This window comes from Apium graveolens, chromosome 6 (genome assembly GCF_009905375.1).
Source record: "Apium graveolens cultivar Ventura chromosome 6, ASM990537v1, whole genome shotgun sequence".
Taxonomy (NCBI): domain Eukaryota; kingdom Viridiplantae; phylum Streptophyta; class Magnoliopsida; order Apiales; family Apiaceae; genus Apium; species Apium graveolens.
The window spans coordinates 78883307-78955395 of NC_133652.1; the positions used below are offsets into that span (position 1 = coordinate 78883307).

The 72089-nt window shown below is 36.1% G+C and overlaps 5 protein-coding genes and 1 non-coding gene across 7 annotated transcripts; 5 read left to right on the forward strand and 1 right to left on the reverse strand.

The window, feature by feature from the left end:
- Positions 1-9683: 9683 nt before the first annotated feature.
- LOC141663755 (agamous-like MADS-box protein MADS4) lies at positions 9684-12696 on the forward strand. The gene is made up of 8 exons (XM_074469566.1): positions 9684-9990; positions 10502-10583; positions 10677-10744; positions 11477-11576; positions 11750-11791; positions 11865-11906; positions 12052-12191; positions 12377-12696. Exons 1-8 carry the CDS (start codon positions 9806-9808, stop codon positions 12444-12446), a joined length of 729 nt encoding a protein of 242 aa, XP_074325667.1. The 5' UTR covers positions 9684-9805; the 3' UTR covers positions 12447-12696.
- Positions 12697-15226: 2530 nt separating this feature from the next.
- LOC141667305 (CBS domain-containing protein CBSCBSPB5-like) lies at positions 15227-20577 on the forward strand. 2 transcript variants are annotated; one of them, XM_074473732.1, is made up of 15 exons: positions 15227-15463; positions 15585-15727; positions 16579-16747; positions 16872-17004; positions 17093-17263; positions 17455-17533; positions 17649-17762; positions 17913-17979; positions 18177-18282; positions 18369-18427; positions 19114-19220; positions 19301-19434; positions 19845-19930; positions 20010-20099; positions 20272-20577. In XM_074473732.1, the coding sequence occupies exons 2-15, from the start codon at positions 15624-15626 to the stop codon at positions 20449-20451; spliced, it is 1599 nt and encodes a 532-aa protein (XP_074329833.1). In that variant the 5' UTR covers positions 15227-15463; positions 15585-15623; the 3' UTR covers positions 20452-20577. The 2 variants fall into 2 exon arrangements, with proteins under 2 accessions (XP_074329833.1, XP_074329834.1); XM_074473733.1 differs by having other exon boundaries at positions 15615-15727.
- Positions 20578-21491: 914 nt separating this feature from the next.
- Positions 21492-24014, forward strand: LOC141668441 (non-specific phospholipase C6-like). The gene is made up of 3 exons (XM_074475332.1): positions 21492-23006; positions 23279-23455; positions 23533-24014. Exons 1-3 carry the CDS (start codon positions 21890-21892, stop codon positions 23835-23837), a joined length of 1599 nt encoding a protein of 532 aa, XP_074331433.1. The 5' UTR covers positions 21492-21889; the 3' UTR covers positions 23838-24014.
- Positions 24015-24738: 724 nt separating this feature from the next.
- On the reverse strand, positions 24739-24819 carry TRNAS-UGA (transfer RNA serine (anticodon UGA)). Its single transcript has one exon. It is a non-coding gene; the product is annotated as a tRNA-Ser (tRNA).
- Positions 24820-24909: 90 nt separating this feature from the next.
- Positions 24910-26799, forward strand: LOC141668993 (thylakoid lumenal 17.9 kDa protein, chloroplastic). Its single transcript, XM_074476061.1, has 4 exons — positions 24910-25270; positions 25667-25784; positions 25903-25972; positions 26392-26799. Exons 1-4 carry the CDS (start codon positions 24948-24950, stop codon positions 26610-26612), a joined length of 732 nt encoding a protein of 243 aa, XP_074332162.1. The 5' UTR covers positions 24910-24947; the 3' UTR covers positions 26613-26799.
- A 2582-nt stretch (positions 26800-29381) lies between these two features.
- On the forward strand, positions 29382-32024 carry LOC141663678 (protein NUCLEAR FUSION DEFECTIVE 4-like). Its single transcript, XM_074469469.1, has 3 exons — positions 29382-29963; positions 30462-31345; positions 31420-32024. The coding sequence occupies exons 1-3, from the start codon at positions 29628-29630 to the stop codon at positions 31919-31921; spliced, it is 1722 nt and encodes a 573-aa protein (XP_074325570.1). The 5' UTR covers positions 29382-29627; the 3' UTR covers positions 31922-32024.
- The last annotated feature ends 40065 nt before the right edge of the window (positions 32025-72089 follow it).

Sequence of the window (72089 nt, forward strand, 5' to 3'; positions counted from 1 at the left end):
CTGCTCCTGCTTCTGCTGCTACTGGTGCCTTCCAGTCTCGCTGAGAGTTCCGTCGAGGGGACACTGTGGTTGGTTCCACAAAGCACGCATGGGATTGGTCCTATCATTCGATGACCCCTAAGGACTTCACTGATATTATGGCTGGTCCAGACTTGGAGAGAATAAATTTTTTGGGTGCTCAATCTCTGGTCTCGGTATGGGTCTTACCCTTTTAACTCCTTTCTCTCTTATATATATACTCGTAGCATTTTCCTGCCTTACACTCTTTGTCTATCATCTTGTTCAGTCTAATGCTTATTTCCAAGCAGCTGTGAGGTAAGCTGAGTCATGGAAGAAAGCTTCGGATAATGCAGACAATGCCCTCAGGAGACAACATAGAAAGTATGATGCGCTGGAGAAGAAGATGAAGCGCAAGGAGGATGAGCTAGGAGAGGCTAATGCTAAGATAGTCACCCTGAAGGCTGAGAAGGATAGAATAATTGATGCTTACCTGAACACAGATGAGTTTGCTCAGTCCATGAGGGTTAGGGACAACACGGTGTTCCCTGGGTTTTTCAGGACTGGCTGGGACACGGCCCTTGGGGCTGTGAACGAGGCTTGTCCCGATATTAACCCGTCGAACTACGTGTGCCATGATTATGAGACCTTACTACAGAGGTTCTGCACCCGTGTAGTTGTCTCGGATGATATTCCTCAAAAGTAGCTCCTGCCCCCTCTAGAGTCATCTTCTCGACCTACGGAGGACGATGCCAGCTCTTCTTCTAGTGAGACCGCTACTGTAGAGACTTCTGATGAGGTCGAACGAGGCGACGATATGGATGTTGATGGCACCTCTGCCCCTTAGAGTTTTTATTGGCCCTGTGTGGCTTTGTTTATTTATGATCATCACTTGTAATGGTATCTTTTATTTAACGAACTTTATGCTTTTTTATTCGAATTCATGCACTTAGTTCATTTTTTATAGCCTTATGTGTTGTTAAAACTTGATATCACATATTGGAAGTTTTAAAAATTCCATAAACTCTTGGGATTCATCCCTTACACAAGTCTTGGTAAAACTAAAACTTGAAAATAGTAGTCTTATAAAATATAAAATCCTAACCAAGCAAAGTTTCCAGGGGCTTTTAAACCTATTTGCCATTTTGACCAATGAACATCTTTCCCACCATACTTATACATAATAGACTTTCAAGTTTTGTGCGTGCCAAGTTCTTGGGACTTCAAAACCATCCATAGTCTCTAGCTTGTAGGATCCTCTTCCTTGAACACATTTGATCTTGTATGGCCCTTCCCAATTTGGGGCGAGTTTTCACTTCTGTCCAACACCAGAAGCTTTCACCTTTCTCAGAACCAAGTCACCTTGCTTAAAGAACCTTTCTTTCACCCTTAAGTTATTGTAAAAAGAAGCCTTTTTCTTTTATTCCACTATCTTGGCATGTGCCTCATCTCGTAATTCATCAATTAGGTCCAGTGCTAGCTTTTCCCTTCCTCATTTTCTTCAGCATTGTATGCTTTGATTCTGGGAGACGAATGCGATATTTCCACAGGAACAACCACCTCCGCTCCATACGCCAACATAAAGGGTGTTGCTCCGATTGTGACTCTACAAGTAGTCCGATAAGCCCAAAGTATTGGGAGTATTTCATCCACCCAATTATTCCTGGATTTCTCAATCCTCTTCTCCAGCCCATCTAAAATTATACGATTTACCACTTTCTCTTGCCCATTGTCTTGTGGATGAGCTACGGAGGTAAACCGCAACTCGATCTCATTATCCTCGCAATACTTCCTGAACTCTTCATTGTTGAACTGCGTTCCATTATCGGTGACCAAGATTCGGGGAATTCCATATCTGCACATGATATTTTCCCACAGGAGTTGTGTAACCTGCTTGGTTGTGAACTTGGCTAAAGGTTTAGCTTCAATCCACTTATTAAAATAATCTATAGGTACGACCAGGAACTTCCTTTGTGCAGTGGCCATGGGAAAAGGCCCAAGTATATCCATTCCCCACATAGCAAAAGGGATGGGAGAATTGATGGAAGTCAGCATCTCAGGAGGCTGTCGAACAACTGGTGCATGTTTCTGACAACGATCGCACTTCTTCACATAGTCTTTGGCATTGGCCATCATCTCTGGCCAATAAAAACCTAAACGAGTTATCTTATGTGCCAGTGCTCTGCCCCCCATGTGTTGCCCATAAATACCTCTGTGTACTTCTTCAAGAGCCAAACGCGCCTCATCAGGTCTAAAACATCTTAAATAAGGAACCACATAAGATCTTTTATATAAAATCCCATCGATCAAAGAATATCTCAGTGCTCGCACAGTCAGTTTTCGTGCTTCAGTCACATCATTCGGGAGCCAACCAGTTTGAATATGAGCCTTAATGAGGTCTATCCATAATATCCCCAGCCCTATAGGGGCTACAAGCTTAACATCAATGCTTCGTATTTTTAAAACACGGAAGTACACACTTCCTGAACTTTTGTCTATCTCTGATGAGGTGAACTTAGATAATGCATCTGCCTTAGCATCTTCCTCTCTTGGAACATGCTCAACATGGCATTTATCGAACTGAGTCATCACATCCCTTACTAGGCGGACATACTTAGCCATTTTTTCATCTCTTGCCTCAAACTCTCCCTTGACCTGGGATATGAAAAGCTTCGAATCCCCACAAACTTTCAAGTTCTGGACCCTCAATGTTCCTGCTAGGTCGAGGCCAACTATCAGAGCTTCATACTCAGCTTCATTATTTGTGGTTAGGAAATCTAACTTCATGACATATTCAATCAAGAACCTATCTGGGCTTTGTAAAACAAGCCCTGCCCACTCGAATTTGGTTTTGATGCTCTATCAAAATAGAGAACCGAGTATTCCTTCTCTTTAACGCCCTCTTCTTTTTCTCCTTTATTACCTTTCGTGTCTTGAGATATAGTATCTTCCTGCCCCCCGACTTCTTGGTTGGGTATGGTACACTCCACCACGAAGTCAGCCAACGTCTGGGCTTTTATCGCCGTTCACGGCTTGTACTTGATGTTGAATTCTCCTAATTCTATTGCCCATTTAATCAGTTTCCCACTACCTTTGGGACTGCGAATGATGTTTCTCAAGGGCTGATTTGTTAGCACTTCAATTTTATGAGCTTGGAAGTAAGGACACAATTTCCTTGAAGCCATCACTAGGGCTAAAGCAAACTTTTCAATAGTCGAATAATTCAACTCAGCTCCGTGCAGAATCTTACTGATATTATATATGGGTTTTTGGACTTTAAGTTCCTCCTTAACCAATACAGCGCTCAAGGCATTTTTTGAAATGGTCAAATATAAGTACAAAACTTCATTCAGAGCTGGTTTAACCAACAACAGGGCTTGAACCATATACTTCTTCAATCCTTCAAACGCCTCCTGACTTTCCTCAGTCCATATGAAATCTTTTACTTTCTTCAAGGATTTGAAGAATGGAAAGCACTTGTCTCCGGATTTGGAGATGAATCGCCCTAGAGCCGCAACTCTTCCAGTGAGTTTCTGAACGTCCTTTATGGAACGTGGTGGTTCCATATCCAGGATAGCTTTTATTTTATCGGGATTGGCCTCGATTCCTCTCTTAGAGACCATCAATCCCACAAAACTTCCCAGAATCCACTCCGAAAGCACACTTTGCAGGATTTAGCATCATTTTGTGATATCTCAGGACCTCAAAAGCTTCCCTCAAATGGGTTATGTGGTCAGTCTTCACCATACTTTTGACTAACATGTCATTGACATAAACTTCCATAGTTTTGCCAATAAGATCCTTGAAAATCTTATTTACCAACCTTTGATAGGTAGCTCCTGCATTTTTAAGGCCAAACGCCATAACAAGATAACAAAAAACACCAAAGTCAGTGATGAATGATACCTTTGGGATGTCATCTTTATGCATCTTAATCTGATTATATCCACTGAATCCATCCATAAAACTCAGCATCTCGTGACCAACGGTCGCATCCATCAATGTATCTATCCTTGGAAACAGGAAACAATCCTTTGGGTATGCGTCATTTAGATCAGTGAAATTGTATCTCTTTAATAGAACCAGCCTCCAAGAGTTTTTCTATTTTTTGCTTGATTTCCTCCTACCTCTCAGGGGCAAAGCTCCTTTTCTTTTGCTTCACCGTCTTTCGATTTGGATCTACATTCAATTTGTGAGTGATCAGTTCCGGGTGTATGCCAGGCATATCAGCTGCTGACCATGCAAATACATCACTATTCTCTTGTAAAAACCTCACCAACTTCCCTCTAAGGGGTTCATCTAGTGATGCTCCAATGAAAGTTACTTTCTCAGGATCCTCGGGAGCCAAATAAATCGGGACCAAATCTTCTGCTGACTTTCCTCTTTTCTCGTCATTCTCGCGGATGTCCAGATCTTCAAAGGAAAAACCTGCCCCCAACTCCATCATCCCTAAGATAGGCTACATAACAACTCATTGCCATCTTTTGATCTTCTCTCTCTTCTTCAATCCCATTCCGGGTGGGAAACTTCATCACTGAATGGTAAGAAGAGGGGACTGCCTTGAAAGCATGTATTCCCATTCTTCCCATGATTGCATTATAAGTTGATCCAGCCTTTACCACTACAAAATCTAACATATGTGTTGCTTGTCTCGGTTCCCGACCTATGGTCATTGGCAACTTAATTATCCCTTCCACGGGGAACTCAACTCCAACGAAACCATATATCGGCATGTCAGTTGGGGTTAATTGAGAATCATTGTAACCCATCCTTATAAAGGTATTATGAAGTAAGATGTCCACTGAGGCACCATTGTCTACAAGGACTCTCTTCACCGGATTGTTCCCTATTATCGGTGTTATAACCAGAGAATCGTCATGAGGAAATTTGACACCCTCTAAATTAAGATCATCGAATGTCATTGTTACTCCTATCCTAACCCTCTTCGGGGCTTCCTCGACAATATGCATAACGTTCCTAGTATAGGCTTTTCTCGAGTTTTTCGATGAACCTGCAGCAGTCGGTCCCCCAAAGATCGTATTTATTACTGGCCCTCGGGGCTGAGCTCCCCCAAAGAGTGCGTTTATCACCAGTCCCCTGGGTTGGGGATTTCTCCCCCGATCATCCTGATCCATTTTGCGATCATCGAAGTTCTTTCTTCCATTATTATTCCTATCTCCTGCATCTCCAGTATACTTGCTCAGCCTTCCTTTTCGAATGAGGAATTCTATTTTATCTTTCAGTTGCCTACACTCATCGGTGTCATGACCTGCATCTTTGTGAAATCTACAATATTTGCTCTTATCTAGATTAGTAGGATCAGCCTTCAGGGGCTTATGCCAACGAACATCCCTATCTCTTTCGATTTCCATTAAGATCTGACTTCTTGGAGCATTCAGTTTTGCATATTCGGTGAACTTTTGTCCAGGTCATCCCTTCTTCGGGGTCGAAATAATGTTTTGCTCAGTTCTAGGATACTTATCCTTAGCATTATATTATAGTTCAGTCTTTCGCTTCTTTCCACCAGCGGGCTTGTTATTCACCACTGTCTTCCTCACGCTTTCCTCCATTTTGATATACTTCCCAGCTCTATCTTGGAGTTGTAACATGCTTTCAGGGGGGCGCTTGGCCAATGACATCTTGAAAAATTCATCCCTAGTTCCCTGCTATAGTGCTATCATAGCTACCTTGTCGTCAAGGTCTAGGACCTTCAAAGCTTCTTTGGTGAAACGGTTCAGATAATTTCTTAAGGACTCCTTTGATCCCTGAACAATGCTCATGAGGGATGGTGAACTCTTCTCATGCACTCTCCCACTGATGAATTTCTTGATTAAGGATTGACTTAGATCTCTGAAGGACCCAATATAATTCGGAGGAAAATGGCTATACCATCTTTGATCCATTCCTGACAGGATTTGAGGAAAGACCTGACACTTGATAGCGTCGTTCACGGGCTGCAACAGCAGTGCATTAGAGAATGGCCTCACATGATTAGCGGGATCCCCAATACCATCATAATCTTTTATGGTGGGCATCTTAAACTTTCTTGAGATGTGGGCATTCATTATTTCTTCGGTGAATGGTGGAGTTGGATCATCAGGATCTCCTAGGGATAGAAGATCACTTGGATCGGCCCTTGAGACAACAGTCCTTCTTTGTAGCGGACCATCCAGGTTTATGGTTGGAGGAGGATTTCTCCTCCTCGGAGGTAGTGGGGGTTTTGGGGTCAGGTGCGCCTCCAGGTTGGGCTTCAGCCTTTGGATCTCAGCTCCGTGCGCCTTGATCCTCTCCTGCACTTCTTGGGGATTCGTCCCTCGGGTGCTCCTAGGACGCTGATTAGCATCAGACATTGGTTCTTTACCAGCACGCCTTCTTCTTGGAGCCGCATCATCATCCAAAGATTCGGAGTCTCTCTCAGTATAAGGCCCAGAGAATACTTGATCCTCCAGAATATGAGCCAAACCACGTATGTAATGGAACGTCTGCCCTTGTGCTTCACTCTGATTTGAGTGCCCACTCCCTCCAACGTCTGGGTATAATGGCATCCTGTAAGGGGGGTTGGTGGTCACAATTGTTGAATACTCATACCCAATGATTTGAGGATTCACAGGTGCTTGTAGATGCTGAAATTGGGGATTCATCCCTTGAAGAGGCTAGGGATTCAACCCTTGTGACTGGGGTTCAGTTACTCCCATCGGGGTTCCTCCTTGGGTGGTGGCATAGGTCTAATAATACAGGAGTATCTCTACCACTGATGAAATTGGTTGGGTTGTCCCAGCCGGTGTTTCATCGGGGGCACTGTTTCCGCTCCGTGTTCACACCATGGTTGTTGTTATGCTTTCCCACATACGGCGCCAAATGTTATGGATAAAAAAATATGGTGTATTTATTGCTAAGGTTCGTGAGCTTCGAGGCTCGATTTGACTGCTCTTGTATTTCGTGACTCAATCTGCCTTAACAAGATGCCTACATACCTTACTGTGTGCTAATGATCAAGTCAAAAAATGTGTAGTTCTGATTTGTAGGGTGAGACCCCTTATATAGGCATGTGATGCCTTTGAATTAGAATGGACTTTGGAGTCCTAGGAAGTAGGAAATTGATTACTTATCCTATGAGATTTCTTGGAGGCCAATCTCCAAGGAATTGTGTCCTTATTTGAATTTTACTTATCAGCTGATTTATCCCTTATTAATTAATTACGAAATTAATTAATATTCATGATTTCGGGCCCTTTATAATGGATTTTATTGTCAGCCCAATTCGGGTATAATTAATACGATATTAATTACACAATCAGGGTTTATTTTACTCCCTATCAATTCTCATTGTCATTAACCACATTTTTATTATCTTTATAAAATCATTTGCCAAACCTTCTGGCAACAACATTTATTTTTTTCTTCTCTTTTAAGTGAATCTGTGTTATCAAAATATTCATAACTCACATCTCTATGTGAGGGACAATAAGTATGGGTCTGTTAGAGGTGAAGGGTGACATTTTATACATACATTAATCTGCTATAATTAAGCTTACTATATATTTCAGTATATCCCACCATCAACCCTACTACATACACAGTTTATAAAATTTGTCAATATAGCCTATGATACCAAGTGCCTCTTGTAACATATTATTAAGTTTTAAAAGTGACATCTCATCAATATTAATATTTTAATCATCCACATAGCTAAAGTCACCCCGACATACCATATACTCTATCAAAGTGACATCCACCATGTATTTTAATTGTGAACAAATACATATAATATACATATATGCGAAATAGATTGATCAATAACTAACAAAACCCATGACAATAGGTTCATGTAAATGACTAAATAAGCAATATATCACATATCAAATATATATTCATTAAAAATAAAAAAAAGATAGAGTGCTGCAAATAAACCAAGTTTACTTACATTTGTGATTCAGACCATTATCATCTTCTTTACTGATATCTCTCAAAATTCATGTTATTAAGACAAATCCAACAGTAATCCAAAAATCCAAATTTGTGGCAGATTGTCCCAAATTCCATTCCAACAGTGATATAAATGGTGATCCAAATTTGGATCACTTGGTTTAATATAAAATAATAGTTTTGTTATTTGTAATTTATGAGATTTTAAATTAATTTTTGATTATTTAATTATATAATTAATAACAGAATATAATTAATAGTTAACAACATTTATTTTTAAAATAAAACTTACAATAATGAGAAAATATAATTCTATTAAAATTTAAAAATTTAAAATAAAGAGGCACATGTTGCACTTAGAAATGCATTAATTGAGTATTTGTGAGAAAAATATACTAATTCGAAAAATTAGTGTGTATCAATGATATTTTGTATATTAATTATTGCAATAAATATGTTTTTCGTGAATTAAGTGCACAATTTTAATATTTTTATGTGTATTAATTTTTTTTGATTTAATTAATTTATGAAATGTTATATAAATTGTTAATAATGATTACATGATAAATTTAAGATAAAATTATTAAATATGATATTTATATATTATTATATGTAAAAATTAATTTGGATCAAATATTTAGATTACACTGTTGAAGTTGGTCAGAAATTTTAATCAGTGTTTGGATAAGTTGGTGATCCAAATTTGAATTTTTTGATGACAACTGTTAGAGATGACCTTAGGACAAACATTGCGTGTATTTAAGACTAATATCAGAGAACATACAATTTATTGGAGTTATTATTTATAATATTGACGTATGTTGTCTTGTTTTTTGCCGCTATGCATATATATACTTTGCTGTACACTAAAAAAGAAATATACAAAATGTATAATGTGAAAATTTGATGTACATATTATACATTTAACTCTCTTAATATAAATTAGCCCACCTTATAAATGGATGGAAACATGTTTTTATTTTAGTTTCCAAAATATATCAAAAGTATCCTGCTTCCTAATTAAGACCGAACATTTTACAAGTTAGTTTAATTGCTAATTAGTTTGAATTAAAATTGTTAATGAATTAGAACTGTATTATTCTGCTAGTATATTTTTATTTGATTTTTAAAATATTAATTTAAATATGTAATTGCTGACATATATTTTATAAACACTTAATACATGTAGTAATATTTTTAAATATAAAATAAAATTAAAAGAACAACTAAAATTTTTAAAAAAAATTATGAAAAAAATGGGGTATTTTCCCCGAGCAGTGTTAGATGCACAAAATTATATACAAAAATTTGTACAAAATGACACGATAATTAATATGAAATATTTTAATTGGGGTTATTGATATGAATATCCGAAACACATGTCATTTTGTAAAAAATATTTATTCAAGTTTGTGCGCCGAACATTTTCCATTGGGCCGTGAGTTAAAAGTTGGTCTTGTGGGAAAATCAGAAGTCAAGGCCCGAGGAGGAGGCTTGTTAAAATGTCAACACGTTTATAATGAAGCGCTTCATAAGTCGTAACATAGGCCAGAAAGTAGAAACAAACACCGTGAAGGAGGGCCCACAAAGCAAAGTCAGAAAGATCAAAGATGTATGATGGTTATGAGTAGAGGCTTTGAGCTATCAACACGTTAGCAGGGTTTGGGGACCTCAGCAAGCCCAAAATAGTTAAGCTTTTATTACCCTTTCTTACTTGTTTATATCTCCACTTTTTGCCATTTTAGTTACACTTTGCTGTCACCTTTCTTCTACATCTCTCTTTCTCTCTATACATTATCATGATAATCAATGCAGTCCATTTATATATATGCACATGTTGATAACATTTTAATCTGAGTGAACACAAGTAGAAATAGTAATAATGGGGAAGGGAAGAATGGAGTTGAAGAGAATAGAGAACAAGATCAACAGACAAGTAACATTTGCTAAGAGAAGGAATGGTCTGCTTAAGAAAGCCTATGAGCTTTCTGTTCTATGTGATGCTGAAGTTGCTCTTATCGTCTTCTCCACTCGCGGCAAGCTCTACGAGTTCTCTAGCACTTCAAGGTCTAATTAAACACTCTTGATTCCTATTTATCGTTGTCAGGGAATTATAAATCTTAATCAATAGTTACATGATAAACTTGCTTACAAAATTATTCGTATTTCTAGTGCATCTTATTGTATTTTAAATGGATCCTGTATTTATGCATTATAATTGGACTTCATCATGAATCTTATTTTATTTAAATGGCCTGTGCTGGAACTTGAAAGTGTGCGTGTGTTACTAATCGGTTCTTCGTTTTTTCTCAATTCACGCTGTATTGCGATAAGTATTGTCCTGTTATATCACAAATCAAAAGGCATCTATATTCGTGTGGATGATGAAATATCATCCTAGATAGATAAGAGAATTAGATAGGAAATAGGAGAATGGGAAATTCTCTTGATGAATATGTCTCGAACAAACTGTGCAGATTTTGTAATTCGCCATTCACAAGCATCATATAATAATTACATTCTTTTAGTCATTACTAATTACTTACAATAATTATTGATGTTTGTGGATTTTTTTTAGCATAATGAATACACTTGAAAGGTATCAGAAAATTAACAGTGCACCTCCAGATCTGAATGCAAGGAGCATACAAGAAGAACTTGTAAGTACTTTCATGCTTGTTTAGTGTACATAAACCAAATATGTTTAATGTTTTACTGAACTACTTGTTGTAATTTGCATGCAAAATGCATAGGAAAGGAGCAGCTATCAGGAGTACATGAAGCTTAAGCATCGCTATGATTCCTTGAAACAATTAGAAAGGCAAGTTTATGAATAGAACTACAGCTAATTCTTTGGAATGTCTAAAACATTTATCATGACGTTGTTACTTGTTCCATATTGAAGCCAGCAAAAATGTGTATTCGCTGATAGTTTCTTCCACAAATTTTAAACTCACAAACGTTCCTTGTAAAACATGATATAGATGCGTCCTACTTTCAACACCTTAACATTTAATACTAAGAGGAGGTTGATCACCTAATTGTTCCTGCATCTTTCATATCTTTTACTGGATCGAGCTTGAAATTTAAGGCTCGGTCGAACTCGAACTCGAGTTTGAGACCGAACTTTTTAATCGAATTCGAGCCGAGTCCGGCAGTGTTATAATAAAATGAAATATTCATGTTACTAAAATTGAAGATTTTATGAGAATTTGTTCAACTAAATATGAGAAAATTATACAATCTGCATTATTGAGTTACAGATTACTGGCATCAGTACTGATGTTTGAGTATGACAAACTACATAGTCTTTACGCAAGTAGTTATTTGTTCAACCGATCAAGTAAACTAGTAGGCTAATAGTCATTTTCTTGATCATATTAAGAATTGCATCACATTATCAGTTTGAAGAGGTCTGAATAAGTTCTTGATCATCATTCGACGTTTCGTGCTGTGGACAAATCAAAGGTTTAGGAGGGATCACCAGAAGTTCGACGTCTCTCTGTGGTTAATTGAAGTCTTTGTCTAAATTGTTTTGTTCTATTTCTGTCAGGAATCTAAACGGAGAGGATCTGAGCTCCCTAAACAGAAAGGACCTTGATTCACTGGAAACGCAGATTGATTTCTCCTTAAATCGGATTAGATCAAATAGGGTAAACCTGTTAGCTTACCTTACTTTTTAGTTTCTTTATTTGAACTTAACAACCCACTAGATTGCTTGCATAAACATGAGCTGCCTAAGTTTATTGCCCAAGTTTCCCCCCCCCCCCCCCTGTTACGGAAATATTAACCTATTATAGATGACAAGGTTTATGATTTCTAACAGACTCAACACATGGTTGATGAGCTTGATAAACTTCAAAAACAGGTAGAGTTCAATCCAAATTTCTGCAATAATATTTCCGTAACTTCAACTTACATCTATAGTTACACCGTGACAGGAATATCTGCTTCACGAGTCAAACATAAATCTCCAAGGAAGAGTATGCAAACTCATCTCACTGTACCTAGAAACTTATTCTATATATTATTTACAGTTGGCAGTAATAGGGGGTTTAAATAGAAGGTGTTATTTTGTTGAAATCTAAATCTAGCTCATAAGTGTATTTTTATGTATGTATTAAACAGTTAGAAGAAGGAAAGCAACCAGCACAAGGAATACAATGGGATCCAAGCACAAATGGAGTGGTTTACTTCCGTCAAGTACCTCCGCAAACTAGTGATGTCTTCTATCATCAATTAGTCTGTGAAACCACATCACAGATTGGGTAAGTGTCCTAACTTCCCGGTAATCGTGATAGTATTTATATATTTAAAGATATGTTTCAAAGCTTAATTTTTTATTTTTCCTACCAGGATGCCAAAAATTGTGAATTTAGTTATAAGATACAAAATTCTGTATAAAATGAGTTAGTTATCTAACTACTGAGACTACGCTCAATGAATTTTGTAGGTGCCAAACTGAGAAAATGTCGGTTGTGCCATCTGGTCCGGTTGTGAATAACCAGATGCAAATTTGGTGAAGCATGGAAGGATGACTCGCAGAATTGCTGATTAATCAGAACAGCGTACTTAACTCAAGGCCAACAAATATCAGTGTGTTTTGTCTGATTCTATAAGAATTACTTGAGTCCATTGAAAATCAAGACGTTTTGTGTTGTGTATCACTGCATATATGCAGGCTATTGTGTGTGATAGTCTTTGTTACTGCTTTATCATTAGTTTGGGTTTGGGTACTTTATCTTACTGATTCTAAAAGTTTACTTTACTATTTTCCTGTTAGCATTACTGAGACCTGAGTGTATCTAATCTGAGATCAGCTTTAAGCGAGTAATAAGCAACCATTAATTCACTTCTCCATTAGTATCATCTTGGCTCTGATAACCACTGATTAAGAAGTCTTCCTAGCAGCGGCCTTAAGTAGATCATATATCTTATTCTGTAACATGCAAGCAAACAGAGCGCTGACTTATACTATGAATCAGAGAACAGTTTGAAGGATATAAGCTACATTTACCGGAAAAAGCCAAGATCAACATAAAATAAGGATTTAGAACAACAGTTAGCAAAGAGAATTAAGCAAAGATTACAGTTCAAGGAAGCCATATTTACAAAAATTTCCCCGTATACATGTAACTGATCTGATCTAAAATAAATCCTTGGGATACCACCTGGTTCTTAGGCCATTTGGGATCACACATAGCAATTGCACCAAGCTCAAAATCAAGATCTTGCTTACAATCTACGAACTGTTTAAATTCTAAAGAAAAAAAAACAAAAAATTCAAGAACCAATATTAAAAAAACAAAACAGTAGAACCTGGCTGGGCAGCCTTAGTCATCATGATCATTGCCAGCATAGAGATGAACTTGGACAGCCATAATGAGAATAGTGAAGACAGAAAAGAAGAGGAGGGTGTGTATGAGCACAGACTTCCCATTTGTTGTAAAGCTCCCGAACTCTATGGTTTTTGTGTTCCCTGGTATCTGAACCAGAAGCCCGGGCGACAGTAATATGAACAGAATCAGCCCTATCAACACTGGCGCCCAGTCCAACATTTTTAGTTCAAAGATTAAATACGCACCTCAATTTCGGAACAAGCATATACAAATGTATAAAATCTCATGCATGTGTAATTTGATCAGTGATTGTGTAGGTGTTTTGCACACACCTATATAGAGGATGTATCAACTAGAATATGTAGAACTATGTACTTGCTGTCATTGCAGCTTTTGGTATTAAAAGACTGAGTAGTTAACTGTTTTTTGCCATTTAGTTATCTCAAGAACACTCCATTCTAAAGTTAAGAACTATTCTTGCTTCTCAATTTGTACTTGCTCTTCTCTCAAGAAATGCATAAAGTAGATGAAGGACTCCACATATCATGATCCCAAGTATCCAACATATGATTCTATATATGCACACCCGCACGTAAGAAAGCAACAGTTGAGGTCGAGGGTCTAGCTCAAATATGCGCGCGTAATCCATTCATTCAAGAAGCTTAAAGGCTTAATAAAGTAGTCTGATCTGAAATAAAACATTTTGAGGAGATTTTACTTCACAATATACTCCTGAATATATTTTTTATTATATTCTATAAATCATTATATATTATGAAATCTATACTGATATTTTGTAATACTAAACTTCTTATATGCCATAGTGTGTTGTTTCGACTATCTTGAACTCTAATTTGATATTGCGTTAATTATCAATTAGGTCACTTACTACGTCCAAATGTATCAAGTGAGTCACTGATTACAAAACGGACTCAAATGAGTCACTCATTTGAAAATTTGTATAAAAAATATCACTATATCGTTAGTCAAAATTCTTAAAAGTATTATATATTGGGTTTCACACATTTTTTATGAATGATATTACATCTAAATAAAAAATTCTGAGTTCTAGTATTTTAGATAATATTTTTAGATTTTTAAAAATTTATCTACTATTTATTTTTATTTAAATCAAATAAAACAATCAAAAAATTAAAAATAAATAGTTGATAAAATTTTAAAAATCTAACAATATTATCTAAAATAGTATAACCCGGAACCTTTCATTTGGATATAATATCAGTCATAAAAAATGTGCGGAACTCAATATATAATACTTTTAAGAATTTCGACTAATGATACAGTGATATTTTTTATACCAATTTTTAAATGGGTGACTCATTTGAGTAAGTTTTGTAATCAGTGACTCACTTGATACATTTGGACGTAGTAAGTGACCTAGTTGATAATTAACCCATTTGATATTTAAGCCAATTTTCACAAAAAATAGGAAATTTGATCTGAACTTTTGCAAATAAGGTGTTAAAAAAAAGCTAACATTTAAATATCAATCAGTAAAAATGTACACATTATTATAATTTACTACTACCTCCGTCCCACTGAATTGTTTACGTTACTTTTCGGCACATTTTTTAATGCTCGTTAAAACTTTTATTCAAAAATAAAATTTGAAAAAATATTATAAAACTATAATTTATAGAAGTCTCAAAATACGTGCCGAATAGTAACGTAAACATCCGAGCGGGACGGAGAGAATAATTTTTTGACAGCGGGGCTGTAGTATGTTCCAAGGGTTGGGCCTCTTGAGTCGGATCATCCCGAATATTTTTACAAATTTACAAATTAAAACCGATCTTCGGAAAAAAAGAGAGTAATAAAACCGGATAAGTAAACAGTGTGACTTTGTGAGAAGCAGGTAACCTGACTTTTTTGTAAAAATAAATTAAAGGCCCAAATGAAAAACAGACAATAAAAGTTTCTTTCAGACTTGCATTTTTCAAGGAATTACGCTTGGAGATATATTTGACCTGTACTGTTTCTATTGGCTGCTGTTTAACGATTCGTTAATTCAAAATCCAATCTATTAAATCTTTTCTATAACAAACAACTCATATCATCCTTTTCCCATTTTCATTTCCTACGTATAATTTTAACACCAATAACAATAACAATATCAATAATAATTAGGGTTTATTTTTGTTTGTTTCCCGGAAAATCAATCATCCTCCGGCAGCTTTCCGGTAACTAATTCTCCTTTCCAATCTGTTAATTCGATTTAATTATATAATTAAACTAGTTTAATTTCTTATTATAATCTATCAATTTTATATCTGATTGAATTGCTGTATATATATGTTTCAGAGGAAAAATAAGTAGTGAGATTATATATAGGTGAGGGATATGGCGGGAAGTCAAGGAGGTGCATCAAGGAGAAGTAGTATGTCTCATAAGAAAGCTTCTGAGTCAACTACTTCTCGAAAATCTCTCACCACTTCTCGTTCCATGTATGTAATTCACTTACTATTATTTCTTCTATTGTCTATTTCGTATTCCGTCTTCTCGAATTGGATTTATGATTGTTGCGTGCTTATTAGATATCAATATTTTGAGATTTGTATTGGCGTTGAATTTAGCTGATGGAAACTCGAGTGTTCATAGTGATTGGCTAGGGTGTGCAGTTAATTAGTTAATTTACTGATTGCTTGCCTTTTTCTGTCTTGATAAGGCGGAGTGTTATTTTATTAGGTTAAGGATTTTATGGATGTTTGCTTAGTCTCTCTGAATTTTATGTTCGGGCTTCTTTCGACTGAGTTATTAAGTCACGAAGAGGAACACAGTAGTCCTTCGTTTCATTTGAGGGAATGGAAATAATGTCTTTTAACATACTTAAGGATTAAGATAAAAATGTAGTTCAGGGAAGAGTGCAGCAAATGAAAGAGTGTGATTTTTATGTAACAAAGTTTTTTAAGGAAATGAGTAGGAAGAAGGATGATGCATAAATTCTTAAATTGGTGGGATTGAGTTCTAATTTGGATCGACATGAATGGAACGGGGATATAAATGAACTCCTTAAATCTTTAGCCACAAAGTAGGACAAACTACACTTCATTCCTACCGATTACTTTTCCTTTCAACTAAATGGAGCATAACTATCTCTGTGTTATCAACAAATTTGATTAATCTTGTATTGTTTAGTCTTTGAATGGAAACTTATCACGCACACAGAAAAGCACGCGAACTGACGCACACCGTACGACTTTATAAAGGAGTAGATACATTTTAGGCTAAGGTTAAACCAAAACCTCTTTATTTGGTTAAAAATTTCATTTATTCAAATTTCTTATTCTCGGAGTAGGGGACTAAGTGGAGAGCGTACTGTTAAGAGATTAAGGCTTTCAAAGGCACTGACAATACCTGAAACTACAAGTGTTCATGAAGCTTGTCGCCGGATGGCAGCTCGTAGAGTTGATGCTCTGCTTCTGACGGATTCAAATGCATTACTCTGTGGAATTCTGACAGACAAGGTAAAACCAATTTTTCTTTGTCAATTGGTTTGAAAATTGACATAATATAGGTTTGCTTAAAGCATGTAAAAGAACTCGTACTTGAGGTGTAAATATCTCTGAGCTGTTCATTCTTTGATTGTAGGATATTGCAACAAGAGTTATTGCTCGCGAGCTTAATCTTGAAGAAACACCTGTTTCAAAGGTTATGACAAGGAACCCAGTTTTTGTGATTTCAGACACTCTTGCCGTTGAAGCCTTACAGAAAATGGTCCAAGGTTGCAAATAATTCGAAAGTTGACATCATCATTTCAGAAGTACTGTTGTAATTCACACATGAAATTTCTACTTGGTGATTTACCACAGGAAAATTCAGACATTTGCCTGTTGTGGAGAAAGGAGAGGTTATTGCTATACTTGATATAGCCAAATGTTTATATGATGCTATTGCTCGTATGGAGCGAGCAGCTGAAAAAGGAAAGGCTATAGCGGCTGCTGTTGAAGGTGTTGAGAAACATTGGGGCGGTTCAACGTCTGGTTTGTACCTTGTGATCTGTCTTAGAAATTAATATATAAGTAGTCCACTAATTGGTTGGGGGACAATGTTTAAGATGTTGCATACATCTCAAACACGATCCATACTTTTTTCTATTAGCTTAGTTCTTCGATAGGCAGTTAGGCACTACTTTTATTTACCTAACTGTGTTGTTTCTTGTTTTTTTATGTAGGTCCAAATACATTTATTGAAACACTTCGAGAGCGAATATTTAAGCCTTCTCTGTCTACAATCTTATCTGAGAGTTCAAAGTAGGTAATATTTATATTTTTCTAATGGTTTTTCATATATGCCTGTTTGTAGATGTTCACTTTTAATTATGACATTGTGTAGCTTATTCTGTTCAATCAATTCTGAGCATTTCAGGGTTGTTACTGTGACGCCCGTGGATACTGTTTTAATGGCATCAAAGAAGATGCTTGAATGTCAGTCAAGCTGTGCAATCGTGACAGTTGATGGAAAACCACAAGGCATTCTGACGTTAGTTCTCTTTAATTTGTATCCACGTCTATTCTGTGCTTTCAGTTTATCAGTTATGAATTATGACCTATATAAGACTTATGTAGATATGTTGACTTCTATTATTTAGTAATGATTTGAGTGGGAGCTTTTGTATTCTGACCATGTCAGTTCAAAGGATATTTTGATGCGAGTGATAGCCCTAAATCTTCCTCCAGAGTCAACTTTGGTGGAGAAGGTATATTTTGTATACAACTTTTCTTTTTTCTGTACTTGCTTAGGCTTCTTTGTTTATTGCATTTTCTGAATCATACATCAGCGTTTATTTTACAGGAAAAAATATTTTCTATTGGTTTGCTGGTAATCTATGGTAAATTCATATTTTACTCTTTAACAAGAATTATATTGAAATTGTACTGTCCCTTTGATATGTAGGTCATGACCCCAAGTCCAGAATGTGCAACGGTTGATACACCAATTGTTGATGCTTTGCATACAATGCATGATGGAAAATTTTTACACCTTCCCGTATTAAATGGAGGTTGTTATTCTATCTTTACTCGGCTTGCTGAGAATTTTAACTACTTGTCAAGATGAAGGCTGATGTCTAACTATCATATAGTGCAGATGGAATTGTGGTTGATGTCATTGATGTACTTCATATCACTCATGCTGCTGTTACTACAGTAAGATAAATTTTCTTCCTGGTATCATCGACTGCTCAATGATGTTAGCAAAACAATTAAGAAGCAGACATAAATAACTAGTTTACTTTCAGAAATATATCCATATTTGCTGTCAGAACACAAATCACGTGTTTTAGTTTTTGTACTGAATGCTCCATGATTGGGATAATAGTACAACTTGCAGGATTTTTTGAGTGCTCTTGTGTCAGAACACAACCCAGCATGGGTGTTTGTACTAGATCGTTCAAGATAGTGCTAAATGTTCTATGATAGAATAGTCATTTGTTAGACTTCGGGATCCTGATTCTATTTAGCTTGGAGAAAGCTGTCCGGGTCATTTAATTTTTTTACAAATACAAGGCAGCATAAAAAAAACGAGCCTCTGGATTTTTAAAGTCGCAAAGATTTCATAATTTTATTCTACTTACTAAAAGCTTTAAAAGATATTTTTTTGCTAATTAAAGACCAATTCTTTTGTTGTACTAGTGGTTTTATTAAAAACTGATTTTAAATTTTATAATGTTATTAAGCTCAAGCATAGTTGAATTCTAAAGGACGGAGATTCTGCTATTTACAAACAGTTTGAAAAATATCACTATATCAGCATATATTTATGAAATCTTCTTTCTTGGCATTATGCATTTTCTCATATACATTAAATATCTTGATAATTATTCTTTGCTTAGATGGGAAGTACTGCTGAAGTCAATAATGAGGCTGCAAACAGTATGATGCAAAAATTTTGGGACTCTGCAATGGATACAAATACTATGGATGATGATGAAACACGAAGGTTGTAAGATTTTTTCTTATAGAATTGTCATGGTTTTGATCCGTTTATCTGATTTTCTTATGTAATGCTGCTGATTGCAGTGAGAATTCACTAAAATTGCTTTCTGAAGTTACCGAGACTGGGAAATCTCCTTCATATCCTTCCACAACAGTGCCTACAGCTTTTGCTTTCAAAATTCAAGATAGAAAAGGACGAATGCATAGGTTTACTTGTGGTATGCTTTTAAATTTTAGGAATGCATTGCTTAGCTTGCATTCATATAGTTATTTGCTTCTGGACACATGCAATTAGCTTTGACCATTATAGATTAAGTGATTCCTTTAGGACTTCTGGATAATCTGTGTTTTGGACCTACATGCATGGTTGTATAAGTTAACAGTATTTGACAAAATTAATAGCAAGATATTTATCTACAGAATACAGACCTTAATAGGTGTTGCCAATGGAACACCAAAGAAACATGAGGCTCATGAGGAATGATTAGTTAATTAACAATATGCACCCAATCTTTTTATACTGTTTTCTTCCCTTTTGCTTGAAACTGATGAGCAAAAATTTGATATATATCTACTATTTTGAATTAATCCAGCATTTTAATCTTAACTTTTCTGTTCTTGTCATCAGATACTCGAAATTTGACAGAATTGATAACTGCTATACTACAGAGAGTAGGGGATGACATAGACCGCAGCAACCTTCCTCAAATTTTGGTATATGTAAAATATAACAAGTTTCAGTTCATAATGATTTTATAATGCAAAAAAAGCCTAAAAAATCCCGTTTATTTAGTATGAAGATGAAGACCATGACCAAGTTGTACTTGCATCAGACGGTGATCTTGTTGCAGCTGTGGACCATGCGAAATCAGCAGGTTGGAAGGTATGTTCAGGACTTTGGTAAGGTGGAGGGATATTTGCATCCAGCCACCCAGTATAACAACGATAAAACCATTCTAGATTTTCAAACAGTCGTAGCAACTACTATACTATTTCATTTCCACTTTGCACTTTTACAGTAACAAAATGTGACTTCTGATAATTGCTCTTAACAGGGATTAAAGCTGCATCTCGATTATTCAGGCGCACCTCGTAGACGCAGAGGCTCTGGTTCTGGAAGTTTGGACTATGCTCAGCCAGATGCATGGGCTTCTGCATATAGTACTGTTGCAGCTGGGGCTGCATTAGTTGCTGGATTAGGTGTACTTGCATTTTTACGAAGAGCAGGCAATTGATTATTGGAGAATAATTTCAAAGAGCGGGCAATTGATTATTGGAGAATAATTTCAAAGAGCAGGCAATTGATGACCATAGAATATTTTCAGCTTTTAGCCCTGTTCACTTTAATCTGGTTAGACAAAGATTTTTTTTTTGTTTTTTTTTTCACGGGGCATCTTCTTACCCCTTCAATTCATATTGGGGATATGGTTCCCATGAACAGCATATATTGTTTGTATACATTATGCCCAACTTGTTACCAAATCACATGCAGCAACTACAGTTATACAGAGTACTTGTAGTTTTGTAAAACAGAAACCTATATTATTAATCCAAATTGAAATGTGTTTTTCAGTTGTGATTAAAATGCCAAATTAGCGAGTAAACCATGTAGTAAGTCTTTCCACAATCACGGGTGGATAGAAAATCTCCACAGCCAGCATCCTCAACGAAATATTGAACATTCACAATCTTCCCTCGATGAAACATTAAGACCCCCCAATGTAACGTTATTTTTAATTATTATTTTTGGCTCTCCTTAATCTTTTTTAATAGTGTTACAATCCATTATACTATGAGAAATAGCGCATTATTCACGGTTGTTGTGGACCATGACTTATAGAAAGGCAGTCTTTCTCAAAGAATAAATTTGGGTAATAACGGGCCTACACTGGAACTTGATCACGGGAGGGACGGGAGATAAGACAAACGCATGTTTTTAAATAGATTTGTTTCCACTGGTTCTCAATAGCTTGCAACTTAACAAGGCTTCTATATTTTCTTCTTATATTTTAAAACTTCTGGTGATGTAATTAGCAAGTAAAATAAATCCACCATGCACTTACAGACTTACGGTCCTCGATAAAACACAACTCACTTGATTTAGGAAACTTGTGTGGGGAAATAGAACTATTGTACTTGGTGTACCTGTCAATTTTTATTGCTTGTTTTTTGTTACATTATGAGTTCGAATACTTCATGCTGCTGCTATGTGTGCGACTTTAGTCCTAAAAGCAATTCCGGCCTTTTGATGCGGATTGAACTTGTAAATTCCTTTGTCATGTCACAGAAACCAAAATCTGGATTAAAATATAGTCATGTACTAGTTCACAAGACAAATCTTTCAAAAACTAATTTCAAACATTACAATTTGTCATATTCCGTTTACTGATCTGTACCACACCTCCATTGCACACTGAACCTAATAAAACCAGAAGTTTCCCCACAGATACATGTAACCTTTACTATAAATCAAAATTTATACATATAATAACATAGAGTTTCATGTGGTGTGTGTGAATACACAGTTTCTGATTCCATTGGAGCTCTCTACTCCACTAAATAGATAAAGAATTTGACACAACTTGATAGGTTTTCATCTCTTCGGCTCTCAGAACTCTATGCTTATATAGAGAAGATTAAAGAGCTTGTAGTGGCTAAGCAGAGTAATAATCTATGTTTGTACATTCATCAATGGGGAGTTCAGGAAACAAAGCACCTTCTTTTTCCTTTAATATCTTGCTTTTTCTTGGTCTTTTGACTGTTTTTCAACCCACAATTCTTGTAAGTTCTACTCAGCAACCCATCAAAACTATTGTTGTGTTGGTTTTGGAGAACAGATCTTTTGACCACATGATTGGATGGATGAAGAACTCCATCAACCCAAAAATCAATGGTGTCACAGGACATGAATGCAACTCAGTTTCAACCAATTCCACCATCCAAGTTAAAGAATCAATCTGTTATACCAATGATGCTGAGTACGTGGATCCGGATCCAGGTCACTCCTTTGAAGATGTGGAGCAACAAGTATTTGGATCAGGCTCTATTCCTTCAATGTCTGGTTTTGTACAACAAGCACTGTCCTTGTCACTGAACCTCTCACAAACAGTTATGAAAGGATTCAAGCCTGAAAATGTGCCTATTTACGCAGCATTAGTACGCGAGTTTGCAGTATTTGACAGATGGTTCTCCTCAATACCTGGCCCAACTCAACCAAATAGACTCTTTGTGTACTCTGCAACTTCTCATGGATCCACAAGTCATGTGAAGACGCAGTTGGCCTCAGGGTATCCGCAGCACACTATATTTGATTCATTACATAAAAGCGGGGTGGATTTTGGTATTTACTATCAAAACATACCCACAACATTGTTCTACAAAAATTTAAGAAAATTAAAGTATATATCCAAGTTCCATCAGTTCGATTTGAAGTTCAAGAAAGATGCAAGGAATGGAAAGCTTCCAAATGTAACTGTAATAGAACCAAGGTACTTTGATATAGTGGGACTCCCAGCCAATGATGATCATCCATCTCATGATGTTGCTAATGGGCAGATATTGGTGAAGGAGGTTTATGAGTCACTGAGATCAAGTCCTCAGTGGAATGAGACATTGTTGATCATTACTTATGATGAACATGGGGGATTCTATGATCATGTCCAAACTCCTTACCTTAATGTTCCTAGTCCAGATGGAAATACTGGACCTCCGCCTTCTAACTTTAAGTTTGATCGCCTCGGGGTTCGTGTTCCAACAATCATGGTGTCTTCTTGGATCAAAAAAGGAACCGGTAAAATCCTCTTCTTTGTTCAAGTAATAGTAGTACTAGTACCTTATTCAGAAATATTGTGATCATGTTCTCTCTGCTTGCCACTAGTTGAACACCTATTTAGAATTCTATGCGATTCTGTGTTTTAGTGTATAGTCTGATTTTTTTGAATTCAAATGGTGGTTAATATGCATTGTCAATGAAGTTTTTTAGACTGAGTTAAGATGTCGATGATGCTTGTAACTTTTTGAACTCATATTTATATGTTGCTCTTGTTTTTGTTATCTGTGTAGTGATAAGCAGGCCAAAAGGGCCAACACCAAACTCTGAATTTGAGCACTCTTCAATTCCAGCTACCATTAAGAAAATCTTCAACCTCTCATCAAACTTTTTGACACGTAGAGATGCTTGGGCCGGTACATTTGACGACATTGTAAATGAACTATCTGTTCCAAGAACTGATTGTCCAAGTAAGCATCCATGAAACTCCTCGAACACTGAAAGCACGATAAAAGAAAAAAATTATATTAAATTTTGTTTACTGCAGCTGTACTTCCAGATGTGGTTCCTTTAAGAAGCTCAGAAGCGGATGAAGAAAGACAGGTGTCGGAATTTCAGAGCGAAGTAGTCCAGTTGGCTGCTGTGCTTAACGGTGACCATATCTTGAGTAGTTTTGATGGTGAAATGAGCAAGAAAATGAGTGTTAAAAAAGCAAATGATTATGTGAGCAATGCAGTATCACGGTTCATAACAGCAAGCAAAGAAGCTATCCAAATGGGCGCCGATGAATCTGCAATTGTAGACATGAGGGCTTCGCTCACTACAAGATCCTCAAATAATAACCACCGATGAATAAGAAGAAAATGTTGTAACAGTAAATGTTAGTTACTAGGTTGCAGTTATGAGCTCCATAACAAAGCAGCCATTTATAATCTGAGAATCAGATGAAATCATAATTTTTATTACGCAATGTTCAACAGTTTTCTAGTTTCTATGTTCTAATCAGAAGCACCATGATCATTTTCTATCTCCTAATGAGCATAGTTGGAATATATATCTGGATTTTAATTAGGTGATATCATATATCTATCCTGAAACACTATAAATAAGACCTAAGAAGCAGGGACACTTCGGTTGCATGTCGAGTCCCCGTGTCGGACACTCGGACACACGTATCCTCGTATTGGACATACGGATTCTTCCATAATACTAATCTGAAATTTTATCTTTAAAAATTATAGTCAAAATCTATTTTAGCAAACTAGGTTCAAAAAATTAAGTATCCATGTATATTAGTTACTACAAAAATATTGATTATCATGTTCATTTTTTGCATAAACTAAAATATTTTACTTATATTTTACTGTTTTAGATTAATAATTGATGCATTTGATTCATTTTTCATACATTTTTTAAGTTTGGTTAGTATATTTTATTATGTTAACAAGAAATACATAAGAATTTTTTGTTTATATTTCCCGTGTCCCCTCGCACCCGTATCCCCATATTATTATATTTGTCGAATTCCCATATCCCCGCACTACGCACTCGCACTCTCGTATCCATATCCTTGCTTCCTAGAATAAGATGGTTCAAACCAAAACATTTTCTAAAAGATCATCATTAGAATCAGGTTCTTCCAAAAAAGGGAAGGAGAAAAATGAAGGATGGTTCAAACCAAAACATTTTCTAAAAGATCATCATTAAAAATAGGTTCTTCCAAAAAAAGGGAAGGGGAAAATTGAAAAAGAATCGTCGACAGCAGGGATCGAACCTGCGCGGGCGAACCCAACAGATTTCAAGTCTGTCTCCTTAACCACTCGGACATATCGACTTTATGCTTAATAAATTAAAATGTTTTGATTAAATATAATATAAAATCTAGATCCCAGATGTTTTCTTCAACAGCCAACCAAATGTTACATGATGGATGCTCATGAGAAAGAACCTAGATAAGGAACCATGAGTTTGAGTTTAAGTGCTCAACTTCTATCCCCATTTCCCAAAACCTCAAAATTCAACTCCTCAACATCATCAGTTATTACAACCACTTCAACTGATCACCACCCTGTTGTGAATAATTTCTTACCAACTTCATTATCTCCTTGTCCAAAAAAAACATTTCTTTGGACCTCTAAAATAATATCCATAGCTTTAGCTATCACCACTTTCACTTCACCATTACCATCTTTAGCTATCCCTTCTTTTGGTGCTCCCCCGCCTTCAGCTCCCCCTACTACTCCTTTCTCTCAGGCCAAGAACTTGCCAACCGGGCTTGATAATGGGTATTTTCTTTAAGCTTAATGTCTCTTTGAAAAAATTTGAACTATCATATTTGCATCAATATTGTTGCCCGTTACTTTATTTTTCGATACTACCATGTCTTTACTGTTTAAAATTTGATGTCGCTCACATTCATACATTGTTATTGCTTAACATGTTTAAAATCACTAGGTTTTTGTGCTATTATTTTTTTTACCGTAATCGTACTATCAAAGCCCGAGTTTTTTTACGGAAATGTATCCTCCTACGTTAAGATAATAAGTAATGTCTGCCTACATTTTACCTTCTTTGCACTATGAGCGGGGTGTGCTACTGATCCATGAGTAGTTTAGGTCTGATGTGGTATGTGTTCTTTACTTCTTTGTGTATTAAGCTCTTCTCACTTTATTTACTTGCAGAACAATTAGAGCTTGCCCGTCGACCAACCCTAGTTGTATATCCACTAATCCTAAATCTTCATCTTCTGCATTTCCGTGGTTGATATCCCAGAAAGCTTCAGAAGATAATCCTGCTCAGGTGAACTGTAATTGCTCAATTTATTTAGCAAGTTTAAATTTCAGGTGAATTGTAATTGCTCAATTTGGTTAGACAATTTGATTGTGTATGGACAATTGAAATTATTTTTTTCTTGCAGCAATTGTTTGAAGCAATTCTTGAAACTCAGAAAAATGTGAAGATTGAAACAGTTGAACACACTCCAACTGGTATTAATACAATACACTTCAATGGCTTGCTGCCGATTTCTGTATATTTATGTTCCCGTAGCTTAGTTTACCGGCTTTTTCACTTTCGATGACTTTTTACATCTTTTCACATATTATCAAATCTATAAATTTCATTTGTCAGAAAAAAAATATAAATTTCAAGAATTCCCAAAATATTACCCTCTTACCAGTTGTCGAGATTTTCTTTCTCAAGTAAAGGCCTTGAGGAAAACCACATCTTTATTTCTAGGTGTAGGGTAAGAATTGCCGTCTTTGTACATCTCACCCTTCCCACATATATTGAATGATACCTTCTATAATATGTTTTGCACCCCCACCCCAACTTAGCTATACACGGAGTTAAAAACCTGATAGTCTTTCAGAACCAAATATAAGTATAGACTTGTAAACAAATGCAGGTGACTATTTGCAAGCAGAGGTTGATGGAAATTTTGGTCGTGATGTTCTTGAGTTTTTGGTAAAAGAAGACGTTGTTGCTTATCGAGCTATGGCCACCAAGGTGACATATGTATACCCTCTCACTACTGCCTTGGGAGATTCAAAGGGACAGGAAGAGAGATTGAAAAAGATTGTTGATCAACTAGGGTGGTATGCTCCAACTCTGGAGTCCATGGAATAGTGTGACTTGATATGTATGCACACAGAGAGCACATTGTCAACGGCAATTTTGCTAGATTATTATAAAATATGCTTCTCTACATGTATATTTTGCACATATGATTGTTCAGTTACTTTTGGCATTGGTGTTAACATTCCGAGGAAAGAGTAATATTGAAGAACAAGCGCTCCTTTGCGTTTTACTTCCCTGTTTCTACAGTCTACTTCTATTTTCATATGTTTATTCTTACTTTGGTTCTAGGTTCCTGTGTTACCAATGTTAGCAAAGTATTCATAATGATATTTAGATTTTGGAAATTGGTGAAGTCTTTTGTTTCCTTGGACACTAGGATATAATTACAGCCATTATATGATTAGCATCCACAGGGCTGTGTTGCCAGTTACATATTTAATTTTAATGTATGATTCAGTTTTTTACCTCCTAAATTGAACTATTGTTAGGTTTGTTAGATATTCCTTAAACATAGTCACTGACATTCTTCTGCATTCTTATCCACCTTGTAAAGCTGTATTCATCTTTAAAACCTATTAGCCAAACAGCTTAATTACTTTCCTTGGGGCTGCATTGAACTTGAAAGACTAGGCCTGAACTCCAGAGCAAACAAGCTATAAGTGATTGTTAATCCTTTTTTGCTTAAATTTTAATCTTCACCTGATAGTATATTCATTAGATGGTTGATGAGTAGTGAACTATCTGTTTGGCCATACCATTAAACCACCAGGGGTTGTAGTTCCAGAAGGCTTGTGGCAGACACAGAGACTTATGGTTGTGGAACTAAAATATGATCCATGCGAATGATTAGGCCTGGTGTGCAATTTTTTTTGTGCAAGGTAAAAAATATGGGATGAAAAACAATGGACTGTTGAGAGGTAGAGGCGGCCAAATGAGCAGGTTGAGCGTGCCGGGCCGAATTTTTGACGGGCCGGTTTGGTCACCACTGAACTCGTGAACGGTCCATGAAAATCAACGGTCCGTGCCGAACCGTACCGATCAGAGAAAACATTAACTCGTAAACAACCTGCGGTTCAGGCGAACCAAACGGTTCAGGAGGCGAGTTAGGCCGTTTTGTTTTGTTTTTTAACACATGTATTTGTATGCAATTATGCTAGGCGGTTCAATTCGCGAATCATGACAAGTATGGCGGGCCGGTTTGGCGGGTCCGAGTTGATTATTACTAATATATTAGTGCCTTTTTTTTAATAAGCTGTTGTAATTGTAACCTGTAAGTTGTAAACTGTAAATTGATTAATTTAATTTGTCAAAAAGCAAAATTAAAGTGCAACTAGAACAGTAAGTGTGCAACTGGAACAGCAGAAGCAGAAGGTGTTTCATGCTTGGGTGAGAAACTGAGAATCAAAATCTTGTTTTTGCAGAGAGCGGTGAAGACTGGAGTGGAGACTGACGTTGGCGCGTGGATATCAGTCGCGGGCCGAACGGTTCACGAGCGGGCCGGGCCGAGCCGAGCGGTTCAGGTTTTTGTTAGGCGGGCCGGTTCCGGTTTAACAAATTCCAGTTCGTATTCACAAGCGGCTTGTGCTGAATTCTGAACCAGCACGTGACGAGCCGAGTTACACAAATTTTGGGCGAGTCCGATCGTACCGCGCCAAACCGTTCGTTTGACCACCTCCATTGAGAGGTATCAGCATAGATACAGAAGCAAAACTGTATCCTGATTTTCTTGGAAAAAGTAAAATACCTGAAATCTAGTAATTAAAAACTGGAGCTTTGTGTCAGTTTGTATCATGTAGATGATACTCTTCTATTTATCTCATCAGAAGTACTTGCTTCATGGAGCCTTGTTTCTCGCCGGCTGCCACATTCGTGTCGGACAACAGCCACGGAAAAAAGAGAAAATTTTAAAATTTATCTTTTTTTTTTTAAAATTCATTTAAAAATAAATTATTGTGGAATAACTAGGCAGGTTTGGTCTTTTTGCAGTTTTAACAAAATTCAAGTGTACTCTAAAATTGTAGTATTACAAGTGGAACTGGCCTTTTTACATGTTAATGCAGAAATTACTGCATTATAGAACTAACTGTAACAATTGGCATTGTAGTTACTGTACATGAAACTTTACAATTTGCAGTAGCAGTAGCTATCAATACAAAAATAGAAAGCAAAATCCTTCTGATTTTCATTCCCGAAGCTAACAAGTTCATTGTTTCGTCCTCCTCTTGTTAGTTGGTAAGATACACGGAGAGTACGAACATTTGTCTACTTCAACTTCATTATATCCAAATTAAATGCCTGATTAGATTATTCTAATGAAACTAATTATCGTAATCAAGTAAACATCATGCAAATACATTATACTTCCAATGATGTCTGCACGTTTCTGAAAGTATAAATTATTACCAAGTTGAATGAAACGAGACACGCAACAACAAAATTTGGTACATGCACCAAACAATATTTGCTTTGACCAGTAGGTCAGTCCAGCAATTCAACCACTACATGTAAACTAAGGAAACCTAATCCAGTGAAGTTTCATGTGCTCTCATATTACATTTCGGTGATTATTTGCACGCTATATACATAATTCAAACCAGATATATCCATGATTATCGAGTATGTTCCAGTTCCGCACGATTATCGAGTATGTTTCACTTTAGAATGGAATTGTGACTTGTGATGATCAAATAGAGTCAGACTGTTACTTGACACAAATCTTCAAAAGTTCTGAAATGCGCTAAAAAATTAAAAAAAATAATAATTAATGATTGACAAAAAGAGAGGGAAAATATAGTTAGAAGTAGCGCAGGTACTAAAAGGCTGATAGTTAACGGTCTGTACGACTGTACATGAGAGTTATGACAGCCAACGTGTAAACTATTCATTGTGATCCTGTATCAATATTTTCTTGATATTGTATATAAGACCACGAGTCAACTTGCGTGTAAACTAGAAATTTCACATGTATAAATAACTAGGAGCTAACTGGATCAAACACTAGGTGATTTGGTTACAATTTTAGTACTAAATCACCTGCAATCTTGATCAAAGATACGAACAAGGATGGTGGAGTCAGGAGATAAACTTGGGGAGTTTCTGAATAACAGATGGCTGGTTTTTGTTGCTTCAATGTGGGTTCAATCATGTTCTGGAATTGGCTACTTATTCGGAAGCTTATCACCCGTTATAAAGAAGACGATGGGGTATAATCAGCGACAAATTGCTATATTGGGAATAGCTAAAGATTTAGGGGATGCTATTGGATATGTTGCGGGTACTTTGTCTGAGATATTGCCCATTTGGGCAGTTCTTGCTATTGGTGTGGTTCAGAACTTTGTTGGCTACGGTCTAGTTTGGCTTATTGTCAGTCAGATATTGCCTACTGCTCCTTTGTGGGTTGTAAGTTTGCTCTCTAATCTCTTTTATTTTCATTTACATGGTTATATATCAAATGCGGAGTACTTTCGTCTTATTTCTCTGATTGAAGATCACCGGATTCTTGCAACTCAGATGACGTAAACTGATGAATAGAGAACACAAATTTGAAGAAGGTAGCATAGGAATAAATTTAGGGTCTTATCTTCGTAAAAACAGAAACAAGGTAGCTAAGAGTTACGAGCCTGAATAGAAATTCTTTTACTCACTTGATTGGTTTTGTATAAGCATAGAACATAGATAGAACAAAGTAGGCGGTTATCTCATTTTAGTAGAATTTAGGAAACAAGAACTAACTTTAGTTTGAAGTACAGTATGAAAACAAACTTGTGATCTTTACGCACTTACCTTAACTAGCATTACGTACTGCATTTATGGGGGATATTAAAAAGGATTCACAAGAAGCAAATATAGCTTGATATATGCAACAACTGTGTCTTTTAAAAACAAATTTTGTTGCAGCTATGCATTTTGATATTTGTGGGAACAAATGGCGAAACTTACTTCAATACTGGATCACTAGTTACCTGTATCCAGAACTTTCCTGAACATCGTGGTCCTATAGTAGGCATATTGAAAGGATTTGCAGGGTTAAGTGGAGCAATTATGACCCAGGTTTATATCATGATTAACCTACCAAATGAGGCAGCACTGATTTTCGTGGTTGCAGTCGGGCCATCAATGGTGATCACTGCTCTGATGTTCATTCTAAAACCTGTGGGAGGTCAACGTCAAGCCAGGCCGTCAGATAATTCCAGCTTCTTATTTGTTTATAGTATTTGCCTTGTCCTAGCTGCTTATCTATTGGGAGTTTTATTGCTTCAGGATTTAGTAAATTTGAATCAAAGGTTGATCACAATAATGTCAATTGGACTGATCTTTATCGTATTACTTCCTGTCGTGATTCCTATTCTTTTGGTTTTTACCTCAAAACCAATATCTTCAGCAGAGGAGAGCCTTCTTCACCCCCCCGATCTACAACCATCTATTAGATCAGAACAAAGTGAAACAAAAGACATAAATGCTTCAGAAACAGATTCACTTCTAGAAGTGGAAAGACAAAGAAGAATTATTCATTCTGAAGGAACTGTAAGTGTTCATCAGAAGAAGGCTCCAAGCATAGGGGAAGACTTCACATTGACGCAAGCATTTAAAACTGCAGACTTTTGGCTTATTTTTCTTTCCTTGGTACTGGCTTCAGGGTCTGGTATGACAGTTATCGATAACTTAGGTCAGATGTCCCAGTCTTTAGGATACGAAAATACCCATGTATTTGTTTCGATGATTAGCATTTGGAACTTTCTTGGACGTGTTGCTGGAGGTTACTTCTCTGAAATTGTCGTAAGGTAATTGATGTTAGAAACACTCCATTTCTCAAGCATGTTTTTCATACTTCCCTCACCTTGTATTTTTTCCACAGAAAATATGCCTACCCAAGACCAGTAGCAATGGCTGTGGTGCAAGTCCTAATGGCAATTGCTCTCTGCTTCTACACCATGGGTCTTCCGGGAGCAATTTATGTTGTGTCTGTGCTGATGGGACTAGGATATGGTGCACACTGGGCAATTGTGCCTGCTGCAGCTTCAGAACTGTTTGGTTTAAAAAGTTTCGGAGCCTTGTACAATTTTCTAACATTGTCGAGCCCAGCAGGTTCTTTATTTTTGTCCGGTGTGATTGCTGCTGGAATATATGACTCTGAAGCTAAAAAACAAGCTTCTATTGTTCCGTCACAAAATCTAGAACATATGCTCGGAATGCGGCTAGGTGATGAAGAGTCACTTAATTGTTATGGCACCATATGCTACTCTATTACATGTGGTATACTCACTGTGCTTTGCCTGGTTGCATCTGTGTTAAGTTTGACAGTAGTGTATCGTACTAAAAAAGTTTATGCTAAACTTTATGGAAACTCTAGACGGTAGAATACAGAACATTATTACTTATTAGAAAACCTTCACTGTTTGATATCAAATTTCAGTTTTTGGGATTCATTATGTTACATACAACTGCTCATTTCTGTTATGACCGATTAAGGGGGTGATTTCTTTTTATTATTTTAAGAGTAGTACTAGCTGTACATAATTTTGTAAAAAAAATTGTACAGAATGACATGATAATTGATGTGGAGTATTTAAATTGGTATTGTTGATGTAAATACCAATTAAAATTCATCACATGTTATTATGTACAAATATTTGTATATAATTTTATACATCAAGCATTTCCCTTATTTTAAACATATTTATGTGAAAGGTACTACTTTCTTGAGCTCTTTGTACGAGTTCAAGCTATATTAGATCGGACCCCATAAAAGGGGAGGGAATCGACCGAACAATCTTTCAAGGTTGAGATCCATGACTACTCATTTTCTTTCCAATTTTTACTAAGTGCCATTTGCTAAATATAGACATAAAGAAGCTTCTATTTAGAGACGTCGGAGGCCCTTGAACTTTTCTTCTTGTTAGTAACCCTTTTTTTACAAAAAATTCTCTATATTGAGGTTTATAATTTTATTATTTTATTAAATAGAATTGTCCGTGTTATTTTTGGAGGAACATCAAGTTTTGTTATTTAAAATAGAAAAAATAAATTATTTTAGTAGAAAAAGATAACTGTTTAGTTATTAGTGTTAAGGAACCTATTCTAACACTTTTATTCACTCGAAAATCCATTTATGGTCGAAGAGTGAATCACGGGCACCCATTTTGGGGAATTAATTTGCTTTTAATTATGAGAAATGTTGAGGTTGCAGGGACTCGAACCTGAGTCCTCCCGCCAACCCGAACTCTGATACCATGTTAAGTAACTAACTCATCTAAAATCTTAAAATTTTAGAGGAAGGCCCTTTTCAAGATTTTATATCATTCTTCTAACAATTAGCAATTATAAGATTTAACAAACTAAATTTCCTGTAATATTTTAGAAAAAAGGTGGTTTGGTTAAAAAAATACAAAAATATAACTTTTTTTACTTAAAAAAGATAAACTTAGAGATTTCAACCTACGATCATTGTCCCAACTGGTTGGAAACTCGAGTAGCTCAGAAAATCGAGTGTAAAAAAGCCTTTAGATTTGAAAATGCTTGGTTTCACGAGCCAATGTGCTATCAACTTGTAGAGAAAATGTGGAGTAGCAACTATAACAAATTCTGTTATGAGAATTTTTTCCGGTGTTCAGATGTTTCATCAATATGGGGTATAGAAATTACAGGAAATTTTAAAGGGCATATCAACCACAATAAGAAAATTCTATAAAGATTTAAAGGAAGGATGAATGTTGAGTCAATTGCAATAGTGAAAGAAGAAAAGAAGAAGTTTACAAAATCATTTGTACAACAGGAAGTATTATGGACAAAAAAGTAAGCAACTTTGGTTAAGAGAAGGTGATCAGAACAGTAAATATTTTCATGCAACATGTAAAAATTGAAGAAATTCCAATCTATCTTAAAGCTGAAGGATGATAGTGAGATTTGTGTGGAGTGGGGTTCATGTTTAGAAGAAACCATGATAGGTTATTTCACTTGTTTGTTCATAGCAACATAGCCGAACTGGGAAAGCATTACTAATTGTTTGACGAGCAAGAGCAAAATGTGTTATTTGTAAATGTCGAGGAGAAGGAGGTTAAAGCAGTTTTGTTTCATATGCATCTAGACAAATCACCGGACCAAGATGGAATGAGCCCGTGGTTTTTTCAAAAGTGCTGGAATATAGTTAAAGCAAATATTATAGGTATTGTCAGACGATTCTTAACATCTGGTATGATCGATTCTTAGTTGAGAAGTACTAATATTGCTCTTATTCCTAAACAGTCAAACCCTGTCTAGATGAATGATCTTCGTCCTATTTTACTCTGTAATGTAGTGTACAAACAATCTCCAAAGTACTTGCTAACAGGTTAAAATGAGTAATTGATTCCATCATTTTAGATACTCAGAGTGCTTTCATCCCTGACCGGTTGATTACTGGCAACATAATGGTGGCATTTGAAGTTATGCACTACATGAAGAGGAAGCAAAAAGGAAAGAAATCTTGGATGACTTTAAAGTTGGATATGTCCAAAGCATATAATCATGTCGAATGGAAGTTATTGGAGGATGTGTTACTAGAGCTGAGATTGAAATCGAAATGGTTAATTTATTCATGGGTTGTATGTCCTCTGTGGAATACCAAATTTGTTATGCAGGAAGACAGTTTGGATCCATTATTTCATAACGGGGTCTCATACAAGAGACCCCCTTTCAATGTACTTGTTTCTTATCTATATTGAAAGCCCGACAACATTTCTTCATGATTATGAAAGAAGGAAGAAAATTAAAAGTGTTAAAGTGACACGTTCCGCACCCCTTATATCTCATATGTTCTTTGGAGATGACTCATACATTTTCTGTAAGGCAAGTATGGAAAATGCATATTATTTTCTTCAAATCTTATGCCTCTTTGAAAGAGCTTCTGGGCAACAAATAAATGTGGACAAGTCATCGGTATTTTTTAGCAATAACACTCTAAGTTCTTTAAAATTGGAGCTTTGTTAGAAATTGAGTTTTCAGGAAGGCAATGATCATAGTATGTATATATGCCTGCCAAACATAGTTGGTAGGAATAAATCATCTATATTTGGTGTTATGAAAGAGAATTTGGAAAGCCTTATACAAGGATGGGAAAAGAAATCATTATCTAAAGGTGACAAAAAGGTTTTGTTAAAGACAGTAGATCAGACGTTTCCAAATTATGTGATGGGATTTTTTTTGTTGCCAAATTATCTGGAGGTATGGATTCAAGAATCTGTGTGATTTTAACATCATTTTGTTAGGCAAGCAAGGGTGGAGGCTGTTACATTATCTAGATAAATTAGTTAGTAGAGTACATAAGGATCGCTATTACCTACACGGATCTTTCTCAACGCTAAAATTGGTAGCAATCCTAGCTACATATGGCGTAGTATTATTGAATCTCAAGCATTATTAAAGAAAAGAGTAGGCTGCAGGTTTGGGAATGGATCGTCAATAAGTATTATGGAAGATCCTTGAATTCCATTAGAACATGATACATACGTCCAATCTAACAGTCCAGCCTTATAATGTCAAATGGTTTCATCGTTATTGGATGGTGAGCATCATTGGGAATTATGACCATATTATGGACGTGTTCGATAAAAGAGACGCCGATATAATCTTCACTATTCCATTGAATCATGTAGTAGAAGATTATTAGTATTGGAGGAGAGAAAGCTGGGATTTACATAATTAAGAGTGCACACTTATTATTACAGGAGCTTAAACATAATCATAGCAAATCACCAAGCTCTATATTCTAGAGAAAGTTATAGAATCTAAAGATCCCCCCTAAAGTCAAGATATTCCTTTGACAAGCTTCAACAATTGTTTACCAACAAAAGATGTACTCAGAATTAGAAGAGTTCAGGTTAGTGAACTATGTCCAACTTGCAATGAGTTTCCTAAAAACAACTTTTCATACTTTGGTAACATGTTCTTATGATGTCACTTGTTGGACACGAGTACATAATCAACATGTAAGTCGAGATTTTAACTCTTTCTCTCAGTGGCTTCAGTTCGTATTTCAGCAACATGATGCTAAATGTTAGTCACTAAATACGCGCTAATAATACACGCACGTATACGAGTTTGCAAGTAGTATAGAATCTTTTCTAGTTCGTTCCCATAAAGACTTTTTTGGTTAATTAATTAACTCACACACTTAAGTAACAATATATGGTTATTATTCAATGCTAAGACGATTACAATTTGTGGTTGTTTATAACTATGAATTATCTAATGATTATAACTACGAGGATAAGATTGATTGAATTAATATATATGACTAACATGAGATTCTAACTTCATTAAATACTTCATTCAATAGCCTTATTGTTCTTAACCTTAGCATGCAATGGTGATAACACTAATCAGACAACACGAAACTGATAAACGTCAACTTTCATTGCACGAGTACCATACTACCAGATATCCACATAAGAGATAAAAGCTGAATAGACACCAATTATATTGAGACCCTATATATCTATAGAATTTGACAACATAACAGTTTAAGCCCAAGTTATCTATCTTGATTACACAGGGCAAGTAAGATGGTTAAAATTACCTACAAATCATGCATCTCGAATACATGAACCTATGCTAGGATGGAAAGTTCTAAATCCTTAAATTCACTTTCGCTTCATTAAGAATTAACACACTATCTTATAAGTTCGCGACGCTCATAAGACGAATACGCTCAACCAATACTAGGATATCATACAATCACCACATACTAAGGCATCAAACAATTCAACTAAATAAATTCATAATTAAATCCGTTAGAACCCCACGATAACAATTAGCCCATAATCGGACTCATCATTAACGTGGGTTCCGATGAAAGCATGGTATATAAAACTTAGTCTTTATAACGAATAATTAAAACCAAGTACAAAACAAGATTAAGGTTCACAAATAAGAAAACTAGCATCCAAATACAACTTAAAACAAGGTTCACAAGTAAAAACAAGATCTTCTTCGTCTTTGTTGAATCGTGCTAAATCGGTCTTCTTACGCTCTCCTTGATATGTCTCTGGCTTGATTGCTTATTAAAATGACCTAGAGTTGTTTATATAGCAGCCCCATGCAGCATAGAATTCTCCCAATTCGAATTAGAAAAGAATCAGAATTCTGTATCCCGACACGGCGCGGGCGCGCGCTTGATCAGCGCGGGCGCGCTAGCTTTCTGAACTTCGGCGCGGGCGCGCGCTTGATCAGCGCGGGCGCGCTGGGCTTCTGCCAAAACTGACTTCTTTATTTTTCTTGCAACTTCGAGCCGGCTTTAAACGGGCTTTTATTCCAACACCACCTTGACACCAAATTAGCACCAAAATAATGCTAATGCACCTGATTACCGAGATAATGCCTGAAATGCTAAAACACTCGAAAACACGTTAAAACACCTAACAACTTGAGTACAAAGACATCAATTCAAAGCTTATTAGAGCATTATAAAGTCTCATAAATACCACTCAACATACCCCCCAAACTTGAATCGATGCTTGTCCTCAAGCATAAACAGACTCAAAGAACAAGAAATAAAAATACATGAATGCAACTACTATGAATGCAACGATCCCCATAGAGTAACTAAACTAATCAACGAGCAATATCTCAGCAAATGCAATTATTCGCATAAAGATCAATCAAATCTCTCAAATCAACCTACAAGCTAGAGACGTGCGTGTGTGCAAATGCTTATAGATGCACTATCGCAACTAGATAAACAATCATGACTCACTACTTATCAAGAAAATCGCAAGTTTATAAATAAAATAAAAGCTAAACTCAAAATAACTTATAACACTTCAATTCTTATATCAGAGTTTTGTATGGATTCATGCTCTTATTCACAATAAAACAACACAAGTATGCTTATTTGATCGTGCAATGAGTGAGGTCCACAAAAGACTTATACAATAGTACCCATGTAGCGAACGTTAGGTTAGCGGATCCCAGACTATAAAAGTCTTAGGTCACTAGGCACAAAATCCCATAAGAACTTAATAACTCGAGTACTAAGGAGCCCACTCGTGATCAATTATACAACACTTACTCTTTTTTTCTAACTTTTTTCCTCTTTTTTTTTAATAATTTCTGAATGAGTGTGTTTCGCTCCATCTCATTCAACCCTAGACTACTCATAAAAATATGAGCCGACTACTAGCCATTTGACACCTAACCACACAACTAGCGATGAAATCCAATTTTCTCTAATTTTTAAATATCCATGTCTTTTATTACTAAGAGAATATCCTATATTTCAAATATAAATAAGCGATTAAACCTCGACAAACAAACAAATCATGCCTATGATCTAGCACTCTAGTAACCTATAAGACTTAGTGAATTACAAGTGTCTCTAGCAGTCAAATCCATCCAATAAACTCAACATTACTAAATACGACATCACTACACTAGCATCAATATCAAAAAGCAATTGGAAAATTATCTAAGGGACCATGTTATAATGCAAATGCATGAAACTACATGAACAAAATATCATAAAACTACCAAAAATAAAATAAAAAAAAAACTACATGGCAAAATATGCAACTATATGAAACAAAACTATCATGAATATGCAACTATATGAGACTCACACACTATATTCCTTCAACTACTACCCCTAAACTTAAAATATTCACTGTCCTCAGTGAATGTAATAGTAAGGAATCAGGCATACCTACTGTGAATCAGAATCCTCGCCCTCAACGGGTGGAGTGTCAGGCATGTCCGGAGGCGGATACACGAAATCCTCACCAAATACTGGTCACTAGATATCAACACCGGTGGCTCTGAAAGCTGTCCCAAGTGCCTGGGTGAGATCGTGTGCAAACCGACTATGGATATCATGCATCGCGTCCATCCTCCTCGTGAGACGCCTATACTGCATCGAACTCAACCCAGCTCCCATCTCTGCTCCTGCTACTGCGACGAACCGGCCTCCTCTCCATAATGAGCTCTCCAAGTAGCTCGACGGGCATGCTGAGAACCTTCTGCAGTAGCAGCCTCCATGGGCACACCGCTTGGCAGATGATCATATGAATAACCAAGCCCCTTAAGATCGGGCTTCCCTCCATACCACTCCTGCATGCTCTGTAACATAGAACTATTAATAGGAGCACTGGGCAGCTGCAGCTGCTCATGTGCTGGCCAATGAACACCAACTGCCACACACAACTTCGTCACAACAGACGCATACAGAATAGCACCTGTAGTACCTCCCCTCAAGAATCTCAGAATCCCCTGATATTTCACCATCCCCAAGTCACTGTAATCACCCTGCAGAATCCCCCACAGCAGATGAGCACGTTCCACAGTAATCTCATACACATGCGAAGATGGCATGATGTTAGCACAAATAAACGAGTTCAAAGCCCGTGCAAACTTGTTCATGCATGACGCAGGGAACGTGGAGTAATCAGTAGTGCCCCTCTTTAACTTCCAATGAGTCTCAGGCACACAGAGAGTAGCAACGATAAGATCCAAATCAAAGTCCTCCAGAGTCTTATCGTTCTAAATATCCTGACCCACCTTCCTCACGGGCTGCTCAATCACCGCCCTGATAGCATCAGCACTGTACTCTACAGTACTCCCCCCACCACCGTGAAGCCATTCTTCTCCGCCTTGGCATTTGCATAGAACTCCCGCACAACACTCATGGATACAGCAGTGGGTGCCTCATAAAAAGAAACCCAGCCCATCTCGAGAATCATCTCTAACATCTTACCATCCTTCCCTGATGGCAGAAAACCTCGCTCCTTAGCAATAGGCTTCGAGAGATTCCTAGTATACTCCTCCTCAGCTTCAGGAGTAGAAAACCTGGGCCTCACACCACCTGCAGATGAAGAATCGGTGGTGCTGTTTCCAACTTGTGTTCTTTGTCTCTTGGGTGCCATCGGGATTGAAGAAAAGAGAATAAAAGTTTAAGTGTTTAGAGATAATTTGTGTTTGAGAGTTTGTGAATTGGTGGAGAAGTTGTGTGTAAGTGTACGTATTTATAGGTGGAGAGGTGTGAATTCTATAAGGAATAGAAGTGGGAATTGATTATAGGAATCATGGGACTAATGAAATTGATTAGGAGAGGGAATTATGGGACGTGGAAGAGTTAAAATCTGGTTGGAATTGATTTTTAGTTAAAAATCCCGATTTTTTCTTAAAACTGCCATTTTATATTTTTTTTTCGATCAGGGACCTGGCGTGGTCGCGCGCTAGGATAGCGCGGACACGCTCACTCTATGGAAAACCGGCGCGGGCGCGCGCTAGATCAGCGCGGGCGCGCTTGGCTACTGGAAAAACGGCGCGGGCACGCGCTAGTACAGCGCGGGCGCGCCCAGCTTCTGTAGTTGGCCCTGAATATTTTTCTTTTCCTGATTTTTTTGTGTTTTTCTCCTTTCTTCTTGCTTCTACTACCTACTAATATACAACATACTTGGGTTGCCTCCCAATAAGCGATTCTTTTACGTTGCTAGCTCGACGTAGAATCTCAAGATCAAATGGACAATAAAACGGCACTAACCACCTCGCGGTTTACCGTGTCACCATAGTAATGCTTCAACCTCTGACCATTTACCTTGAATGCTTGGACCAGATCATTCTAAAAAATTTCCACCGCTCCATGTGGAAATACAGTTTTGACAATAAACGCCCCTACCATTTTGACTTCAACTTTCCAGGAAAAAGACGGAGATGAGAGTTGAACAAAAGAACTTGTTGCCCTAGCACAAATGACTTGGGCACTAAACCCCGATCGTGCCACCTCTTTACTTTCTCCTTATACATTTTATTGTTCTCATAAGCTTGAAGTCGAAACTCGCGCCCGATCATCCAATTCGCTCCAACAGACAGGCAAGTTCATTCAATTGAAGCATCCTCTTCTTTCCAGCCGCATCCAAGTCCAGATTCAACTTCTTCAAAGCCCAATATGCCTTATGCTCGAGCTCTACAGGAAAATGACACCCCTTACCATAGACCAACTGGTACAACGATATTTCCAATGGAGTCTTATATGATGTTCTATATGCCCAAACAGCTTCATTAAGCTTCAAAGACCAATCTTTCCTTGATGGACACACTACTTACTCCAAGATGCATTTGATCTCTCTGTTAGATACCTCAGCTTGACCATTTGTCTGAGGATGGTAAGCCGTGGCAATGCGATGATTCACATTATACCTTCTCATCATAGCAGTGAACTTGCGATTGCAAAAATACGACCCCTCATCACTGATTATGACTCTTGGAGTTCCTAACCTTGTGAATATCTGCTTGTGAAGAAAATTAATCACCACTTTCGCATCGTTCGTTGGCAACGCCTTAACTTTAACCCATTTCGACACGTAATCCACCGCCAACAAGATATACTGATTGATACAAGATAAGACAAATGGCCTCATGAAGTCAATTCCCCAAGATATACTGATTGTATGTAAGGAATACATCTCCAGATGATTTTGTCAGCTCCTTGTCGAAAAAGAAATGGCTCATCCCACATATACCATTTCATGTCATGTAAAACTTCTTCCTTTGAGCATAGGATAAGTCGGGAGGCATTATATTACTCACAAGGTAGTTCACAATGTCTGCAAACTACGGTTCTTCCTCTTGCACCCCAAATAGCTGCTCGTCGGGAAAAGACTCATTTATCAATATCTTATCCAATGAAGTAACATTAGGATTTTCTAAACGCGAGAGATGATCATCGACTTGATTCTCAGTTCCTTTTCTGTCCTTGATCTCTAGTTCAAATTCTTGGAGCAAAAGAACCCATTTGATTAATCTAAGCTTTGAGTCCTTCTTTGAGACGAGATATCGAATTGCAACGTGATTAGTGAAAAATATCACCTTAGTTCCAAGTAGATAAGATCAAAATTTCTCAAAACCATAGACAATAGCTAAGAGCTCTTTCTCCGTAGTAGTATGTTAGGTCACACACACTGTAGAAGGGGGTTGAATACAGTGTATACTACAATCAAATCGAATTAAGAACACAAGTATGTAACATAGAATAATCTTATTAATAAAACAGTATTGCAATGCAACCGTTCTCTCTCAGTGATGAACAAATATCACGAGAGCTGCTAGGGTTACAATGAATAATATTCTCGATAATGATAACACATCTAGTGTAAATCCTATGTTGTGTTTATATACCACACAGTTACAAGATAATCTCTAATTGATATCAAATATGGTTCTGTATCCTAAAATATATCAATTAGTTATCTTTTCTTCCAAGTCTTCTATTCTTCATAGAATTCTTCTCCATTCATATCTCTTCTTGTTTTAGTCTTGATCTTCTTTCCTTTCAGTCATCCGCCTTCCTTATCTGAAAGTCTTCTTAAGTCCTGATATTATCTTCTGATGAATATCTTCTGATATCTTAAGTTCTGATAACTTAAGTTCTGATATCTTAAGTTCTGACTTCAGTATAAGTACTAATTTCCAGTTAAGTCCTGATTTGTCCTGTTAGTCAAGATCTGAAAACTAAGCACAAATCATTATTAGACATGACATCACAAATATATCTAACAATCTCCCCCAACTTGTTTATCACAGTAAATGGATATTTTAGAAAATGTTAACCCATAATCCAGTAATTGATTCTTCATCCAAAGAATTTGTACACAACAGCTTCCTACAGTAATGTACTCCGTCTCTGCAGTTGATGTGGAGATTGACTTTTATTTCTTGCTAAACCAAGAAATTAATCTGCCTCCAAGAAATTGGCAGTTTCCACTTGTGCTTTTCCTGTCAATTTTGCACCCTGCAAAATCTGCATATGAGTATCCTATTAGCTTAAAGTCTGATTCCCTTGGATACCATAATCCTAGATCAGCTGTACCCTTAAGGTACTTGAAAATTCTTTTCACAGCTGTTAAGTGAGGTTCTCTGGGATCTGCTTGAAATCTTGCACAAAGATAGGTAGCATACATGATATCAGGTCTACTTGCGGTTAGATAGAGTAGTGAGCCAATCATACCTCTGTAATCAGTAATATCTACTGATTTACCAGTATTCTTATCCAATTTTGTTGCAGTGGCCATGGGAGCGGATGCACTTGAATAGTCTTGCATTCTAAATTTCTTCAACAAATTTCTGGTGTACTTAGATTGACAAATAAAAGTTCCTTCTTCATTCTGCTTGACTTAAAGGCCCAAAAAATAGTTAAGTTCTCCCATCATACTCATTTGATATCTTGACTGCATCAGTTTGGCAAACTTTTTGCAAAGTCTGTCATTTGTAGAACCAAAGATGATATCATCAACATAAATCTGAACCAGAAGTAAGTCCTTTCCATGGTTGAGGTAGAACAGTGTTTTGTCTATAGTTCCTCTGTTAAATCCACTTTCCAGAAGAAACTGAGCTAAAGTCTCATACCATGATCTAGGAGCTTGCTTAAGGCCATAAAGTGCTTTATCAAGCCTGTAGGCATGGTTTGGATATTTGGGATCGACAAATCCTGTAGGTTGTTCAACATATACTTCCTCTTCCAATTCTCCATTGAGAAAAGCACTTTTCACATCCATTTAAAAGACAGTAAACTTTTTGTGAGCAGCATAAGCCAAAAATATCCTTATGGCTTCCAATCTAGCAACTGGTGCAAATGTTTCATCATAATCAATTCCCTCCTGTTGAGAATATCCTTTTACAACCAACCTTGCTTTATTCCTTGTAATTATGCCATCACTATCAGTTTTTTTCTGAATACCCACTTTGTACCAACAACAGATCTGTTCTTTGGTCTTGGCACTAGGGTCCATAATTTGTTTCTTTCAAATTCATTTAACTCTTCCTGCATTGCTTGCACCCAGTCAGCATCTTGAAGAGCTTCTTCCACTTTCTTTGGTTCAGTCAGAGAAAGAAAAGAATTATAAATACATTCACCTGAAGTAGCTGTTCTAGTTCTGACACCTGCATCAGGATTTACAATTATTAAGTCAGGTGTATGTGATTTAGTCCACTTCCTTGCAGATGGAAGGTTTTCTCTAGAACTGGATGCTCCCCCATGATCCATGCCGTCTCCATCAACATTTTCCGATGCTCCCCCTGAAATTATGCTCTCTGAGTTGGATCCTTCAGAATTTGAGTTTCCAGAATTATCAGAACTTGACCCATCAGAACTTGATGAATAAAAACTTGAAGAGCGTGTTCTAGGTTCTGATGCTTCTTGAGATGTGGTTGGATCTTCAATATGCTCCCCCTTCACATGTGCATTTTTCTTTGGCGTAGTCACCACAGTTTCAATAACATCAGAGTTTAACCCATCAGAGTTTGTAGTATCAGGATTTAGACTATCAGAATTTAAAACTTCATTCTCAAATCTCAGCTGATCATGATCATTGAAATCTTCAAGTCCAGTAATCTTCTTATCATCAAAAGAGACATTGATAGATTCCATGACAACCCTTGTTCTTAAATTATAGACTCTGAAGGCTTTTATGGAAAGTGGATATCCAACAAAAATTCCTTCATAAGCTTTTAGATTAAATTTGGATAGCTGTTCAGGATGAGTCTTAAGAACAAAACACTTGCACCCAAATACATGAAAGTACTTCAGATTTGGCTTCTTTTTCTTCACCATCTCATATGGTGTCTTTCCATGCTTGTTGATAAGTGTTGCATTATGAGTAAAACAAGCAGTCTACACAGCTTCAGCCCAAAAGTAGGTTGGTAACTTTGCTTCATCAAGCATAGTTCGTGCAGCTTCAATAAGAGTTCTATTCTTTCTTTCAACAACTCCATTTTGCTGCGGAGTTCCAGAAGCAGAGAATTCTTGCTATATTCCATGGTCTTTGCAGAACTCTTCCATGATCAAATTCTTAAACTCAGTGCCATTATCACTTCTTATGATTTTCACAAAGTCTTTGACCAATTTATCCAGTTGTTTGACATGATCAATCAAGATAGATGCAGTTTCACTTTTTGTATGCAGGAAATACACCCATGTGTATCTGGTAAACTCATCTACTATGACCATAGCATATTTCTTCTTAGCAATAGACATGACATTCACTGGACCAAATAGATCAACATGTAGTAGGTGATAAGGCTCAAGAAATGAAGATTCAGTCTTGCTCTTGAATGAAGATTTTCTCTATTTTGCCTTTTGACATGAATCACAAAGGCCATTAGGAGCAAATACTGATTTTGGCAGTCCTCTCACAAGATCTTTCTTGACTAGTTCATTTATATTGTTAAAATTTAAATAAGAGAGTTTCTTGTGCCAATCCCATCTTTCTTCAATTGATGCTCTAATTAACAGACAGATTGCAGAACCATCAGAACTTGTTGAAAGCTTGGCTTCATAAATGGTACCATGCCTGTATCCCTTCAGAACAACTTTGCCTGTAGACTTGCTTACAACTTTATAGTGTTCTTCAAAGAAATCCACATAATAACCTCTGTCACAGATTTGACTCACACTCAACAGATTGTGTTTAAGTCCTGAGACTAGAGCTATTTTTTCAATGATGACATTCCCAAGATTGATATTTTCATATCCCATAGTTTTCCCATGTTGCCATCTCCATAAGAAACTCCTGGGCCAGCTTTCTCCACAAAATCTGATAGCAGGGCTTTATTTCCAGTCATATGTCCTGAACATCCACTGTCCAGAACTAGGATGTTTTTCCTGTTGCCCTGCAATCACAAGGACCACTAATGATTAGTTTTAAGGACCCAGACTTGCTTGGATCCTTTGGCCTTATTAAGTTTGTTAACATTTGCAGCGGATTTAACATCAGAGTTTATGTTAACATTTTTCTTATCAGAATTTACAGTATCAGACTTTGCATCAGAACTTATACTAGAAGGAATAATGCTAACTTTCTTTAAGAAGGTTTTATTTGATAATAATCATAGTACAAACTATGATATTCCTTACAAGTATAAATGGAATGCCATAAACTACCACAATGAAAACAAGGATTTTGTGGTTTAAACCTAACAGACTAACTCTTAACTCCTGATTTAGGAGGTAAAGAGTTTATATCCTTATTCTTCCTGCAAAAAGAAGCAATATGGTTAGTTTTCCACAGTTATTGCATTTCTTTCTAGGAGCATTAGGAACAGACTTATAATTATTTTTTTTATTCACACCTTCCTTTCCATTCCTATTTTTCCTAGGTGGGTTTACCTTGTTTACATTCTTAATCTCTTTCATCTTATACTTAAGCTGCTTTTTTGTCATTAAGCCTATGTTAACTTCAGCTGGTTTATCCTGTTTTAATTTGTCAGAAGTTGACTCTGCCTTAACTTCTGTATCTATATCTTTCATCTTTTCAGAATCAGACTTTACAGATTTAGCTACAAACTTAACAGGTTTTACCTTTGGCTTAGTGGTCTGTTTAACAGTATTTGGCTTAATTTGTTCAGTTCCTATTTCACTTTTATCATCTCCATAACCTAAGCCCTCTTTCCAGTTTTCATTACTTAGCAAATTCTGAGTTGTTCTACCAGAGTTAGTCCAAGTCCTGATAATCTCTCTTTCCTTTTCTAACTCATTTTTTAGAGATTGATTTAATTTTAACACTTCATCTCTAACATAAAAAGCATCATCTCTTTCTTTCCGAGTTTGATGGAACATAACTAACTTTTTTTCTAAATAGTCATTCCTTTTCAAAAAAGCCAGATTTTCAGAAATTAACCTATCACATGTTAAAGTCTGATCTCTATAGCTAATGAATATGGTTTTAAGATAAGATCTCAACTCAGTAATATCATCAGTATGAAAAGTATAAGTTATTTGAGGTACCTTTAACTCAGCAGCATCAGAACTGCTATCAGCATTTGCCATCAAGGCATAGTTCTCCTCATCTTCAGAATATGAAGTGTCTGTCCAGCTTTTCTTCTTTGTGACAAGTGCCTTGCCTTTTTTACTTTTTCCTTTCTTGCAATCAGGAGATATGTGGCCTTTCTCACCACAATTGTAGCATTTAACATTTGAGTAATCTCCTTTCTCAGACTTTCCTGCTTTGCCTTCAAAATTTCTGAATCCCTTCTTATCAGAACTTCCACTTTTCCTGGAAAACTTCTTTCCCCTTCTAAATTTCCTATAGGCTATCTTTGTGATACCCTTCACCATAAGATCACATAATCTCATCATCTCTTCATCAGCATCCATCTCAGATAAACTTTCAGTTTCTGAATCCTCATCATTATCAGAACTTGATGAATCTGAATCAGACTTTGTGACGAGAGCCGTTCCTTTGCCTTTCTTTGAGACAACCACTTTGGGGGATTCCTCCCCAGCCTTAAGAGCAACTGTCCTTGACTTTATCCCATGTCTCTTGCTTCTTTGATCCATCTCAAGTTCATGAGTTTTGAGCATACCATAAATTTCATCAAGAGTAGTTTCATCAAGAGCATAGTTGTCTCTTATAGTAGTTTCCTTCAAATCCCAACTTTCAGGAAGAGCTAAAAGGAATTTAAGATTAGAATTTTCAAGATCATATTCCTTATCCACCAGTGACAGATCATTCAAGAGTTTGACAAATCTGTCGTATAAACCAGTTAATGACTCATCAGGTTTTGAGTCAAAGTGCTCATACTCTTGAGTGAGTATAGTCCTCCCGTTCTTCTTAATTACATCAGTTCCCTGGCATCTTGTTTTCAAGGCATCCCATATCTCCTTTGCAGTCTTGCAGTTAATTACCCTGTTTGACATGACATTATCAATGGCACTATGCAGCAAATGCCTTACCTTTGCATCCTTGGAAATAGATGAGATATCTTCAGCTATATACTCACTTTTCTCCTTTGGTACAGTCTTTGCTGGCTGATCTGCAACTACAACAGAGAGCTTGGTTGGCTTATGTGGTCCTTCATTAATTCTGTCAAGGTATTGTGGATCTGTAGCTTCCAGAAACATAGCCACCCTCACTTTCCATATGGGATACTCACAAGGTCTCAGCATGGGAACCCTAATACTTTCATATCGACTGTGGATTTGAGTCTTTGGAGTTTCTTCAGTTTTGGTGGGCTTGGTTGGAGTTTGTTCTTCTTCAAACATGATTGTTTTGGATCTTTACTGTATATGTGTTAACAAATAGGCTTTGATACCACTTGTTAGGTCACACACACTATAGAAGGGGGTTGAATACAGTGTATACTATAATCAAATCGAATTAAGAACATAAGTATGTAACACATAATAATCTTATTAATAAAACATTATTGCTATGAAACCGTTCTCTCTCAGTGATGAACAAATATCACGAGAGCTGCTAGGGTTACAATGAATAATATTATCGATAATGATAACACATCTAGTGTAAACCCTATGCCGTGTTTATATACCACACAATTACAAGATAATCTCTAATTGATATCGAATATGATTTTGTATTCTAAAATATATCAATTAGTTATCTTTTCTTCCATGTCTTCTATTCTTTATAGAATTCTTCTCCATGCATATCTCTTCTTGTTTTAGTCTTGATCTTCTTTCCTTTCAATCATCCACCTTCCTTATCTGAAAGTCTTCTTAAGTCCTGATATTATCTTCTGATGAATATCTTCTGATATCTTAAGTTCTGATAACTTAAGTTCCGATATCTTAAGTTCTGACTTCAGTATAAGTACTGATTTCCAGTTAAGTCCTGATTTGTCCTGTTAGTCAAGATCTGAAAACTAAACACAAATCATTATTAGAAATGACATCACAAATATATCTAACAAAGTATAATTCAGTTGAGCACCATTTAGGGTCTTACTAGAATAGTAGACCACATGAAATATGTTGTTCTTCCTCTGCCCAAGAACTGCTCCAACTGCATAGTCATTTACATCACATATCATCTCAAAAGGCTCATTCCAATCAGGTGCAGTTATGATCGGTGCCTTGATTAAACTCTTCTTCAATGTCTCAAAAGCTGCAAGACAGTCGTCATCAAACCTGAAAGGAACATCTTTCTCTAACAGACTACAAGCTTTAAAATTTTCGAGAAGTCTTTGATGAAACGCCTGTAGAAACCCGCATGACCAAGAAAACTGCGAATTCCCTTAACAGAAATAGGTGGAGGAAGATTCTCAATGACGCCCACCTTGGCCTTGTCCACATCTAGACCTTTACTAGAAACCTTGTGCCCGAGAATAATCCCCTGACGCACCATAAAGTGACATTTCTCCCAATTGAGAACAAGATTGGTCTCAACACACCTTTTGAGAACATGTCCAAGATTTTGCAAGCATTCATTAAAAGAATCGCCAAAGACTGAGAAGTCGTCCATGAACACCTCCACATTCTGGCCAATCATGTCAGAAAAGATGGCAATCATACATATCTGAAATGTGGCTGATGCACCACACAGACCAAAATAAACTCGTCTGAAGGCGAAAGTACCAAATAGACAAGTGAAGGTAGTTTTCTCCTGATCTTCTGGAGCGATACAAATCTGATTATAACCCGAATAGCCATCCAGAAGATAATAGTACTCATGACCATCCAGTATGTCTAGCATTTGATCAATGAAGGGCAAATGGTAGTGATCCTTCCTAGTGGCTTTGTTCAGCTTCCTGTAGTCCATGTGAAAGGATATCTTCGATATATTATTTATTTTGGTATTTGTATGATTAAACATAAAATTTAAGTACACTTAGATCCTCTCCATTAGGACATGATTTTAATTGATCCAGATCAAAGTCAAATAGTCAAACCAGCTAAATTATTTTCAAGACTATTTATAAAAGAGATATTCCATTATTTTAAAAATATCAAAATTATATTTTATTGAATATATATCTAAGGAAATTTGATCAAATAAGAAATATCAAGTTATGATATTTTTTTAGATCACAGTTGCAACATCAATAAGGCAACAAGCTCGAATAAGGATTATACTAGAAATATTCTTTAGAGTTCTCGTGCTAAATCAAAAATGTTTTACTCTTCTCTCATAAATATATTTTACATCCTTCAAAAGAGTTTTTATTCAAAGTTTATTAATATTCATGTTTGAAGTATTAATATCCAGTTTTACACCCATCTGTGTGGTCGTAAAGTAATTTTCTCCCGTTTCATAAAATCAGTATTTTCGGAGGAAATTATTCAAAAATATTCAAAAATATTTCCCATCACTCAAATACATTTTGTATATTAGGAAATATATTTTAAGTATCTATACAAGTCAAAACTTTGGTCAAAATATTCATCTCTTTCATTCCAAGACCAATAGTATCTTTAGTCGGAAGTAAAGGCTGACAGAACCGCTTTAAATCTAAATAAATACTTCCACATAATAGATTGACTTGAAATTTGGTATGGATCACTTAAATGGTATTTTTTATGATATTTATTTAAGAGTTTTTGGGTGGTCATAATTAATGGTGTTTAATCCTTAATTAAAGTAATTAAAGAATGATTAAAAGAAAAAGAATATATATATATATATATATCTATATATCAGCTGAGATTTGAATTAATACTAGCTTGTACTTCCTTCCCACTTGCAAAGAAATACAATCTACTTGCCATGTCATCAATCCATGTGATACACTCCATCCACCATCCATTCCTTCTCAAATCTTAACCATTCATTCCACCCAAATTCCTCTATAAATAAACCCCCACCCCAACCCATTTTAACTAAGCTAAAGAGCCAAATACTTTCTGGGAATTTTTCAAGAAGTGCCTCTCTTCATCTCTTTCAAATTCTATACACACACTTCTTCTCAAAAACCTTCTCTCTCTTAAATATATACACATATACTTAAGGTTTTTGATATCCAAGCTTAGCTTCACCCAACCAAGCTTGTTCCCACCAAGTGAGCTCATCCATCACCACCTTCCGGCCTCCCTAAGGGCTGCCCAAGTTCGTCCATAGTGCCAAAATCCGGCCGAACCTCCGGCGAATTTTTCCGGCGAACTTTTCCGACCGTTTTCCAAAAGTGGTGAGTTTTTAGCTTCTTCTTTGGTTTTCTTTATTTTGAGTTTTATACTTAATTTCTCTACTTCATCTCAAGCTCTAATACAAGATCTCCTATAAAGAAGGTTCTCTAAGAAAAGAGAACGTATATTCGAACTCGGAATTTGAATAAGTACTTGATCTTTAAACCGAAGCTCTAAAAGAAGAAGATCTATAATATACGAGTGCTTAAATCTGTAAATAACTCCTCACGAGTGAGATTTAATAAATCTCTAAATAACTCCTCACGAGTGAGATTTCATATTTGACATCGCGAGTTGGTCAATTACTTGCACTTTATTTATCTCGACCTTGACCAACATATTTCGTGAATATAGTATAATTACGAAAGGTATCATTTTATAATCTCGCTAACATCTCTAGTGTTCCGGGAGATTATAAATCGATCAATAGTGATCTTTGTAATTTTGTCAAATATAAGAGATGAATTAAATCACACGAGTTGGCCAATTACTCGCACTTCTATTATTTGGATCTTGACCAACACATAGTTCGTGTATATAGTCCAATTACGAAAGATATCGTATAATCCCCTTCTAGCACCTTAGTGTTCCGTGGGGTTTTTATTCGATATATATAAACTTCGTAATCATCCATCTAAGCTTCAAAGGTGGATTTAATCACACGAGTTGACCAATTACTTTGCATTTCATTTATCTTGATCTTGGTCAACACATAGTTCGTGTATATAGTATCATTAAGAAATGTATCACTTATAACCCCTTCTAGCATCTTCCGTGTTCCGGGGGATTATAAGTCGATCAATAATAAACTTCGTAATCATCCACCTAAACTTCAAAAGCACAAATTCAAAGCCAATTACTTGCACTTCTATTATTTGGACCTTGGCTAAGAATCATAAAACCTATAAAGTTGCTTGAAGTTAAAAGTATACTTTGACCACATAATCGTCAAATCATAAGTATACTAAATCCATGAGCCTAAGAGCTTAAAAGAATGGGTACAATTCCGATATTGTAACCAAAGTATTCTTTAATCCATAAATACATAATCGAAAGAAGAAGAATACAAAAGAAGTCATAAGCCATAGTGCTTATACATATATACAAGACTTTTTATTACTCCGATAAACATATATTTTACAAAGACGGAGTAATCATAAGTATACTTGGCACATAAATATATATTCCGAGTTAAGTATACGTATTGAGCTTGAAGATCAAAGAAGTCATAATCCATATTGATTATACATATAAAGGACTTCTTATATTACTCCGATTAACATATAATCCATAGAGACGGAGTAATCAAAAGTATACTTGATATAACATTTTATATCTCAAGTCAAGTATACATAGAAAGTATTAATATACTTATTTGAATATTATACTATCTTTTGGGCTAGTACCGTAACATACTAGTTCAACACATATTTTCTCTATACTTTGTGTTTTGTGGATTGTCTAATTAGTTTCGCAGTGAGGTGAGGTGATCTTCATTCCAAGACCCAAGTCTCATACGCACTAGAGGGGAGTTAGTCGTATTTGCACCGTGAAGAATAGGAAAGACCCAAGACCGGATACTAAGATTCGAGACCGGTGAAAGCTAAGGAAGCCAAGTCCACACAAGGGATCTACATCAACTTTGAAGAGATAGCGAAGAGTTATTGTCTAAGATAAGTTGTGTAGGAATTACATTTATTTTGAAGTGGTGACCCTTGTGTTACGCACCAAGATAAATATTTGTAAGGGTTTAAAGGCTTCTCCACCTACTAAAGGAGCGAGTTTATATTAAGGGAAAATCCCGAGTCCGGGAGAGGAGCTCGGGGACTGAAGTAGGGGTGAGCGAATCTATTAGAGGTTGCGCCATCTCGAACCAGGATAAAATCGCCGTGTGGTATTTTCTTTCCTTGCACTTTATTTTCCACACATATAAACTGCATAACCACTCGGTAAAGTTTTAAAAAGGGATAAAAATGTTTTAAAAAGCCATAATAAATTTTAAATTGGTAATTAAGCTATTCAACCCCCCTTCTAGCTTAACATAGCCCTCATATGGGACCTAACAATTGGTATCAGAGCAGTGCTTTTTAACGTGTTTGTTAAGTGATTTGCAGATTTACAGGCACAACAAAAAGTGGTCCAAATGGCGTATATTAATCCCGTTGATTGTGGTGAAGGATTGTCAAGCTCACGACCTCCTCTGTTCGATGACACCAACTTTGCAACATGGAAAACTAGATTTCGCATTTATGCAAGATCTCAAGGAGTCAAAGTTTGGATGGCTATCGAAGACAGTGTTCGCATACCTACCAAAATTGTCGATGACATCCTCATCGGAAAGAAGGTTAGTCAATACAATCTCGAGGAAGAATCCACAATGAATATAGCCGCCAAGGCGGAAATGGTTCTCACAAGTGCACTTGCGGAAAAAGAATACAAAAGAGTAAATAATTTCAAGTCGGCACAAGAGATGTGGAACAAATTAGTGGTAACCTATGAAGGAACCACTGATATAAAAGATTCTCGGATGGAAACATTGATCCAAGATTATGAGAACTTTAAACTCCAGAAGGAGAAAATATCATCGATATGGAAACAAGATTTACTCGTATAATCGATGAATTATCTCAACTTGGAAAGAACTATACTCAAAATGAAAAGAATAGAAGAGTGCTTAAATCTCTACCTCCAAGTTGGAAAGTCAAAGTTACTACTATAAAAGAGATGCACAATCTAAATGAGTATAAGATTGATAACCTCTTCGGCAATCTTCGTGCTTACGAAGAAGATAATATTCCGGAAAAGGTTGCTCCAAAAGTGGAGGACAAAAAGAAAAATATGGCACTAAAGGCCATATTAATAGATGAAGATGAAAACGACGAGGAGTTAAACGAGGAACTTCAAAATCTCAATGAGAGTGAAATTGCTCTTCTCACGAAACAACTCCGTCATGTGCTTCAAAGCAAAGCTCAAAGATACAGAAAAGGCTTCCTAAAATCAAATAATCAACAAAGAGTTTTTAACTCTAACGGAAGGCCTAATTACTCCCAAAATTATTCTTCCAACTATAAGAATAATTTTCCGTCAACGAGCTACAACAAAGGCAAAGGCAATCAAAATATGAATACCTATAGTAATGCCAATGTCTCTACTACTCATCCCGTTTACACTCCTCCAAAACCAAAAGATGCATCTCCGGAGGAAACACAAGATGTGTGTTTTGAGTGTAAACAACCCAGTCACTATAAAAGAGAATTTCCTAAACTTTAAAAGGGATGAAGTCTCGTGACTGAAAATGGTTGGGATTTGAGTGAAGACGAAGAAGCTCGGAAGCTAGTGAAGAAGTGGTGAATCTATGCTTGATGGCTCTCGGAGAAGAAACTACATCTAGGGAAGTCTCCTCTATAAATGAAGAGGTAACATCTAACTACGTCTCAATTAAGTCATTATTAGATGAATCTAATTTATCACTTATGGACATGAATAAACATGATTTAATTGGACTTATGGTAGAATATAAAAATAAATACAAAGATGTTGATCAAAGGCTTCACTTAGTATGGTCCGAGAAAATGAAAATAGAAGAAATACATCATACTCAAAATAAAGAGTATACTCGGATGATGGACTCAAGAGTCTAAGATGAAAAAGAGATTACATCTTTAAAAGATCAAAACCATCTCATCAAGGTTGAAGTAAATAAACTTCAAGAAAATATAATCAACCTTGAAACAGAGAATATATCACTAATCCTCAAAGAGGAAGAGATGGTACGTGAAAAGGTTCAATTGAATGAAAATATATGTGAACTTCACGTTAATCTATTGAACCTAAAGATTCAAATGGAATCAAGTGTTCAAAATAAAGAAACATCTTCTAAAGTCAATCTCGATAAAGAAAATGAGCTAATAAAGATCAACGAGCTTACAATTGAAGCTCAAAAGTTGAAAGAAGAAAATCATAAGCTCATAGCTCAAGTTAAGGATCAAGAAATAATACTTAACAACAAGATTGATGCCTTACAAAAAGATAATGAAAGTCTTGAAAATGTTCTTCAAAGATTTACAAAAGGCAATAAGATGTTGGATCAAATGATGCATACAAAAACCTCATACAATCATGAAGGTTTAGGATATAATAAGAATTCTCCTCCTAAAAGTAATATTCGGAGATTTGTATCACCAACTAAGACTTCACCCGAATCACCATCGTATAAATGTTCTTATTGTAACAAGATTGTACACACTGTTCAATATTGTAAATTCAAGAATGGTGAAATTAAGGGGAAGCATGTATGGATTCGCAAGGAATCATATAAGAAAGATGATAAGGGTGTGCCTTACAAAAATATGGAATATAAAGATCAAAGGCAACAAAGGTCTCATCAACCTACTACGGTTCCAAATAGAAGCAACCAACATCATGTCAACCATAATGATTATGCACTTAAAAGTCAAAAATTTCATAGATATTCATATCATCATGATAATAATAGACATAATGCTTATCATGCTCAATCTAGATTCTATGGTACATCTAGAAATTACCCTACTGGGAAGTATGTACTTCAAAAGGTTCATGTTCCTAAAGAAAATAATGGCATGCTTAGCTATGCTTATAAACATTCAAATGCTTTTTATGATGTACTAACCCCAGGACCCTCAAGACAAAGGGGTACCTATAAATTCAATTAATTTATTTTGTAGGTTTGTCTTGCCGCGAAACAAGATATATGGTACCTTGATAGTGGGTGTTCAAGACACATGACCCGCAACAAGTCACTCTTTAACAACATTAAAAAGGTTACCGCGGGGAGCATAACATTTGGAGATAATAGCAAAGGAAACATTATCGGCATCGGGAATATCGGAAACAGAAAGGTTAGAATTTCCGACGTATAACTTATCACCGGATTAAAGTACAATCTTCTCTCCATTAGTCAACTATGCGACAATGAATACAAGGTAATATTCTACACTCCTCATTGTTCAATTTTAAATAAATCCGGAAAGTTGGTCCTCACTTGCCCCAGAAATAAAAATATTTATATATGCGATATGAGCAAGCAAGTGAGCGTATGCATAATCACTATAAATGATGATCTATGGCTATGGCATCGAAGATTAGGGCATGTCAACATGAAGTTGATAAAAAAATTATCAACTAAAGACCATGTACGAGGTATACCAAAGTTAAACTATCAAAAAGATCATACTTGCGAAGCTTGCAAAATAGGGAAACAAATTTGAGCCTCTCACAAATCAAAATTTATGGTATCTACCTCAAGACCTCTCGAGTTATTACATATAGATCTTATTGGTCCGGTTCCTATACAAAGTCTCGGAGGTTGTTCATATACGTTAGTAATTGTAGATGATTATTCATGATTTACGTGGACGGAATTTCTCGAAGCCAAAAGCGATGCTTTTGAATCCTTTTCCTCTCTATGCTAAAGGATTCAAAATCAACAAAATACGACCATAGTCTATATAAGAACCGATCATGGTAATGAATTTGAGAATTCCAGTTTTACCAACTTTTGTGATGAACATGGCATCACACATAATTTTTCCGCTCCGTATACCCCACAATCGAATGGAGTTGTTGAAAGGAAAAATAGAACACTCCAAGAAATGGCTAGCACAATTCTAAATGAATATCGTCGACCAAAATATTTTTGGGCCGAGGCCATGTCGACGGCTTGCCATATTCTTAATCGGGTTTTGCTACGACCTATAAAACAAAAGACTCCTTACGAGCTCTATTTTGGAAAAACTCCAAAGTTAAGCTACTTTCGAGTATTCGGAATAAAATGCTTCATATTAAATTCAAAAGAATACCTTACAAAATTTGATCCTAAGTCGGATGAAGGTATATTTCTTGGATACTCGAATAATAGTAAAGCTTACCGAGTGTTTAATCTAAAGTCGCTTGTGGTGGAAGAATCAACGAATGTAGCATTTGATGAAAGTAAACCACATGCGAAATATAAAGATCTTGTTGATCAAGAAAATGTCGAGAAAGATGATATTGAAATTATCATTCGATAATTTGAAAATATGGATCTCGGGAGTCCCATTAATAAGAATCTATTAGATATAGACGAAAAAGAGGATGAACTACCCAAAGCCATTCCTACTATAAGAAGTCATCCACTTGAAAATGTTCTTGGAGACTTAAGGAAGGGAGTTCAAACGTGGTCACAAGTTCAAAACATTGTGAATCATCTTAGCTTTTTATCTCAAATAGAACCTAAGACCGCTAAAGAGGCTTTATTAGACGAGGATTGAATCTCTGTAATGCAAGAAGAACTACTCCAATTTACTTGAAGTAAAGTTTGGGAACTTGTCCCAAAGCCTCGTGATACCTCTATAATTGGCACCAAATGGGTATTTCGAAATAAATTAGATGAAAATGGAACGGTAGTTCGAAATAAAGTGAGATTAGTCACACAAGGATATACCCAAATGGAAGGTATAGACTTTGATGAAACATATGCGCCGGTAGCAAGAATAGAAGCAATAAGAATGCTACTAGCCTATGCATGTCATAAAAATATCAAAGTATACCAAATGGATGTGAAATATGCATTCTTAAACGGGATATTAGAAGAAGATGTATATATCAAACAACCTCCCAGTTTTGAAGATGCAAACGATCCAGATTACGTTTATAAATTATATAAGGCCCTATATGGGTTAAAACAAGCTCCAAGAGCTTGCTATGAAAGGTTGAGCAAGTTCCTCTTAGAAAATAAATTCAGAATGGGAACGGCCGATAGAACTTTATTTACGAGGCAAGAAAATGATGATATATTGCTCGTACAAATATATGTAGATTCTAACACCCCCAGATCCGGGGTCAGGGATCCGGGTCGTCACGGTCTTTCTTTCCACATTATCACTTCACTTAATTAATAATAAATAACCTTATGCTGTGACCCCACACTAACACACACCACAACCCGTTATAGTCTCAGAGATGAAATTGAAATAAGTACAAGTCCTTGAATCCACAATTAAAAGTTATTACAACCCAAAATGATTACTTGATAAATTTACAGTTAATTGCCATTATCTTCCACAAGTTATAATTATACATAATTGATTCTCAAAAGTAGAATGCCTGATCTACCAATAGATCTACCTCTGCAGCTATAGCAGCTACAACATCAACGGGAAGACGCATGACGCTTCCCACGCGCTTGCGCTGGGTCTGCTGGAGTCTGGCCATCTTTCCTAACTGTTGTTGTGTGATGAAGAAATAAAGCAAGAGTGAGCCTTACAGCTCGCAAGATAATATATAGTGATAACAATAATACAAGTATCTAAATGGATACTTACTAGAATCCTTTACCATGTGTAAGGTAATTACTTACTGGGTATAAGTTTTAAAAGAAGATGAAGTTACCAATTACTTCACTACACTTATACCATTTTAGAATCTATTAGAACTACTAATGTTCCAAGTATAATAAGATTCGAGAGGTCATCCCATAGATGGGACCACAAATAAAACTTAAAAATATTTGATCTTTGAAATATTTTGAAAAGAAATGAAGTTACGAGATACTTCATTCAATGGATACACTAATAAAACTGTTTGACCCTGTCAATGCTTCGGCAACCACTCATTCGTAGCCTTTCGATCGAAATGCTACGGGTAGTGTTGCAGAATTATCCAAATGGATGATGAACTCATTACGGGAGTTTGCCGCGCCAGGAAGACCACTTACGATGATCAGTCGTAGTAGTACAACCCCACCATTTTCTACATGTAGAGGAGAACCTGTCGGATTTACTTGTCAATCGAACACTGAACTCCTAAGGAATGGACCGCCTTAGCGGAACTTCCAGGCCATTTGGGCCAATATAATAAGGCTGGGCCGGCGCTACGACCACTTACGCCACTCCTAGTTCAGATGAAATCCATGACTCTGAAACGTAAAGCTCGTCCCCACTTTCCCCAAGTAGAAACTTGTTGATACGGCTCCACCAAAAAGTCGTATCTAGTTGGAAAGGAAAACTCACCGATATTTCCCAGGCGATGCCTGTTAATGGATTAACTTGTTCCAAGAATTTTACTTACCGAGTGTTGGGTAAGTAATCAAAATTCTTTTATCAAGACAGCAACCTTGTTGCGAATATAAAACACACCACAGAGCCGGATCCCTCAGGTTTTGAGCGAGTATTTAAATCCCCTTCGAAAGGAGGATCTTAAATATAAAAATGAGTTTTGGGATCCGCTCTAACTTTTAAAAATCATTTTGAAGACTCGCAAAACATTTTTAAGAATGTTCGGAGTGATGTTTGTAACGACTGGGAACTTTACGTTTATATTATATCATGATTATAATAAAATATGTGAATTAATGTGTCATTTATGTGTGATTATCTGATAAACCCTAACTGTTACGTGATACGTGTATTCCATGTCATTTCTGTATTTTTAAGGTATTTTTCAGATATTTTATTATGCATTTATAGGTTTTATTTCAAACATTTTATGACCCAAACGATGATTTTAAAGCCAGTATTTCAAATAAAATAATGGGCCTTATTTTTCATCAAATGGCTTTTACAATCGCCTTGTTCTGAACATCTAGATAATTTATAAATTTTCTTTTTCTACGAAAAATAATTTTTCCGGGCCCCATTGGATGTCAAAAACCCCACAAAAATTACATTTTTATTTTTATAAAATTATAGGACTTTCATTTATATTATTTCTTTGCATTTTTGCATTATTCACAATTTTTGGGAATTTTTGGCATATATATTGCATATATAAAATATTTATAAATTAAATTTTAATACTCAAAAATTATAAAAATTAGGGCCCAATATTTTTATTTAATGTATAATTAGCCCCTTAATTTTAATTAGGAGTATTATTTTTACTACTATAAATAGCCTAATTTTTATTTAATTAATTATAATTAATCATTAAAATCTGCAAAATTACCAAAAATTCTCTGAAATCGGGTCGGGAAGAACAGGTTCGGGTCGAAGAATCAAGTCGTGATTTCTCACTGATTACAACATCAAATCGTGTGATTCAAGTACTCAAATCGAAGGTTTTGATCCGTTCTTTCTGTTTCTTGCATCAATTTCATGTTTTATTGCATCGTTTTTGATTTTTGATTTCTAGGGTTTATGTTCGAATTAGGGCTTTTTGATTCTGGGGTTATTGTGATGTTTTGATGATTGATATAGCTTTGTTAGATGATTTACAGTCGATTTATGGTGTTTAATTGAACAAACGATGCTTGGATAATGATTCACGATTTCTAGGGTTTAGGTCGAATTTTCAAAACACAACTCGATGATTTCTGTGAATATTTGGTTCTTGTAATGTTAGGGCTTTGATTGTATATGTTCTTAGCTTCATTTTGCACTATATAACGTTTGATGTTATGTACAAATGAGTGATTTGGATTTTTGGCCGGAGTTCTTGATGATTTTGATCGGAGAATGATATCCAGGGATGTTTCTGGTCGATTTTGGCCTGAAACAGATTGGGGAAGTAGTTTGGGATGTTTTGGGATAAAAAACGGAACCAACCGGTGTCCGTTTGGCCAGGAATTGGACTCGCCGGAGTCCGGTGAAGTCGCCGGATTCTGGGTTTAAACCCAGATTCCGGTGGTGTTCTTCACAGACCCGGAATCCAACCCGGTTGACCCGTTTCCAGAACCCGGTTTTGATCCACCTTGTCAGATGTCTGTTTTCTGACATATGTTTCTGGAAATTATTTTTACTTTTTATTTTTATTAATTTTAAAAATTAGTTTTATTTATTTTGTAAATTGATTAATTAATTATTTAATTAATTAATTTATATTATAAATAATTCTGAATTATTTTCTAAAAATCAGATTGAATTATTTTCTTAATTATTTATTATTTATTTATTACTTATTAATTATTTAAAAGTGATTAATTATTTTGATAATTAATCAAATAATTTTCAATAAATCATAATAAATTCATTTTAATTTCAAAAATTATAGAAAAATTATTTTTAATTCTGATTTTCTTAAATAATGATTTAAAAATTATTTTTGGGTTTTAAAAATTAGTAATAATTATTTATAATGATTAATAAATGGAATTATCAGTATTTAATTAATAATAATTCAACCGTTAGTCCGTTTTACATGAAACGAAAGCCTGTTAACTCAGAAATATGAATCGTTTTCATAAAAAATAATATCAAAGCTTAATTTTTTTTAGAAGTTAGTTGATTTTGTGACTTGTTTGATTATCAGTCAAGTTACGTGCCGAGACGAGTCCGAAAAATTCCGGAAAAATGGGAAACGAGTCAGATAACGATCAGTTGAGCGATCAGCGAGTCGATTTTGGTTTTAAAAATTATTTTAACCATAAAAATGATTATGTGCTTATGTGCTTATGTGTATTACGTAGTTAATCGAGTCTTACTTGCTTATATGTAATACATGAGTCAGTCATAAGCGCATGGGTAGATGTTAGGATCAGTTTGAAGTCGATTCAAGATGCAAATGAAGTACGACGTGACTTAACCAGTCTGTTTTGCCAACAGAAGCTAAGCCAGCCAGGCCAGTTGAGTCGGTAATAGTCCAAGGTGATAGACATAAGTGATTCAATTGCAATAAGTCGTGTAGAAGGCAAGTTTTTCCTCTATTCTACTTTCGGAATAGTGATATTGATTCAAATATTTATCACATTTACATTCTCTTGATTATTGTTCTTGATCACTAATATACAATCCCTATTCCTTTGTTCATATTTCATTTCAATTCTTGATTTCTCCATTTCTTTGGATTCTTGATTCATATTCTGTTGGTAACACAAGGAGATTGATATATTCTAGTGTTTGGAATATATCAAAGCATACCGATTGTCCCGGTTGCTAAGCGATGGACTGGATAATGATATTTTGGGATTGAGTGTGTCTTAATCCTGAGGACTGGGATGACTGGTGCCTCGACGTGGGCCGTAGTGCCTGGGTACCCGACTGGATCTATATACTGAGATATGGATCTGCATTATATTCTGACTGATCAGCAGAATATAGATGCGAACTTGTGTCCAGTTTAGTTTATTTGTACTCGCCAGTAATGGCTTTCTTTCTATTCTCGTGAGGTTATATCTTGGCAGATATACCTGGGATGGCGGATTCATTTACAATGCTTTAACACTGTTTATATGTTTGTGGACTTGTTGAGCAACTTTTGGCTCACCCATTTTGTTGTTATTCATCTTATTGTTTTCAGTTAAGAAGGAATATGAAACCAATCAGGACTCGAGTGGTAAAGAAGCGAGTCAAGCCTCGGGATCCTCTTATACCCAAGGTGTTGATCCCAATCCAGGAAGAAAGCTTTGAGTTTCTCGAACAGGTGGAGTGTTGATAGATAGTAGGTGTGTGTGTTTGAATAAAAGTTGAACTTAGCTTAAAATGAATTAGACAATGGTTTGTAATAAAGAGAGTTTGTGAGACTTTGAATGTTGGTTTGTAATAAAAGTAGTTAGTGGTTCTTGTTTTCATACTTCAACCTAAAAAGATCCTGGTTAGTGTTAAAGGGGTTTAATTTCATTTCTTTATTAATTGTTAATCAGATTGTACAGGTTTGGTGATTAGCTAGTAACCCCCAGACTTATACCCCGGGTCTGGAGGGCGTTACAGGTTTGGCATCAGAGCTGTAGGTTTGGTCCCTGAAAACAAGAACATTAGGATTAAGATAGGATAAGGAGATCACATAAGATAGGGATAGTCAAATTAGGATGAATAGTGTTAGGATTTAGGTCATATTAGAATAGGGAAATAATCTTAGGATTGTTAATGACCTTTTCTTTTCTTTGATATATTATCAGATGGCATCTTCTGGTTATTCTGCATCTTCCGAGAGGACAGTCACTGGGCCAGTAGCATCAGCCATACCTCCAGTATCTGAGCATAGTTTCCTCCTCTACCACCTCCACCACCATTGCCACAGGAGCCGGTACCACCAGTATAGGGGATAGTGCATGACCCCATAGAGATGTTTGATCCATTTGAGTTCTTCGAGCCGATGGTTCCTTTACCTATTGAGCACCAGTTTATACTAGGTATTGAGCAGGAGTTAACACCACCATTGTTACCTCCTATACCAGTGCATGCCCCAGAGCCGGACATAGTTCAGATGATTCCAGTAGAGGGGATGGGAGAGCATGATGTGGATCTACAGTTAGGTTTACCCCAGCAGGGTGCAGGTATTCCGAGGGTTCCTTCTCAGGAGTCAGTAGGTCAGGTTGCTCAGCCGCATATGGTACCATACCATGAGTATAGAGTTATGAGGGATGATGTGGAGTATTGGCGGGCACAGTGTCGGGAGATTATGCATCTGTTTGATCAGAGGGACAGAGGACCGTTAGCGGCCCTACAGCCGGATTATTATATGAGACAACGATTACAGTCAGTGTTGATGAGTGCTACTTGGGAGCTGGATGATTTGACTCATGATGGACCTCCTTCTTTTGCAGAGTACTACAGGGTTTTTCGCTTGGCACAGACTTTGGTCCAGGCACTTAGAGAGGAGCTTAGGCATATTCCGCCTGGGTTCTGAGAGGGTTTGAGACGGTGACTCCAGAGTGCATGTGTATATAGTGGCAGCATAGTATAACCTAGTGAGTAGTGTGCATGTGTGTATCAGTAGTTTAACTTGTAGTAGTAGTTTAACTTGTAGCGATAGTGTGACTTGTAGCCGTAGTGATGACCAGTAGCCCGAGACTTTTTGTATCAAGCATTTACACCTGAAGCTGGTGTCACATATATATAAGATGAACTTTTTCAAATTCTTTTATTTAAATTTCAGTCTTTACAGTTTTATAGCATTTACTTTCACTTTACAGTTTTTCATATTATAATTCCTGTTGAAAAAAAAACAATTATTTTATTTAACTGATTACATTTCCAGTCTGTACACTCAGCAACTGTTTTCTTTAAATAAACCATGTTATGAATACAGGATAAATTGTTTTCCATACATATTGTCGATTGTTTATTAAACTGTTAAATAAATATCACCTGTTTTATTATCAGAAGAAGATGGCACCAAAAAGAAAGACTAGGGCTGAGACCTCTAACAGTAATTCTGAAAATTAGACTAATGAGACCATGAACCAAATGTTCCATCTGATACAACAACAGATGGTAATGATGCAGCAGCAGATGCAGCATCAGCAACAGCAGATACAACAACAAATGTTACAACAACCACCTCGTCCTGAGCTTCAATTACCACCAGTATTACCTGTTGTTACTTTTAAGCAGTTTCAGTCAGTTAAACCTCCAGAGTTTGAAGGGACTACTGATCCTATTAAAGCTACCACCTGGTTAAAAGAAGTAGAGAAAACATTCGCACTAGTGAAGGTAGGTGAGGACCAGAAGACTGATTTTGCTAGTTACTTGTTGAAAGGAGAGGCGAATTATTGGTGGGAATCTAAAAAGGCCTTAGAGGGTGAAGAAGTTATTGCATGGGATAGGTTTAAAGAGTTGTTTTTAGAAAAACATTTTCCTCGCTATGTGAAGAATCAAATGCAGATTAAGTTTCTAGAACTGAAGCAGGGAAATATGTCCGTGGCAGAATATGAAGCCAAATTTACTGAGTTGGCTAGGTTTGTTCCAGAACAGGTTGACACTGAAGAAAAACTAGTTCAAAGGTTTCAAGAAGGGTTACGACCATGGATTCGTGGCCAAGTTACAGTTTTCGAATTAACGACGTATACCGCCGTAGTTCAGAAAGCTTTGATTATAGAAGGGGAAAGTGAAAGATCTCAGCAAGACAAGGGACAGGGAAGTTTCCAAGATCGCTCCAACAGAAAGCCGGGATTCCAAGCCCGGGCAAATTTGAATTTTAAAAGGATAGGACAAGGTTCACAGAAGGCAGGTAATCATTTCCAAACCTCCAGTCAGCAGGGAATGGTCAGAGTTCCAGTGTCGTACTGCAAGACATGTAATCGAAAGCATACTGGTGTATGTATCAAAAGGGATATAACGTGTTATCGGTGTAAGAAGAAAGGGCATTATTCTAACGAATGTCCAACAAGTAGAACAACATAGATGACTTGTTTCCAGTATGGAAAGAAAGGGCATATCGCCAGAAATTGCAAAGGATCAGCTATGGCAGCCAGTGTTTCGAGAATGTTAGCATTACCTCCGCCGCCGCCTAATCAACCCAAAGCAAGAACTTTTAACATGACCATAAAAGAAGCGGTGCAGAGTCCGAGTGTTATTGCAGGTACACTTTTGGTGAATTCTGTAATTTCAAAAGTATTAATTGATTCTGGAGCTACTCGTTCATTTGTTTCTGAAGAATTTCTTGATAAGTTACATTATGAAATCGAATGGTTGGGCGAAACGTTAATTATAAAATTAGCGAATGACGACCAAGTTCCGGTAGATCGAGTATGTCCTGCGTGTGATATAGAAATAGCCGGACATCATTTTTCGGTAGATTTAATTCCTTTTAAGCTAGGAGAATTCGATATTATCTTGGGAATGGATTGGTTAGCATGTCATAACGCTCAGATAGATTGCGCGAATAAGAGAGTCAAATTGCGAACTGCGGAGAATGCAACAGTAATATTCAAAGGCGAAAAACAGCAGAAGAAATTTCTTACTGTGATGCAGACTAAACGATTGCTTCGACAAGGATGTGAGGTGTACATAGCTTACGTGTTAGATACCGAAAGAGGAAGTCCTAGAATAGAAGACATTCCAATTGTGTGCGAGTTTCCAGACGTCTTTCCAGACGAGCTTCCAGGGTTACCACCAGATCGAGAAATTGAGTTCACAATTGATCTAGCACCAGGTACAGAACCAGTTTCGAAAGCTCCATATCGGATGGCTCCAGTCGAAATGAAGGAATTGTTAATGCAACTGCAAGATCTTCTAGACCGAGGCATCATACGACCTAGTGTATCCCCATGGGGTGCACCGATGTTATTTGTGAAGAAGAAGGATGGCAGCATGCGATTATGCATTGACTATAGGGAATTGAATAAACTCACTATCAAGAATAAGTATCCCTTACCGAGAATCGACGATTTGTTCGATCAGCTAAAAGGAGCAGCATGGTTTTCAAAGATAGATTTGCGATCAGGCTATCATCAATTGAAGATTAAAGCTGAAGATATTCCAAAGACTGCGTTTCGTACAAGATATGGGCATTACGAGTTTTTGGTAATGGCATTCGGTCTGACAAACGCGCCAGCAGCATTCATGGATTTGATGAACAGAGTATTCAAGAAATATTTGGATAAATTCGTGATTGTATTTATTGATGACATCTTGATTTACTCCAAGTCAGAAGAAGAGCATGCAGAACACTTGAGAATAGCTTTGGAAATTCTGAGGAAAGAGCAACTATACGCAAAATTTTCGAAATCTGAATTCTAGTTAAGAGAAGTACAATTTCTGGGGCATATTATCAGTAGAGAAGGCATCCAAGCCGATCCAGCGAAGATTGAAGCTGTGTTAAATTGGGAAAGACCAAGGACGCCGACAGAAGTTCGAAGTTTCTTGGGATTGGCAGGATATTATCGAAGGTTTGTCAAAGATTTTGCGAAAATAGCAATGCCGCTGACCAAGTTAACTCGAAAAAGTGAAAAGTTTGAATGGAGTGATAAGTGTGAAGAAAGTTTTCAAGAGCTGAAAAATCGGTTAGTAACCGCACCAGTACTTGTATTGCCAGACGAGCTAGGAAATTTCGTCATTTTCAGCGACGCTTCGTATCGCGGGTTAGGATGTGTACTGATGCAGCACGGTAACGTCATCGCATATGCTTCGAGACAACTTAAACCTCATGAACAAAAATATCCCACTCATGATCTGGAATTGGCAGCGATCGTATTTGCGTTGAAGCTTTGGAGACATTATCTCTACGGTGAAAAATGTGAAATTTACACAGATCATAAAAGTCTAAAGTATATCTTTACGCAAAAGGAGCTGAACATGCGACAACGTCGATGGCTGGAATTGATAAAGGATTACGAAGTCATGATTAGTTATCATCCAGGGAAAGCAAATATTGTAGCAGATGCGCTGAGCAGGAAAGAAAGATTGAATCGGTTAACTTCGTGTGAAGACTTAATCAAGGAATTCGACAAATTGGAAATTGAGATTCGTATTCCCAATGAATCTGCAGAAGCTATCTACACTATGACTTTCCAACCGGAATTGTTAGAAAAGATTCGCTTCTGTCAAAATGAAGTGATGAGTCAAGATGATGACTTGACGGGAGAAGAAATCACAACTCAGAAAGATAATGAAGGAATTTTACGCTTTGCGTCAAGAATCTGGATCCCTAACGTAGTAGAATTAAAAGAAGAAATAATGCGAGATGCGCACAATTCGAAGTATTCCATTCATCCAGTAAGTACAAAAATATATCGTGATCTGAAAGAAAACTTCTGGTGGCCGAACATGAAGAAGGAAATAGCTGAATGGATAAGTAAGTGCTACACATGCCAACGAGTTAAAGCGGAACATCAACGTCCGAGTGGATTATTGCAACCATTAGATATTCCAGAATGGAAATGGGAACATCTAGCGATGGATTTTGTGGTAGGGCTACCAAGGACAAAGGCAAATCATGATGCGATATGGGTAATCATTGACAGACTCACGAAGTCGGCACATTTTCTACCAATCAATGAAAGATTTTCACTCGACAAGCTAGTGCACATATATCTCAAAGAAATTGTGATGCGACATGGAGTTCCAGTATCTATCGTGTCTGATCGAGATCCTCGTTTCAACTCAAGATTTTGGAGACAATTTCAAGAATGTCTTGGAACTAAATTGAACATGAGTACCGCTTATCATCCGCAAACCGACGGGCAAAGTGAAAGAACTATCCAAACGATTGAAGACATGCTACGAGTTTGTGCGATCGATTTTGAAGGCAGTTGGGATGATCATCTACCCCTAGTGGAATTTTCTTATAATAACAGTTATCACGCCAGCATTGGAATGCCACCGTATGAAGCATTGTACGGGAGAAAATGCAGATCACCAGTATATTGGGATGAAGTTGGAGAACGCAAAATTTTGGGTCCAGAACTAATTCAACAGATGAAAGAAAAGATTGAACTCATTCGAAAACGACTCGATGCAGCGCAAAACAGGCAACGCAAATATGCAGATCAAGCCAGGAAAGATATAGACTATCAGGAAGGAGAAAACGTACTACTCAAAATATCGCCATAGAAAGGATTAACCAGATTTAGCAATAAAGGTAAATTGAAACCATGTTACGTTGGACCGTTTGAAATTTTGAAGAAAGTGGGAAAAGTTGCATACGAATTAGTTTTACCGCCTCATATGCAGCATATTCACAATGTATTTCACGTGTCCATGCTTAAGCGATATAATCCTGATTCTAGGCATGCAATCGAGAATGAGCCGATAGAAATCCAACCTGATTTGTCTTTTATAGAACAGCCGGTAAGAATTTTAGATCGGCGAGAGAAAGTGTTGAGAAATAAGTCTGTATATTTAGTGCGAGTGTTGTGGAGAAATCCTATGGTTGAAGAATCAACCTGGGAACTTGAAAGTGAAATATTAGAGAAATACCCTCATTTGTTTTCATAGAAGATTCTGAGGACAGAATCCTTTTAAGGGGGGAAGGATGTAACGACTGGGAACTTTACATTTATATTATATCATGATTATAATAAAATATGTGAATTAATATGTCATTTATGTGTGATTATCTGATAAACCCTAACTGTTACGTGATACGTGTATTCCATGTCATTTCTGTATTTTTAAGGTATTTTTCAGATATTTTACTATGCATTTATAGGTTTTATTTCAAACATTTTATGACCCAAACGATGATTTTAAAGCCAGTATTTCAATAAAATAATGGGCCTTATTTTTCATCAAATGGCTTTTACAATCGCCTTGTTCTGAACATCTAGATAATTTATAAATTTTCTCGTTTTGCGAAAAATGATTTTTCCGGGCCCCATTGGGTGTCAAAACCCCCACAAAAATCACATTTTTATTTTTATAAAATTATAGGACTTTCATTTATATTATTTCTTTGCATTTTTGCATTATTCACAATTTTTGGGAATTTTTGGCATATATATTGCATATATAAAATATTTATAAATTAAATTTTAATACTCAAAAATTATAAAAATTAGGGCCCAATATTTTTATTTAATGTATAATTAGCCCCTTAATTTTAATTAGGAGTATTATTTTTACTACTATAAATAGCCTAATTTTTATTTAATTAATTATAATTAATCATTAAAATCTGCAAAATTACCAAAAATTCTCTGAAATCGGGTCGGGAAGAACAGGTTCGGGTCGAAGAATCAAGTCGTGATTTCTCACTGATTACAGCATCAAATCGTGTGATTCAAGTACTCAAATCGAAGGTTTTGATCCGTTCTTTCTGTTTCTTGCATCAATTTCACGTTTTATTGCATCGTTTTTGATTTTTAATTTCTAGGGTTTATGTTCGAATTAGGGCTTTTTGATTCTGGGGTTATTGTGATGTTTTGATGATTGATATAGCTTTGTTAGATGATTTACAGTCGATTCATGGTGTTTAATTGAACAAACGATGCTTGGATAATGATTCACGATTTCTAGGGTTTAGGTCGAATTTTCAAAACACAACTCGATGATTTCTGTGAATATTTGGTTCTTGTAATGTTAGGGCTTTGATTATATATGTTCTTAGCTTCATTTTGCACTATATAACGTTTGATGTTATGTACAAATGAGTGATTTGGATTTTTAGCCGGAGTTCTTGATGATTTTGATCGGAGAATGATATCCAGGGATGTTTCTGGTCGATTTTGGCCTGAAACAGATTGGGGAAGTAGTTTGGGATGTTTTGGGATCAAAAACGGAACCAAACGGTATCCGTTTGGCCAGGAATTGGACTCGCCGGAGTCCGGTGAAGTCGCCGGATTCTGGGTTTAAACCCAGATTCCGGTGGTGTTCTTCACAGACCCGGAATCCAACCCGGTTGACCCGTTTCCAGAACCCGATTTTGATCCACCTTGTCAGATGTCTGTTTTTTGACATATGTTTCTGGAAATTATTTTTACCTTTTATTTTTATTAATTTTAAAAATCAGTTTTATTTATTTTGTAAATTGATTAATTAATTATTTAATAAATTAATTTATATTATAAATAATTCTGAATTATTTTCTAAAAATCAGATTGAATTATTTTCTTAATTATTTATTATTTATTTATTACTTATAAATTATTTAAAAATAATTAATCAAATAATTTTCAATAAATCATAATTAATTCATTTTAATTTCAAAAATTATAGAAAAATTATTTTTAATTCTGATTTTCTTAAATAATGATTTAAAAATTATTTTTGGGTTTTAAAAATTAGTAATAATTATTTATAATGATTAATAAATGGAATTATTAGTATTTAATTAATAATAATTCAACCGTTAGTCCGTTTTGCGTGAAACGAAAGCCTGTTAACTCAGAAAAATGAATCCTTCTCATTAAAAATAATATTAAAGCTTAATTTTTTTTAGAAGTTAGTTGATTTTGTGACTTGTTTGATTATCAGTCAAGTTACGTGCCGAGACGAGTCCGAAAAATTCCGGAAAAATGGGAAACGAGTCAGATAACGATTAGTTGAGCGATCAGCGAGTCGATTTTGGTTTTAAAAATTATTTTAACCATAAAAATGATTATGTGCTTATGTGCTTATGTGTATTACGTAGTTAATCGAGTCTTACTTGCTTATATGTAATACATGAGTCAGTCATAAGCGCATGGGTACATGTTAGGATCAGTTTGAAGTCGATTCAAGATGCAAATGAAGTACGACGTGACTTAACCAGTCTGTTTTGCCAACAGAAGCTAAGCCAGCCAGGCCAGTTGAGTCGGTAATAGTCCAAGGTGATAGACATAAGTGATTCAATTGCAATAAGTCGTGTAGAAGGCAAGTTTTTCCTCTATTCTACTTTCGGAATAGTGATATTGATTCAAATATTTATCACATTTACATTCTCTTGATTATTGTTCTTGATCACTAATATACAATCCCTATTCCTTTGTTCATATTTCATTTCAATTCTTGATTTCTCCGTTTCTTTGGATTCTTGATTCATATTCTGTTGGTAACACATGGAGATTGATATATTCTAGTGTTTGGAATATATCAAAGCATACCGATTGTCCCGGTTGCTAAGCGATGGACTGGATAATGATATTTTGGGATTGAGTGTGTCTTAATCCTGAGGACCGGGATGACTGGTGCCTCGACGTGGGCCGTAGTGCCTGGGTACCCGACTGGATCTATATACTGAGATATGGATCTGCATTATATTCTGACTGATCAGCAGAATATAGATGCGAACTTGTGTCCAGTTTAGTTTATTTGTACTCGCCAGTAATGGCCTTCTTTCTATTCTCGTGAGGTTATATCTTGGCAGATATACCTGGGATGGCGGATTCATTTAAAATGCTTTAACACTGTTTATATGTTTGTGGACTTGTTGAGCAATTTTTGGCTCACCCCTTTTGTTGTTATTCACCTTATTGTTTTCAGTTAAGAAGGAATATGAAACCAATCAGGACTCGAGTGGTAAAGAAGTGAGTCAAGCCTCGGGATCCTCTTATACCCAAGGTGTTGATCCCAATCCAGGAAGAAAGCTTTGAGTTGCCCGAGCAGGTGGAGTGTTGATAGATAGTAGGTGTGTGTGTTTGAATAAAAGTTGAACTTAGCTTAAAATGAATTAGACAATGGTTTATAATAAAGAGAGTTTGTGAGACTTTGAATGTTGGTTTGTAATAAAAGTAGTTAGTGGTTCTTGTTTTCATACTTCAACCTAAAAAGATCCTGGTTAGTGTTAAAGGGGTTTAATTTCATTTCTTTATTAATTGTTAATCAGATTGTACAGGTTTGGTGATTAGCTAGTAACCCCCAGACTTATACCCCGGGTCTGGAGGGCGTTACAATGTTGATTTAGTAAAATAAATCAGTCCCAATATATTAGAAAATATCTGAATATTATTATTTAAATAATATTCCCACTAAAGAATGATCTTTATAAAATAATTGAAGTAGAAGTTGTAAAACTTATACTTGAAATGAATAGTAAATAATCAAAGATATACTTATACGATAGTAATATCTTTATTTGAATATCAAAAGTAAGTTTAATTATCGAACATTATTCTTTAATAAAATAAAGAATATTAATAAATAATAAGCGGAGTCATAATACCTCGAATGAATATTTAAGATAATATTCATTAATAAAATAAAGTTATCGAATAAACCTTATTCGATTAATAGTTTTGAAAACTATAACCATATATATAAATATATATATATATATATATATATATAAAATCTACTCGGGATCCTCGACTTCCGGTTTTAGAAAATGTTTTCACCTTTGGGTCCCTATACTAAGGGTATATGCAAATTACCGCTATTCTCTAGCATAGGTATTATCAACTGAACCAACAGATATATATGGCAAGAATACGAAACAGGCATGCATATGTACCATATCACATGCTACAATATATCGCAAGAATTTGCTAATATAACTATCATGCATCTATTACAAGATAATGCATATACAAGTGTATACATCACAACAACAGT

What these genes read in the sequence shown, in the direction of transcription:
- LOC141663755 (XM_074469566.1), top strand. Translation starts at nt 9,806, where the DNA reads ATGGGGAAGGGAAGAATGGAGTTGAAGAGAATAGAGAACAAGATCAAC. An exon ending in GGAGCATACAAGAAGAACTT is followed by an intron (nt 10,584 to 10,676) that starts GTAAGTACTTTC and finishes CAAAATGCATAG; the next exon opens with GAAAGGAGCAGCTATCAGGA. An exon ending in TCCTTGAAACAATTAGAAAG is followed by an intron (nt 10,745 to 11,476) that starts GCAAGTTTATGA and finishes TATTTCTGTCAG; the next exon opens with GAATCTAAACGGAGAGGATC.
- LOC141667305 (XM_074473732.1), top strand. Translation starts at nt 15,624, where the DNA reads ATGGCGGGAAGTCAAGGAGGTGCATCAAGGAGAAGTAGTATGTCTCAT. An exon ending in AGTCAACTTTGGTGGAGAAG is followed by an intron (nt 17,980 to 18,176) that starts GTATATTTTGTA and finishes TTTGATATGTAG; the next exon opens with GTCATGACCCCAAGTCCAGA. An exon ending in CGAAATCAGCAGGTTGGAAG is followed by an intron (nt 20,100 to 20,271) that starts GTATGTTCAGGA and finishes TGCTCTTAACAG; the next exon opens with GGATTAAAGCTGCATCTCGA.
- LOC141668441 (XM_074475332.1), top strand. Translation starts at nt 21,890, where the DNA reads ATGTTTGTACATTCATCAATGGGGAGTTCAGGAAACAAAGCACCTTCT. An exon ending in TTGGATCAAAAAAGGAACCG is followed by an intron (nt 23,007 to 23,278) that starts GTAAAATCCTCT and finishes TTATCTGTGTAG; the next exon opens with TGATAAGCAGGCCAAAAGGG. An exon ending in TCCAAGAACTGATTGTCCAA is followed by an intron (nt 23,456 to 23,532) that starts GTAAGCATCCAT and finishes TGTTTACTGCAG; the next exon opens with CTGTACTTCCAGATGTGGTT.
- LOC141668993 (XM_074476061.1), top strand. Translation starts at nt 24,948, where the DNA reads ATGAGTTTGAGTTTAAGTGCTCAACTTCTATCCCCATTTCCCAAAACC. An exon ending in CCAACCGGGCTTGATAATGG is followed by an intron (nt 25,271 to 25,666) that starts GTATTTTCTTTA and finishes ATTTACTTGCAG; the next exon opens with AACAATTAGAGCTTGCCCGT. An exon ending in AGTTGAACACACTCCAACTG is followed by an intron (nt 25,973 to 26,391) that starts GTATTAATACAA and finishes AAACAAATGCAG; the next exon opens with GTGACTATTTGCAAGCAGAG.
- LOC141663678 (XM_074469469.1), top strand. Translation starts at nt 29,628, where the DNA reads ATGGTGGAGTCAGGAGATAAACTTGGGGAGTTTCTGAATAACAGATGG. An exon ending in CTACTGCTCCTTTGTGGGTT is followed by an intron (nt 29,964 to 30,461) that starts GTAAGTTTGCTC and finishes ATTTTGTTGCAG; the next exon opens with CTATGCATTTTGATATTTGT. An exon ending in TTCTCTGAAATTGTCGTAAG is followed by an intron (nt 31,346 to 31,419) that starts GTAATTGATGTT and finishes TTTTTTCCACAG; the next exon opens with AAAATATGCCTACCCAAGAC.